General features: G+C 47.1%; 1 protein-coding gene, 2 long non-coding RNA genes and 1 pseudogene across 3 annotated transcripts; 3 read left to right on the forward strand and 1 right to left on the reverse strand.

The window, feature by feature from the left end:
- Nucleotides 1-19,815: 19,815 nt before the first annotated feature.
- On the forward strand, nt 19,816-19,937 carry LOC133509280 (5S ribosomal RNA; annotated as a pseudogene).
- Nucleotides 19,938-23,676: 3,739 nt separating this feature from the next.
- LOC133508657 (uncharacterized) lies at nt 23,677-26,274 on the forward strand. Its single transcript, XR_009797113.1, has 2 exons — nt 23,677-23,898; nt 25,106-26,274. It is a non-coding gene; the product is annotated as an uncharacterized LOC133508657 (long non-coding RNA).
- A 2,339-nt stretch (nt 26,275-28,613) lies between these two features.
- Nucleotides 28,614-31,295, forward strand: LOC133508962 (uncharacterized). The gene is made up of 3 exons (XR_009797199.1): nt 28,614-28,789; nt 29,103-29,143; nt 29,683-31,295. It is a non-coding gene; the product is annotated as an uncharacterized LOC133508962 (long non-coding RNA).
- A 130-nt stretch (nt 31,296-31,425) lies between these two features.
- Nucleotides 31,426-54,981, reverse strand: apln (apelin). Its single transcript, XM_061835548.1, has 3 exons — nt 54,718-54,981; nt 35,802-35,974; nt 31,426-33,369 (listed from the first exon to the last, which is right to left on the reverse strand). The coding sequence occupies exons 1-2, from the start codon at nt 54,782-54,784 to the stop codon at nt 35,808-35,810; spliced, it is 234 nt and encodes a 77-aa protein (XP_061691532.1). The 5' UTR covers nt 54,785-54,981; the 3' UTR covers nt 31,426-33,369; nt 35,802-35,807.
- Nucleotides 54,982-71,776: the final 16,795 nt, after the last annotated feature.

The following is a 71,776-nucleotide window of genomic DNA, read 5'->3' on the forward strand; positions in this document are numbered from 1 at the left end:
GCAAATGAAAACGCGATTTGCCTTCAGTTTTATGAAGTGTTATTATCAGCGCTCGCAGGCGGACCACCTCCCCGTGTGGTTATTTCCGAAAGGAAAAAAAACGCAAGACTGGCGGCGTCGCTCTCGAACAGGCCATTTGACTTGCGAAGGAAGCGGCTTCCGTATTTCAAGCTGAAGAGGTCTCGACGGGATGCACGGCTCAATGCAGACGCTCATTCGGCTGCGTGTTTTTTCAAGGTTGGAAAGTAATTAAGTCCAGGTAGTCAAGTTTGAAGCGAGAGAGCATGCGTACCTCGTGACATTTGAGGCACGCGTCGGTGCAGCTCCTTCCGCGGCACGCTCAATCTGCTTCTCGGACATCTTTCAGGTCAGAGTTCATTACATTCTCCGTTAAGTCACACATAAAAGCTCTCCGTTGTGCATGAGATTAACTCGCCGTTCACGTTCCACATCCATTACGTACTCAGTCGCGTATCGCATAAACTGTGGAACAAAATCCGTTTCGGGAAGCTCGGCCTCCAATTTTGTCAGATTTCAAACGTTTTTCTCCGAGCTAATTGAATTCATTTCTGTCGGTCTCAGACTGCCTCTGACATCAAGCATTTTATTATCTAAAAAGAAAATACTACTAAGGCAGCACAGTGGATCAGCTGGTAAAGCGTTGGCCTCACAGTTCTGAGGACCCGGGTTCGATCCCGGTCCCGACTGTGTGGAGTTTGCACGATCTCCCCGTGCCTGCGTGACTTTTCTCCGGGTGGGCACTGCAGTTTCCTCCCACATCCCCCAAAAAAACATGCAACATGAATTGGACACACGAAATTGCCCCTAGGTGTGATTGTGATTGTCTCCATGTGCCCAGCGATTGGCCGGCAACCAGTTCAGGATAAACCCCGCCTCCTGCCCATTGACAGCTGGGGTGGGCTCCAGCACTTCCGCGACCCTCATGAGGATAAGCGGCTAAGAAAATGGATGAATGGAAAATACCATTACTGCAGCTTACGAAGCAGTGTGACGGGCTTCATTTGAATCCATCCATTTCTCGCAATGCCGCTTATCCTCACTTGGGTCTTGGCGGGCCGTAGGCTGCGTTAATGTATCGTAGTGCCCCCTGGTGGTCAAGTTGCACACGCCAAAAGTTCATTGAGTTGAAGGAAAAAATCTTGCAAATGCAGTTTCATTCTTTGCATGGTGTCTAATGTCATTTTTGTATGTTTTCATAAAGTAGTATTTGAATAATTGCAAACGCATGATGAGAATCAGAATCAGGTTCAATGGCCAAGTATGTAACAACACACACGGAATTTGTCTCCGGCAGTCGGTGCCGCCCTGGTACCACATTCAGAACAAACAAACTCACAAGAACAAAGACATTCAGTTATAATAAAATACATATAGATTGACATAACTCGCCCGATTTTTGTGTTGGTGATTATGAAATTGATCAGTTTAAGAATGCAGCCCCTGTTTATGCAAGTGACCAACTGGGCACCTTGGCCAATATGAAACTGGGCTAAAGGCGAGTACCGATTCAGCTGCCATGACAACAAGCACGGAAGAATCTTCTAGAAGGAAAGGTGTGTGTGTGTGTGTGTGTGTGTGGGGGGGGGGGGGGCGTGAGGGCAAAAGAATTTCCCTTTTAGAGGCAGCACTTCAAACACTAACTGTACGCCACTCATCTGAATTGAATACAAATTATGGTGTTTTTTTTTTTTTTAAACACATTTTTATTGATTAATCTACCACAACAGTACAAGGGAGTGTCATGCCATTATATTTGTCGCTGAAAATTGTTTGGGCAAAATGCTCAAGAAAGTGCAAAGTTTTTATGGCCTTTTTGTTTTTCTCGGTCCACGTCGTAGGTGAAAGAAGTGCTGATGGGTTTTGCTCGCAGAGACTTCTCCAGAAATTGGCATGTCACGGTGAAAGGGATAATTTGAATAATTCCATTTTCACCCAAAATATTGCCTGCGCCTCAGATGCAAACGTGTTTGCATAGTAAATTGGTTTTTCATTCTTGACGCCGCAGAGTCAATTTCTATCCAATCATTTGTTTAAGCGATGGGAAAATGAGCAGACTACTAAATTCTAGAAATCTTCAGTATCTGCCGCCGGTTCGAACCCGGGCGGGGAAGATCGTCGGATTTCAAGCACCGGTAGCTGGAAGCCCTCCTTGATGGTTGAATTGGACTTGATGTTGCGTGAATTCCAAACATTTGGATTGATGCCATTTTTGCGCGTTTGACTTTTGAGAGAGCGAGAGTAGCCGCTTGGGCAGTAGCCATCTTCGTCCTCTTTCGCTGACCACTTGACCCCTCTCCGTTTTGACTCCGTCAGCCGTCCTCCCCGCGGAGTCGGGCCTGGACATAAATTTCAGTTTTCACTTAAATCCTGAGTTGTTTTTTTTTGTAAAACTTCACCTCTTAACACGTCAAAAGGGAAGGCCTTTAGAGTCGGACGTAACGGTTCAAAACTCTGACAGACGGCCTTTGTCTACTTGCAGGGGCACCGGTGCCGTTCTGGGGTCAGTCAACAGCTCCAGCGGCTCCGACCTTTAATGGGTTGAGGGTGTCTGCCCGGTCCAAAGGTCACGGGTGTAATCAGACTGCCAGCCGCCTTCCCAGGCACCTCGGCATTATTCATGCGCGACGTCTCTTTCTGTCGAGCTTTTGTCTCGCCCCCCCCGAGCGACCGCATCACGCAACTTTCTGTCTGCGCTTTCTCCGAAATCAAATGGAATCTCTTCCGTGACGCCGCCGTCGTTTCAGACGAAGGGAACACGAAGATGGAATGACATTTTTCACGAGACGGCAACAACTTCAAAATGTTCTTTTTGGGGGCTTCCGCATCGATCGTTGGTCTTTGGTTGTTGTTCGAGTACCTCCAAATTGGACAACTTTTCCGGCGTTATTCAAGTGCGCTGGATGCATTCTGCCTAGCAACAAGTGGCCGTGCGAAGGTGACGCGATCGCCAGAAAGAATTCCGTTATCTCGCTTGAAACCAACTAGTTCTTCTCTTCGTTCCTTCCCCGACGTCTCCTGGCCCGCCAGCTGGCCTCGTTTACGAGCCGCACTTGTCTGCATCGCAAAACGATTGCTGTGGGCTCTGAATGGTAATGCTGATTGCTAGCCAACTCGCTCTCTTTCGCGCACACACCTGCGAGCCCTCCAGTCGCTCGGCTCTGCTGCGTTTTCGTTCCCTCCGTCCAATCAGCAATGTGCTGCGCAGAGGGGGAGCATTAACAATCACCGAGTGCAGGGGCCGTGCTGGGGGGGGAGCACTGATTTTCCTCTAACAAGACAGCATTTCTAATACGCCGACTACTGGAGCTACCTTTGCTAAAAACACGTGGCTGACGTAGACTGCCGACGCACCAGATGGCTGAAATCAAAACCTGGTAACACGCAAATTATAGATGCTAATATAGGGATTACAAATGCTCGTTATAGGCTAACAGATGGGTGTGAACTAAATTGGACAGAAATATGTTTAACGGTTGCTAACAGAGATTAGAGGAGCTAATACAGAGCTAACGCACGCCGACGTTGTTGATTGACGTTGTCTCCGATAGCTAGCGCAGAGCTAACACACGCTGACATTGTTGATTGACGTTGTCTCCAATAGCGAACACAGAGCTAACAGGCTAAAGCAAAGGTAACAAACTCCTGCTAAAGATCTGATAAAAGTAGTTGAGGCAACACTTACGTAGGCTAATGTGTTGTTAAAAGTGCTACCGTTCCAATGGTAAAGCGTATTGGCTAACAGAAGTTTAAAATCGGATTGGCAACATTTAACATAAAAAAGCAGAGCCTCAAGGCCACTTTATAGTCTCGCGATCGCGTGGCCGACAACTGCCGCATTGCATCACGTGACCTACGCGTTGCCGCGTAGCCTGCTGCCCGCACGTGGCTAAAATATGCTAACACTAATAGCAGAGGCCAACTTGGAGCTGACTGAAGCTGACGGGCTGTGAAATGTCGTCATGCAGCTTCCCGGCTCACCACCGGCTTTGCTTTAGCGATCATCTTTTAAATCGGATCTAATGGTGACAATAAACGGTTTCCCCGTCGAGTGCCAGCGGAGTAAAAAAAAAAAAACGCTTCCGCGACTTCCTGCTGTCCGGCCTGTTGACTCGGCCTTCTCTTTCAGCGGGAGACGTGAAGGACTTCAGGATTTATCACCCTCGGTGTCCACAATTATTAGGTAGCCGTCAGGTTTTTTTTTTTCCCCACTCCGCAAGTCAGACACTGACTGAAGACTTCCTTTTCTAATAGAAGAACGGAAATAAGCCCTTATGTCGGGAGGCCAGGAAATCAAGCTGACTTTGATTGAACTAGACGGCGTCCTTCAGCGGTCAAGCCCGCAGTCGCCTAACAAGGGGGTTTGGTTCTCATTAGTGGGGTGTCCGCAAAGACCACCTCCAGGCCTCCGGATGGTCTCCCGTGTGATGGATGCCTCGGGTTTGCATCCTCCCGCACGGCCAAACAAACACACGGCGGAACCCGCCCCCACCGGTGCACGACTGTATCTAATAAAAAAGGCACTCATGGCTTCGCACGCGTGTACATGCGTACGCGCCACCGCGCAGTCGCCAGCCGTCGTGCCAAAGGGAGCGGCGCAGTGTTCGCCAGGTCGGTAGGCTGTCATCAGGGCGGCGAGGAGGAACCGAGAGTCTCGCTCGCCTCGCGTGATCTCACTGAAAGACGAGCCGCACAGCTGCACGATCCCCATCTGGCCGCCACGACTAATTGGCCGACTCGTGAGATTGCTGTAATTACTCACTTTCTCGCGGGCGCACACATGGGGAGCGCGGGGAGGAACATGACGCTGCATTTGTTTACAGTCCGAGACAAAGCCTGCCTTTATGGATGCGCTGTTCTGTATCCGTCCTCGTCAAATAACTGGAATACTACGCGATGAAAAGATGCCAAGGTTCCGGCGTTGGCTACGATCCAAAAGGGATGTGCGACTGACTCCCTTTTGCGTCCGACGTAGGAAATCACTGACGAGCTCGAGCCACAGTGCAGTCGCTTTTCTGCCTTCGCAGGGCCACTTCCTGACATCTGTTGTGCGAGCATCGTGCAGTTTTCAGGTCTTCAGGCCGTACTCCCACCATGTAATTCGTGCTCTGCTCGGGCCCGCTTGACACCTAAAGTCCGGTGTGTTGGGCCGCTATAATAATGCATCGTAGTTTTTCTAGACATACTCTACGGCCTCGGTTCTCGACCGCTATCAGTTCCGGAAGGCGGTTCGAGAAGTGATCTGTTCAAAAACCAAATCAATATTTCCCATTACAATGAATGGAAAAAGAAATAATGCGTTCCAAGCCTAAAAAATTGGGCTTTTTAAAGGATTTTTAAAAACTTTTCCTGATAATAAACTCCATAGTAGGAATACATGAGTAGTTTAAATACTTTATATAACAAAATAATTTAGGAAATATCCTTTTTTTTTTGCTTAAAATGTATGCTTTTGTAGTAGAGTATGCTCAGTTGGGAGTGCGTTGCTGTATCTGTAGCAACTCAGCCCACAAATGTGCAGAATAACTTTAAACAAGCAATAATGGAGGGGAGAGGGCAAAAAAAAGTTTTTATTTTTACAAAAAGTAACAAACAAACTCATGACTTGAGTTAACAAAATCTTTGAAACAAAATAAAATTATTTCCGTTTTTTGTTTTGGGTTTTTTTTTTTGGCGGCTGGAAATTCACAAAAAAGCGCGTCGTGGGTCAGCCGGTCTGGCCGCACGCATTATGTTATTTACGGGTTTTGTCGGGGGCGTTGGAGTACCGATTTTCGTTCGAAAAGAGAAGGGAAAAAAAAATCTCTAAATTTTCATTCGAAAACTGATTTATCCGAGAGCGGGGATGCTCGAGAACCGAGTATTCACTGTAATTTACAAGTCCTCTGTCACACCGTAGCTCTGTGGTTAGAGCGTTGGTTTGGTAAAAAACCAGCGGTCGTGAGTTCGTATCCCACTGGGGCCTGCGTCGGGAAGGGCATCCGGCGTAAAAACTGTGCCAAACAAATAGGAGCGTTTGGCTGTGGTGACCCCTAACAAGACAAGCCGAAAGGAACTTGCTTACTCCGCTGTCACACCTGGTGGGTGTCTGACAGAAGCGTGGCTGCCACTCTGCGCCTGCGACCGCTACCAAAAATACCCGACCACGTTCATCCGCAGGCAATGCAGGCCGAGTGCCATTCACACAACTCACAGCGAATATCGTATGAATGGTCACTTGTCGTCCTCCGTGAGGCTAAGAATCCAATGCAAAAAAAAAAAAAAAAGAAAAAAAAACTACACGGATGGCGTTGTGGATGAGGCAGCATGACGGGCCGGGTTAAAAAGGTTGGTTAAAGCTTCTTTCGCTCATATTACCTCCATCGGACAATGTTTACACAAAGTGTCTCGGCCACACAATGGCCTTGATTTCCACTTGCCCCCCTTGACGGGTTCAGGTGCTAAAAAATAAAAATCTTGCAGCGCTGGAGCACATGCGTAATTGATAATGTCACGTACATCTTGGTACAATTACATGAAAATACATGAGGACACTGCGGTCCAGTTGTTCGGGACGAACCGGAGATGGACGCTGACGATGATGTCGGGAGGTTTTCCGTTTCAACATAAACATCGCGGCGGGCCGCTTCGCCGACGCGTTTGTCCTCCGTGATTAATGGCGCTCACGTCGTGACCTCACCTACTGCTTTTTTTTTTTTTTTTTCTAATTACAATTAAAAGCAGCCCGACACTGTGACATAAAAAAAAAAGGGCGTAACCCCATCGCGGCAGAAATGAAAACAGACGCTGCACGGGAATTTAGAGCAATGTAAAGATGGCCGTGTGATTATTTTCGTTTCATTTAAATTAACTTCACTTTGTGTTTATTTGAAACATTCCTTCCTTGTGACCGACTCTTTCCGTGCACGTGATCTGGAATTGCGATGTGTTCGGCGCTATCGGATGGATGCCGTTGGCTCGTGCTGTTTACGTTTGTCATTTGTGTTTACAGCGCTACATCCAAAATATTGTATTTTCTATTTTTAAAACCCAAAAAAGAAAGTACCGTAATTTCCACACGACAAGCTGTGACTAACACTAGCACCATGCTAATGCTAACGCTAGCGCCGCAACTAGCATAAAAGTCTTTCTGTGTACCGACGCTTATAAGCAGGCGTGCTCTGTAGGCCGGGAATTACTCTAATGGAAATGTAATCAGTACAGTATGAAAAATGACAACCCATCGTCGTTGCCTTGACACCTCAGGACCAGTGATGACTATTAATTTTCATGACCACGATTATTATTATCACTTTCCAGTGTACTTTTTGTTCTTCCTTCCTCATTATTCTGCCATTTAGCAAAAATAACATTTTGGCGGCAAGAATTGGCGCCGTTGATCTTGCGCCCATCTCGGTATGAAATTGTCAGACAAGCAGCGACGGGAATCGCTGAAGCTAGCCATGCTAACCGATATTCTCATCCGCCGCCATCTTGTTTTCTAACTCTGGCTCCACAGATGTAAGAAGATGTTGTTGGCCGGACATTTCTGTTGTTTATGCTACGTACGCACCGAACGCATTTTGGGTGTTTCATGCGACGTAGAAATTTAATGTGGCTTGCGCGGTTGGATGCAAATTTGTGAGAGGTGGTGCGGATGACGTGGCATTTGCAAATTCCTCTCCTTCGCCCAAACACCGGAAGCCGGGAGAGCTGAAGTTTTCCGGGAAGTAATGTTGTCGGCGCCTCGCGGAGAGGAAGCCCCGACCCTTGCCGAGCTTCTGGCACCGATTAAGTGCGTGCACTTTCAACGCGTACGAATGCGTCACACGAGCCAACGCGTAGCGAAACCATCTTTTGCATCCGGTATGTTCGTCGCATTAATCTGATCGAAAGTCCTCGACGACGGCCGCGTTGCACGTGACGTCACGCTTCTTCATCCGGGTTCTTGACCGCCATTGTTGCAGTCAGCTGCCCAACGTCATCGCGCCAGATTTTTTTGTTGCATCTACGGATGTGGAAATCGCGGAAACAGAGACACTGGGAAGTGGTTTTCCCGTGTTCCAAAGATTAGATTGCGCGGAGGAGGAGATAGAACGGAGTTATCGAAAAAAAAAACCTGCAACAAAAGTGGCTTGCAAATATATACCACGTGCAGATCTGAACGAAGCTCGAGTACGCAAGGCAAATGGTTACTTGAAAGTCTCTTCTGACCGTTTTGTAAGCGGTAAACGTGTATTTGTAGTGTCAGGGAAGTCTTTCAGATCCTTTGAAAGTACGCCGTAGTGGAGAGTATACGGATCGACATCTTCGCAGAGTTTGATCTCCTGTACATATCTAGCTTTGGCGACGTCATCGGGTGAATTCAAGTAGGCAGAAAACATCCGCCGCTAGCCGCTAACACGCGGGTCTGTGGACGTTGCCATGGTGATGTCGTCTGCGACGCCTAGCTTGTCTGTAAAAATTTGTTTGAGGGCGCATTTTTATCACGTGATTGCAAGCCAAGGATTGGAAGATGAGATGGCAAAAAATGTGATTTGTTTACTTTTGGCTTTGGGCAGTCAAGACAGTTGTTCCGTGAATGGGTTTCGAGCCGTCGTGCTTGTGTATTTTCATCCCCATTTTGCCTGACATGCATTCCGTGCAGTTCAGACAAGAAGCTTCGTTATTTTTCTCCGCTTGACTGGATTGTTCAGGCGGAACTAATGAGTTGTCCAGTGAGTGCAATTTCAACCTTGGATATCCTTTCCAGGGTACTTTTGCACAAAGGTAAACGAGACGAGGAATTTCTGGAAGATCTCGTCTTATTCTGTGTTATTGTTGTCTTGACGTGACTATTGAGATGTTTTCTTCCATCTTCCATCCCTGCGCAACCAACAGGAAACGGCTCCCGACTGTGATGCCATTTCCTGTGAGGTACTCCCTTGTTACTCCATCCGTCTTTAGGGTTCTTTATTGTTTGTTTGTTTGTTTTCACCATCGGCCGAGCGGGCAGGTCGAGTGACGTACGGTACTCTCGTGTGCGCATCCTCCTCCTGGACCGGAAGGTCCAACCGAGCGCCGGAACCCGATGTTGGGGGTTAGGGTTAGCCGCTGATTCGAATGGGCGCTGGGCGTCTAGCGGCACTTTTCCAAGCTTGCCTGCTGAAGTCGCCCCCCCCCCCCCCTCCCACTTCTCCTTTTGTAGCTTGGGCACATTTTAAAGGCGCCCCCCCCCCCCCCCCATTGCCCAAAGTGTCTCGAAATGACAGAAAGCTGCCGAGGCGGTGCCAACACCCCCCAGTCCTTTATTTACTAGCTGGTTTGTCATCCGTGATTAAAATGGCGACTAGCAATTGGACGCACCGCTTGTTTATTCTGCTCCCGTCTGCGCAGCAGACCTTTAATAATCCCCGCGGTGTCATTAGCGGACGCCTTCTCGGCCGTGAAAGCATCTCGCACGCTGCCGGCTTCTTCTTCTTCTTCTTCTTCTTCTTCTTCTTCTCGCCGCTGTACACGAGCGCACAGCAGTCTAATCACTGGCACGCTCGTGCAGGAGCAACAAGTAGGTCATCATCTGAAGGTGCAATTTAAAGCGGCCGCGATAAATCAACAGCATTCCGAGCAACGGGACGAAATTACTACATGCAATCATTTCAAAGTGCTTTTTTTTTTTTTTAAATCTGATACAGTGGATATAAAACTGCGACGCGCCCCTGTTCAAATGCCACATTTTCGTGTGAGACCAAGACAAAACATTTGAAAACATTTCAATTGTTTAAAAACAAACAAATAAACCCTGACACGTTTTGGTTGCAAAAGTGTGCACACCCCTCTACAACTGTGGATGTGGCTGTGTTTGGAATCAACCACACGTTCAGACTCACGTTGAATAAGACTCAGCACACACCTGACTGACTGTTTAATGTCAAGAAAGTTTAGCTGTTCTAGTAGGCTTTTCTTCTCTACCATTTATACTGATAACAGAAAGTACAGTGTGTCCTTGCAAATATTTGAAATCCGAATAACTGTATGTGGCATGCGGAGAAGTGCTCTGGAAAGTGGATATGTGGACGCCGCAGTTTAAATCGGTCAACTTCATCATCGCTAAGTGACGACTGCAGGATGCCGCTGACATTTCAAGAAAGACGAGCGGGAGCGTCGGCGGGGGTCTTGCGGCGATTGTGTAAGTGGCAGCCCGTTTTCCTCTCACCCGGTTTCATCTTGTCTGGCCCGACGTGTTCCGTCCACGCAAACGACGCAAAAATTCACGAACGGCACAAGTCGTCCCGCTTCCCGGTCCCTTTAGCGTCCGTCGTCGCGACGGACTGATCGCCGTCGCTTGACCTTTGACTTCCACGCTGCTGACAGACACATTGGCCGCTCTGTACTTGAGTACTGCTTGTGTGTGCTGGAGGAGATTTCGACTCGGTGCACGTTTCTTCTCGCGTTATGTACAGAGGTGTTAGATACGTGCAAGTAAGGAAGAAGTAAGTCTGACTTTCAAATGACTTTGGGCAAAAGTCAAAAGAGTCGCATCAAGCCGCTAAATTGCAACCGAGCGCACCCACTTGAAAAGTGGGGCCAGTGAGACTGAGGACTGTGGCGCTAGCTTGTTTTTGGTGGGGTGCGCAGGCAGTTGACAACTTCCATCCGTTTTCCTAGCAGCTTATCCTCACGAGGGGCGGGGGGGTGCCGGATCCTATCCCAGCTGTCAACGGGCAGGCGGCGGGGTACATCCTGAACTGGTCGCCAGCCAATCGCAAGGGACATGGAGACGGCCAGCCGCACTCACAATCACACCTATGGGCAATTTAGAGTGTCCAATTAATTAATATTGCATGTTTTGGGGATGTGGGAGGAAAGCGGAGCGCCCGGAGAAAAGCCACGTAGGACTGGGGAGAACATGCAAACTCCACACAGGGGAGGGCTGGGATTCGAACCCCGGTCCTCAGAACTGTGAGGTCAACGCTTTCCAGCTGAGGCACTGCGCCAGTTGACAACTTAAAAAAAAAAAATAAATAATAATAATAATAATAACCTATGCTGTTGATGAATTGAGTCCACTCGACTATCCAAAAATCTCACCAGGGCAAACCGGTTGGTTGGCGGATTTGAGCGCACTGAAAAGTCGAAGTACGCCAAGTTGGGTCAAGTCAAAATTGGCGACTTAAAAGTATTCAGCGACTTGGAGACTACAGTAATTTTTTGGCGACTTTGTGGTATCTGGAATCCCCGCAGTTTGTGACGATATCTTCATGAGGTCTCCCGGAGACGAGCCGGGTTGCCCGGGTGTTGCGGTAGACTCACGCCTTCAATTACCGTAATTTGCGACTTTTTTCACACGCTTTCAACCCTGCGGTTTATACGGTGATTGCGGCTAATTTGTACATGTTTTTCTAACGGCCGCAACGGGGGCACTTGTGCTGCGAAGGTCATCGTGAGACCGGAGGAATATATGTGCCGAGGAAGTGACTTTTACCGGTCCGGCCCGGTTAGGGCTGCGCTAGCGTGTTAGTGCCGTGTCTCAGTGATTTTCACCGGTATGCTTTTTTTTATAACCGGCCCTGTTAGCGCGGTGTTAGCATTAGCGTGGCTGCTCCAGTGTTAGCACGGCGGCGCTAGCGTTAAACTCTGTGTACTGCGTTCGTTTGTAAATATCTCGTGTTTCGATGTGGGCACTTGCGGCTTTTCCACAACTATACGCCGGTATGTATGTAGCAAATGGTATTTCCTTTCCAAATGTACTGGGTGAGGCTTTTGACCAGGTGCGCTCTGTGTGTATTTTTTGAAGTCTGGACTGGGGAGACGTCTCCGGCAAGCATCTCGGGGATGTGGCGGAACCGGAGGAGACGTCGCGGAGATGGCCCAGTGACATTAGTTGCGCGTGAACTTGCGTGTAGGCATACGAAAGATGCGAGGCAAAGTAGCTTTCCACATTTCCAGGTGGTCAGCGTGGTATTTGATTGACAGTTGAGCGGGGCGTGGTTTTCAGCACACTTGGCGGGTCAGCCCCGCCCGCCGCGGCATTTGAGAATGACTTGAGTTTTTCACCATCTCGTGGCAAGTCCCCAAATCTTGTTTTCTTTTCCCTTGGGGGGGTAAAAGGCTGAAGTCATTTTGCAGTGAGACGTACGATTCGCCTTGGAATGAAGTGGAAGGAAGTCTGGTACCGTCTAGTGCGTCCACAGGAGTCTGCTTTTCTTTTTAAAATGTGCTCCTCTTTGATCTCTTTTTTTTTTTTTGCACCGCAGTCCTTCTTGGCCCGGGCTTGGACTTCAGGCATCTGAACGTACTTTGGATCTAACCCGAATAAATCAAATGCTCCTGGCCATCCTCTGCGTGATTTCAGGCTGACTTGCCAGTTTGTGGGCTTAAGGCTTTTTCCCCTTTGCTGTGAAACCGTGCGAGGCGCACGGTGATTAATGTCCACTGATCCCGGCCTCATTTATCTTGGTGAGATTTGATGGTTCCCTGGCTGTTGATGAACTGGAAGGCTCGTTAGCGCTACCCTAAAGATGATGGCAATAGCAACGTATGGAATGGGATTAGCACACGGTCGGCGAACTCGTGCTTCTGACTTGGAAGGTCTGGGCCTCTGCTGGGCGGCTCGTTTAATCGCCCTGACGCGAAACTCGGCTGACTTGAGAGGAAGCCTGCACTTCGCTCTCTACTGTGCCCAAATGCTAAAACATGAGCACAGACCAAAAGATCTACGAGGTCGTATTACTTCAGTGCCACTCGATGTACAGTAGTCATCTCTCTTGTGAAATTTGCTGCAAGAGCTGTGCTAGAAAAGGAATTCTTTACAAACATCAGTCACTGTCATTTGACGGTGCCATCGCACTCGCAAAATTCCACAGTCGACCACAAAAAAAATCACACGTGTGAAATTTGTTACCAGTAGAAATACATAGATATTGAAAAAGTCACTTATTTTGTGTGGTCTTGACCGATGTTCCCTCTAAGCTGCGCGACTGCGCAATTGCGCACCCTCAGCGCACGTGAAAACCGATCCAGCGCAGTGAACCACAGCCTGACGTCTTTTTACACATGAACAACGAGCTGCTGCTCACCCGATTGTACTTACTATTTTACTTGACACTCTCTGCTCTTAAAGGGGGACACTCATAATTACAATCAGAACACACAGCAGCAATTTTATAACTGCGGGCATGACTGGTGGACCACCCCCGTAACTTTATATCTGCGGGCATGACTGACCACACTTAAACATTTTTCAAATGTAACTGCAAACATACTAATGCTTAATTTGTATTGGTGAATTGGGAGTGTTCATTCATTTGCTCATAATTAAAAAAAACACACATACAGTGAGGCAAAGAAGATTGTTAGTGTGGTTCGTTTGTGTACAACTAAAGTCTGGAAAAAATATGAAATGTTTGTGACACAAAGTTAAAAAAAAAAGAAAAAAAAAGGCTGGACTATTTCGAGGCGTCCCGTGGGCGCGTGTGGCGACCTCGGCGCTGTGGTCTTCCGTGGCCTTCATCAGGAGTTGCTTGACAAGTGGGGGAAAAAAAATGCGCACGAAAGCCACGTAAAGTGCTCGGTGACACCGCGGCACCTTCGACTTGATTTCAAAAGCCGGTCACGGATCAGCGCCTCCGCAGCGCTGTGGCCTTTTCGTGCCTTGAGTCAGTCTTGATGGTTGTGGGCGAGGGGGGGGGGGGGTACTTGACAAACCAAAGAAATGGGCCGGGTCCCTTCGGGAAACATTCCGTGTCGGAGCGAACGTTTTCGCCGTGACTTCGCTTGACGTTTTGCTTATGCGTTTCAAACAATTTGCGCAGTGGACATAAGACGCCATGAATATCGCCCCGCGCCAAGAGTGGCAGCTCGCCTCTATCAATTATGACACCCGAGCCGCTCGTATCGGTCCAAACATCTTCGGCGTGGGGCGGCGGAATGCGATTGAAGGCCCGAGGTAACGTAAGCCCGAGGTCAGCCCGTCGCCTAAACGGAGGAATCGCCAAAATAATCGGGCGCCTTCGGCTTGGCCTACGCAAATAAACACTCGTCCTCGCCGAGCGCTTGGATCGTTTTTTTTTTTTTTTTTTTTTTTTTAAACGTCAGCCCGTGACGAGAGAGCCGCTCTTAAGAAAGCAAATAAATACGAGAGGACGGGAGGGGGGCTCCAGGAAGAAAATAAGAAGAGGAAAAATATACAAAGGAGAGCATCTCTTAAATAATTTGTGGGGCCTCCATTCAGGCTGCGCTGGCACCGCAACGGATGCGGGCATCCCCCTTTTAATTTTTTGTTTGTTTTGGTTTTTGTTTTTCACAGCAACCCTCTTCCCGCGTGCACCCCCATACCGTAGGAGCATCTTCCTTTTTTTGTTTTTCAAACTAAACCTTTGCAATTTGTAACCAAATTGCGTGTGAATACGGTTCTGGAATTGAATCACTCGTTAAAGTGTAGAATATAAAAGTGGGCCGGCCAAGAAGGAGGTCAAAGTGTCAAATGTTTATTCTGCAAATTCTGATGTCTCCCAAGATGAGCTGAAAATTGTGACGTTGGAACGGTTTGAATCGGTGAAACGTTTTTGCTTGATGACTCATTCACTTTTTTTATTTAATGCGTTGGAAAATGTGTCATTGTGGGAAAAGTATCAATTTTTGCACCATTACAAAAAAAAACTCCAAGCTAACATGTCCTAAAGCAAAGTTTGAAAGGTCTGAATGAGTCGAGAAGTGTGGAAGGACCAAAGAAAGAAATCAAAACGGGTCATTTTGGCGCAGGCGATGTGAGTGCGGAGTGGCCATCATGTCATCACTGTAGCCGCCCCCCCAGAAGTCCCGTGGCCCCCCACCCTCCTCATATCTGCAGTCCCACTTGGCCGCTATAACCGAGAGGCTGCTGACAGCCGTGAGCCGGCGTTTACCCGCCGTCCAGTCCCACAGCAGGTGCCAGGACCCGCCGCCCCTTTTTGCCGAGCTACCATCTTGATAACTTGATTTCTCGGCTGCCGTTGACTTCACGTGAGAAACCAAAGCGCCTTAAAAAGTGCGCTTACATACGTACTGTATATAGTCGATAATCCAATCTCAGTAATTGGAATGTTGCAGAGCTCAACGTTCAGTAGGAAAACTTTAGTTTGTATTTTGTGACATTTCAAGGTGGGAACTTTAGCAAGGAGCTTTTGCAGGCCCACCGGAACAATTGCCAAACGCACTGGTGGAATTTCTTGAAAGGCAAAAAGACCTTGCTGGTTTAAACCTTCCCGTGAGTCTTCTTGGCTGTTTTCAACAGCATGACTTTTTGCATTCTCTTCCCTGGCTTTGGTCGAATCTCCCGTCTTATAACAGTCCTCAAGTATCAAATATGGAGCACAGTCAATTGCGACTGCTCAAATCTCTAGTGTCATCCCTATAACCATTCTAAAATAGAAATTGGAATGAAAAATACAGATAAGATTATTCACGTCAATGTCTTCACGAAAAAATAAATATGAGCGGAGAGGGCGTCATCCATGCGCAAAGTTGCGGAAGTCTCATTCGACATCCAAGTGGTCGCCATATTGGCTGAATGTCCCGTCCGTGACGTCACCCCGGGACATTCGCCATTGAAAACACGCCGTGGGAGCCTAGTATGGGACACGCCCCGTCTGACACGGAAGCTCTTTTCTAAGAAGAGAACATCACACAACCGAGTGAAGTGTCCGGGGGCAATATTACCTTATTGTTTCGAGCCATATTTAAATGACATGCGGATCACGGCCAAACCACCTCCCCGCCCTATCCACCTGTCGACAGCGCCGGGAAGGCTGAGCCAGGTGGCTCAGCCTGTCGACGAGGCCGGTCGCGATCCACAAGGCCTCCGCAGGCCGGCCTTCAGTGGCCTCCGCATGGAAGCTTTCCGACGCGCACGTCCACACATTTAGCAACCCTGATTTATGGATTACGCCACCCCCCCCCCCAACTATTCTTTTTATATTTTAGTAGCTGTATACACACCTAACCTGTCATTTGCAACCCACGAAGCTCTCGTCCATTGGACCCGTGCAATCCAGTTTTCACGACGAACCGGGTCTCTTGCAAACTCATGACGACTAAATCCATCCTCCCGAGTGTTCGAGCAATATCCTGCAATGCAACGAGCTGGCATTTTGGCCAACACGGAGGAACAACGAGCTACCTTCCCGGAGGTAAAACTAATAGAAAGAGCTTGAGGGCGGTCCTCCCGTGTACGTCACTTCCTGGTTCTTCTCGAAAACCAATCCCTCGAGAGGATTTTCGTGGCGGGAGTTACAAAAAGCTGTACACGTCAAAATCATGTTTTGCGGTGGGGAAAAAAAAAAAAACGCACGGGTCCATGTCGGCTGCCGTTTTTTTCCTTAATAACATACTAAAAATCATGCATTTCATGACAGTGGCACTTTAAGTACTCGAATCACTCCGAAGGTCATGCGTCGGATTCAGCCGCGCTTCCTTTTGCGAGTGAAATTCACAGACTTGAAAGCTCCCATTAGCATCTATTGACTTATTTGAGCTCGCCTCCCATTCCTCTTCCTGTTGCGTTCGCCAGGAGTTCGCAGCGCTCGTAATTTAAACCGGGAGTATAAGAGAGGACGGGGGGAAAAAAATAACCCAAAACATCCCATGTGTCACAGTTTATGTCGACAGCCGTAGCCCGGAGGAAGGTTCTGCTTGAGAATTTGCCGCAAACGACCAAAACATTTTCTCCTCCCTGGTCAGTCATTCATCTTGTTTTCCCAGACAACAACCCGCGCCTGCTTCCTCTCAAAGTGACGTGACCGGCAGGTAAAAACATTTTGCCGAGTCCGCGGAGGCTGTTCAAATCATACCTCAGAACGTGTTTTTCCATGTAATCGTGATATGAATTTACATCCTTGTTTAAGACTGGATTATGTATCGTATAGTTTGTGTGTGAAGGCATCGTCGTGCCAGGAACCAGACGTAAGCGCGTATGGACAGTGCCTCGCTTGGAGCCGGCAGAACCGAGTTTTTCCCAGGCAATCAGCAAACAAAAATAATGACGAAAGAAAAATGTGATCTGACCGACTATGACATTCTATTTGGATATCCATCCGTCCAGTTTCTATTCTTTCTGCAGGGTCACGGGAAGGTTGGAGCCTACCCAGGATGACACAAGTCCTTACATAGTTGATGACACGTACAACTAACCATTAGACACTAATGAATTGCACATCTTGTATCAGTTTTGAATGTAAAGAGAAAATCATATTTTTAATACTCCCATCGCCATATGAGTGAATTTGCTTACCTGATGCAAATATACAATATTTTTTGAAACATTTCAATCCCTCGCCACACAATAAGGGTCACATCCCAGCGGTGGGGAGCCGGGCCCAAATGCGGGACTCCCAGGCAAAGACATAATGTTCAGTGGGTTTTATTCTTCACTAAAGAGATGCACAATTACACAGTCCAAGAAAGCAGGACCCAAAAAACGAGAAACAGGGTTCGATGACTATGAAGCTAAGTAGCAGAGTAACCCGGGATGAGGTGAAGCATACTCACGAAGCAACGAACTGGCAAATGCCAGTGACAAAACTCCAACTTAAGCACTTGGTCTAATCACAGTGCCTCGTGCGAAACAGCTGTGACCGGCGACAGGCGTTTGACACCGCCCAGAGCAGCGGCCCGGCCACGCCCCTCCTGGTAGTGCCCAAGCCTTGCTCATGACAATAACCAAGTATGGCAACAATAAGAATGAGATATGTCGCCATCCTTCTGCGGCGAGGTGTGTCCTGATTTTCGTGCGAGCTCAAGGGCCCCCGCACGTGACAGTTCTGCGTCAAGATGGGCTCTTTCTGGGATCCGAAGCTGGAATTTGGTCTAAACTAACGCCTGCTCAGAGCACAACTAACTGCTAGCGTAGGCTAGACTCTTGGCCTAGCTTGATTTTCGTGAATTTGATTGAGGACTGATGAAGTTCTCAGCAGCTTGTTCTGTACCTTTCACACGCTTCACATTGTCTGTTCCCACAAAATCGCCAGAGAAGGTCCACGCAGCACGGATCGCCGCGGATACACATTGTCCTCGTCCCAATGGCAATGTCATGCGAGATTGGGAGTGTGCCACATTTAAAGGGAATGAGAGAAGCCGCTTTGATTGCCTGCGAATGGCGCCACCTGTAAACAGAGTAACATGAAATTACCAATGGTAACGTAACCCACTCGCCTCTGGCGCACAGTTGCGACGCCCGCTCTGCCAGATTTATGCTTTTCATGAATATAGGGCTCGTTGCGTACGTTCGAATCCAAGCAAATCTTAAATTGCCCTCTTAAAGTTAACACACAAAAGTAGCACTAAAGTCAGGGGAGTCTTGCCCCCTGAAATAAGTATTCACACACAAATGTTGTAGGAACAGATGTCGACAGATTCTGTAGCGGTGCTGTTGCCCTTCATGCAAAAAAAAACGAGTCCTACTAATTTTCGATGAATGCATAGAGGAGGTGTGTTCTGTTCATCCGTGGCCCACGCCGCCCCTCACGATGCAAAGCGCGCCGACGTGACATCTCACCGCCTCCAGCTACTTTTTGTTTCCTTTCAGGGCAAAAAGATCCCCAAATTCTATTTAGAAACCATCACCGCAACCGCACGTCCCCTAAAAACTCCCCAAAGCGAGCCGAAGGTGCGGCGTTCCGCCGTGTTTGCGGCCGGCTACCTCGCGCCGCTGCGCCCGGAGGAGCTGTCAGCTCGGCCGATGTTTTACAGCTCACTTTGCAGACAAAACACCTCAGCGGCAAATCCCCTCAACAACATCTGCTGCCAATTTAGTCCAAGCATTCCTGCCGCCCGCTTAATATTCGCAGGGGTTGGGATCGGCGGCCGAGGGCGGGGGTGGCGGGTTGGGACGTCGGGGTTCGACGGGTGAAAAATGAAGGGTGAGCGCAGAGCGATCCGGAGCAGAGGGCCGCTTGAACCGGGGGGCTAATTTGCCGGGATAAGAACGGCGTTGGTGGCGGGCCCCACCGCACGGGAAGTTTACAACACGGCCCCCTCCAGAACGCATTTAATCAGCACGCAAGCAGCCGTTCTGGCGATGAAGACGCTTTTCCGGGCGAGCGGGGCCCGTACCAACGAGTGTTTCAATGTGATTTTATGAACGGTGCAACAGCTCCTACGGATGGCTCAAGCACAAGTCTAATTATTTTCATATGAAGCGTAAAAGTAGCCATAAACCTGGACGCATTTTTGACAATGTGGAAAAAACAAATTTGAAGCGGCACATATGCGCATTTAAGAGGAAATAACAAGCTAGTTAATTGCTCGTTAAACCCGAGGCTGACAAAACACCCTCGTGGATCGTTGCGGATCGCGCGAGCCCACGTTAGCAACAACGGAAGCGGCTTTGTTTATGGACGCGCTTATGAGAAATGTATTTTATAGCGCACGCTCTGTTTGCTTAACCCAGAAAGACATGAAATACCCAAACTCACCAAAGGTCTCAAGGCGGACGTGCTTTTATTTGTTTTCTGCGGGATGCGCTTTTCTCTCGTTTCATTCATGGGAAGATTTATATTCCCGCTTCGCAAACTGGCATCAAACGGACGCTGACCTTTTCCACCCTGTATAAACAAAGCGGGCGTCCATTTTACATGACGCACTTTCAGCGGGTGACCCTGTCTCGCGGGGACCGAGCCGGCAGAGGAGCGCCCCCCGCCGGCGTCATCGCCACGCCGGCAGCGAAAAAGTCAGAGCCGGTCGGCAAACTCCGACTCTAGGCTAGAAAAAGTGTACAGAAACCCTGAGAAATTTTTCAAATTAGCCTCGTCTCAGAATTTTGGCCGTCGTTCATGAAAATTGCAACTTCTAGTTTAGTTCGGGATTGCTTACAGCCACGCCACCTTGAGAATGCCCGATCTCGTCAGATCTCGGAAGCTAAGCGGGTTTGGACCTGGTTAGTACTTGGATGGTAGTAGACCGCCTGGGAATACCAGGTACTGGAAGCTTCTCTTCCCGGGGTTGCGTCAGGGTGGGCATCCGGCGGAAAACTGTGCCAAACAAATATGCGTTCATCTCAGATGACACGCTGTGGCGACCCCTAAGGGGACAAGCCGAAAGGAAAAGAAGAAGAAGAATTTAGTTTGGAATTGTGTGTCGCCATTTTTACGCAAATAATGAATCACTGGTGACGTAGTGGTACACACAGCTGATTTCAGTTCCCACTCAGCGATGATGACTGGCGACCGGTTCAGGGTGTCGTCGGCCTTTTGCCCGAAGTTAGCCGGGATCGGCCCCGGCACTCCCGCGACCCTCGCGAGGATAAGCGGCTTGAAAAATGGATGGATAGTCAATGGCAAAAGTGTTTGAATGTTCAGCAGACATGAACGGGATCGGATTCAGGGCAGCCCGGTGTCCTTTTATATATTCATCTTCTTCTTTCAACCTTTTTAAAGAAATGCAGAAATGAATCCTCGTTTGTTGTTGTGCTCACCAACATTTCCGACTTTCCTCTGAGCCACCGTACGCGCACCCAATTTATGCATCAAACGTGGCGCACGTGAGCATTTTGTGTCTTCCACTTTGTCGGGCTTTCGTTGAGGTTTTTGTAACCGATTCCTGCCTCGTGCGGGTCTACGGTCCGGTCCCTGGCATCTTCTGATGGGCTCTTGGGTCTTCCTTCGTGCCCACGTTCAAGAGGTTCCGTGGGAGCCGGAATATGTAAAAAAACAATTTTTTCCCCCACGACACCCGGGAAACAAACGCATCGAACCGAAACAAATTGACATCATCATCATCATCATCCAGACGTACGCAGGCGTCTATTGCGGGACTTGCTATACGGACGTCGACGTTAAGGAAGCCTCTGGCTCGCTCGATAATGCCTATTTTGAACATACCGGGAAGTGCGTACGGGAAGGAAACCGACTATCTAGCGGAGGTCACGCGTGGGATTTGAACCCGTGATGACATGAACACACGGCGCTGGCCTGTAGCCACACGCACACGATTTCTCTCTCAATTTAATTTCTCTGTGTATCCACGTGTGAGATGTGTACATATTTGGGGATTTAACAAGTGGTCTGGTTTTACAAGGAGCACCCCATGGAGCAGTTTTAAGACATTTGTTGATCTCCACTCGGGCCTCTGCGCTGATGCTCACGGGTGATCCTACTTAATGTTAGCGTCACTTTGCCATCAACGTTCGGGGGTTAGCAGACGCCCCCACGGCTGACGAGTCGGGTTCTCACCAGCCAGAGTGGCCCCGGGTTAGCTTTTAGCCTCGCTGTTGTCCTCCCTCCTGATTGGCCGGCTGGGAGAGGTCCGTCGTGGGCCGTCGGCCTCCACAGTTTACTTGTCGTACTCGCGATCCTGCATGTCAGAGCTCAACTGAATGCAACAGACTCTCCAATACTCGGCAAACACGGATCTGAGTTTTTAATGTGGATTTGAAAACGTTCCCACTCTGGGCTGAGGTGACTTCTGTTTGGCAACGTCTTCATTTTGTTTACGGCGTAGCAGCTAAATGCTAAACGCTGCTTCGCCGGGTTTGCTTCGGACTCCGTCCGCCACTATTTGGCCCAAGCCTGTCGACCTTAGAGCCCTACTGGGTTTGTATCCCATTAGCATTTCGTTCATGAATTCTGGACCTAAACCGTTCAGTGATTTATAGACCAGTAGTAGAACTGTGAGCTCTATACTAAGGCTGCAGTGTAAAGACTTTAGAGTTGGAGTTATAAGGTGTGACCTCTTTGTTCTGGTCAGAACTCGAGCTGCAGCATTCTGAATTAGCTGCAGCTGTTTAATCCTCATTTTGGGGAATCCAGTCAGAAGACCATTACAATAGTCAAGTCTACTTGTGATTACTTGAGATACACACACACACACACCATATAACGAATGATGTATGCTCTGTATTGAATGTATACTCGGTTAATTATGGAAACAACATCTTGCAAAGAGTAATAAATAGTCCATTTTGATGTTAACTTTTTGTTCCGTTCCATCCAAAATGTTAACAGTGGATACAGGATTTTTACAGAAATATCGCAAGCGGATGAGATTATTAAAGTTCTGCCGCATGAACCCATCCTGACTCATCTCCGCTGTGACCCTCGCGGGGGTGGGGGGGTCAACGGGACCCACGTACGTGCGGCGCACTGCTGATGTGTGTCGCGCAAACAGTCGCAGAGGAAGAAATCAGACGTTATTGTGTGGGAAAACAAGTGGGTGCAGTTAATTAGCTGATAAGACGGCGCTTTGATTTACCGCTCGGATGATCGCCCGAGAGCACAGTCCCCCTTCCCATTAGCATAATGTTGAATTTTTAATCAATTAGCATCCTGAAGGAGAAATGGGAAGGTGTGCACGCGCTCCAGCGGGAATGTGCAGCCAAGGACAATTGGCTGATATTTGCATATGGCTCTTGTTTGCACTCTTGTGTACATTTCCGACGCCGATGCAGACAAAACTTCCAGGAATTCTCCTTGCCTGGAGTCACGACAAACATGGATTCAGTTGTGTACAAAATGGCCTCAGACTAACATTCAGGCACTCAGCTCCTCCCACAGATGGCGTTTGTTTTATGTCTTTATCCTGTTTGAGTTCAGTTCAATTCAATTCATGACTTATAGCTAAAAACGAGCTTTTTCACTTCAGAACGTATTGATAGTTTGAATATTTGTTCAAACCCTTCACCGATGTGCCCGATGTAGCAAGGCAGCCCCAAAATATAACCGAGCCTCCACCTCTGTGGCATTTTTCATCTCTTTCGAGTTGTGCCATCTTCACTTGACAACCGTTCATGAAATATGAATTAAAGAAAGCACCGTTATTCCGTGATTTGAAAAAGAAAGTAAGAGGAATTTATGAGAAGCCCTTTTCCTGAACAATATCGAAGCTGTTTAAAAACACAAAAAAGACAACAACAACAACAACAAAAAAGATATTAGCAAGCCGCTCATTGTGAAGAAACTTGGTTCGGTAATGTGATCAATGTGAATAATAATAATAGTGCCTAGTGATCTAGAAATGTCACTGGAGTCTGACTTTTGTACAGGTGCATACTGTAGCCGTTAGTCAGTGGGCTGTTCCCAGCTTGTGAACGCTCAGACGATCGGAACTGAGTAATTATGCTAGCTCGGCGGCGTCGAGCAGATAAGGAAGCCGGCAGAGGCAGAGCTGCTGATTCGGACTTTTATTTTCCTCCCTTCTTCCGAGCAGCTGCAGGTCTGCGAGCTTGACCTGCGTTAAAGACTTGCCAAAGTGCCCGATGGCTAACAGCGAGACTTTTCCAGCGCACCCTCGGACGCCTTTGAAACGGTGGAGTTTGGCCCTGCGATTAGCTTTCAATCGAGTTTGCCCGATGTGGGCTGCTACATTATTTATTCATGGCTGGACGCCGCCCAAACGCTTTCTAGTTGCATTTCTCCTCGCAAATGTTTGATTTAGACGCGTTCAAATGTTTTGGTTTGGGGCAGCTGTGAAGCTGCGGTGGAAAATTCAATCAAGGGTCCCGCGTTCGATTCCCGCATAGCCTCGTAGATGTTGAGAGCTGACGGGCCCTCGAGCAATGCACCGAACCAGTCCAGTCGCTCACTGGAAAGCTGCTCACCGATCCAAGTGAGCCACTCGTGACGTTTTCGTGTGAATGTAACGTTGCCATGACAACACAAAGCCTGGCTTGCACCAAGCAGAAGACTTTGTGGGGTCATTTCAAAGCAGCAAAATTCACTTCCAGTTGAATTGTTGTCATTTCCAAGCGGTTCACATCGGTTCTCTTTGGCACTCTTCAGATTCCAAGCGGAACCGCAGTTCACTTCGTTTGGCTACACACATTTTTTGTTTTCATTTTCTGGCATTTCCCACCATGATGTTTGCTTTTTGTTTCGGGAATTTTGTTTCAGATGAGTTGGGCAGGGTACATATTTGTGAGTTCCTCGGGAGTAGATCACAGTTATATCTAGTTAGGTACGCATTTTTGAATTTTCTTCGCAGTTCTGTTCGTTAATGTAGACATTTTTGAGTTTCCAGCCGGTAGTGTTCGGTTAGGTAAGAAACATAGTCATTTTTTGCTGTTTTTGAGCAAGGCCAAGCAAGGTACCGGAATGCATTGTCACTTCCGTGTCCAATGGAAGTGTTAAGAATTGTAAGAAGGCTAACGTCAAATCTTCAAGACCCAAAACATAAGCTCGGTGTTATATGAACACCATATTGCCACAATTCAAACTGAATTTTATCGCTGGGGATTTGCTGGACGGTTGAAAGCTTTTGAGACTCCCGGTCGAAATCCTCGGGGCTTTGCTTGTTTCCTTCAAATATGTACGCAAAGCGGCTCGCGTTACCCCGTCCCCCGCGTGTAACCGTAGTTGGTGGCTAATGTTTCCGCGTTTAAGAGGAGGGGAAGTTCCCAATAAGCGAACACTTGACTTGGGGCTCGGGGACGGTTCGAGCTTCACAGCGCGGTCGTGTCTGTCAACAGCGTGTAACGTTCTCTCGATGGCAAAGTTAAGAGGGTGATCGATTCGCCCTTCAGCCCTTCCCAAGTTGAGCATTTTACTTGGGAGCCGAATTTCACCATCTCTTTCCTGCCTTGCGTTTATTTAACGAGCCCTCCGGTGAGGCGGAGATGTTTTTGTTGTTGCGTGTGTTCACCTCAGAAGCACAATGAAATAGTGACGTGTGTATCGATATTTCACACGAGGATCAATGGGGGTGTCGACGACACTCATACTTTGTCGTTCGCTGCCACAAAAATAAGAGCGTAGCAAGGGTCTTGCAACTTCTTCTTCTCGACTCGCCTTCTGACAATTTCCACTTTGTCAACTCATGTGCAGTGGACAAAACAAACAAAAATGTCCACAACTGCGCTTAAAATCTGAGCGCTCATGCTAACCTGTAGTGACACTGCAGGTCCTCTCTTACCGTTTTGCGCTTCAGTTGAAAGTGGATCTGGATCCTCGCCCAGGCTGGCTACCAAGTTGCATTGACAGAGAAAGTGGTTTGAGGGTGGAATTATGAAAAATGTTTCATATTGTTATGCCACAAGCCACCGAAATACTGTCGCCGACGGGTACATTTTCAGACAGCAGATGTGCTCGGTTGTTTATTTTGACACTTAATGGGTGAAACTATTTCCGCTCATGCATTTTAAAAGTACATTTTCTATAATATGAAGGTCGCGGCCCCGGATACAAGCTCGGTCATCCGGGAGGGGCCCAGCGTCGAGCCGCTGCTCGTCCACATTGAGACGAGCCAGATGTGGTGGATCTGATTCGGATCCCTCCCGGACGCGTCCCCGGCGAGGTGTTCTGGGCACGTCCCGCCGGGAGGAGACCCCCGACCCCCGACCCTTCTAAAGACCCCACCTCGGGGAAGCAGTAGAAAACGGATGGACGGAGCTCCCCTTTCGTCAGAATCAGCTTTAACGGCCAAGTATGGAAACGACACACGAGGAATTTGTCTCCTGCGAAGTAAGTCAACTAACAGTACAATTCAATAAATGTACTTGCAGTATTTTGTAAAGGTGACCTGCTAAATTATCAATACTGTCATCAAATGCGTGTAACACATAAACCTTTCTGTTTTGTGCAATTTTGGAAGCATTTTGATCATTGCTGTCAATCTACCACCAGTGCCAATCTATTTATATTCATAAAGAGTTGAACACCTGTGGGCTGGATATATTTGGATGTCACCTGATATCGTGCCGCGGCCCCCGCTGCGCCCATAAAATGGACGTGAATAGAAACAATGAGGGGCACGGTGGACTCAGCTGGTAAAGCGTTGGCCTCACAGTTCTGAGGACCCGGGTTCGATCCCGGCCCCGCCTGTGTGGAGTTTGCATGTTCTGCACGTGCCTGTGTGGATTTCCGACCGCATCCGAAAAACATGCAACATGAATTGAACACTCTAAATTGCCACTCGATGTGATTGTGCGTGCGGCTGTTTGCGATTGGCCGGCGACCAGTTCAGGGTGTACCCGGCCTCCTGCCCGCTGACAGCTGGGATAGGCTCCTGCACGCCCCGCGACCCTCTTGAGGATAGGCAGCAAAGAAACTGGACGGATGGATGAGAAACGACGGGAGAAGGCCTCGTACAACCTGCTGCTCATTTTCTCTCCCGCGTGTTTGATCTTCGCTGAGCTCGTCAACCTTTCCTGTGCAGGTGCGCAAGCGACCTACGTGAAGTCCGGCGTTGAGGGTTTTTCGGCGGCTTCTTGGCGGGACCCCCGCTTAGCCGGCAACACTAAAACTTTTTACTATGTGCCAGGAGTCGATTCCGGGCGTCTCTGCCAAGAGTCGTCCAGATGTTTCTCCTTGCATCTGTTTCAGCAACACATACACACTCCAACACACACGTGTTGTGTAGAAACGCTGATGTTTTTAATATTTAAAAATACTGGTCAAGCACCAATTGATACTATGAGACTAAAAGTCTCATTGAAATACAGTAATAATCATGATGACAACGCATTATATTTATTATCCATCCATCCATCCATCCATCCGTCTGTTCTCCATTGCACTTTTATCTTCACGGGTTGTGGGTATAAAAACCCAACAATTCAAAAGTGTATTAAAATAAATTAAAAAAACAAATCAATCATACATTTAAAAAAAAGAGTAGATAAATAGATAAGTCGCGCCCAAGTGCTGACTTGTTCATGGCCGTGTGCGTGAAAAATGTTGTCATGTGCGTTGTCAATCATTACAAAGCAAGCGTGCAATATTATCCCCACTGTAAATACGTCACTCAGTGTTTTATTTTTGTCTCGCGGGGGGCCAAACACGGACCGCCGAGGCCTCCCCCCCGCCCCCCAGCACAAGTCGAGGGGCTGACAGCCGGCGAGCGACTCGCATTCCAGCAGTGACAGTGAACAGGACCCGAGTCACGGTGCCAGATGGACCTTGAACTCTTTCAAGAGACGCCTGGCCTAGCAGCGATTACCCCCCCCCCCCCAACCACGTACCCCCTCCTCCTGACCACAAACTGTAACCCTATCGCTTCATTGTCACGCTCCATATCCCCCATCTGACCCCGGCCACAATTATAGAGCCGACCCGGCCTGGATGCTGTAACCTTGGGCGTCTTTTGGGGGATCTTGGGGGGGGGGGGGGGGGTCCAGCTCCTTGTCTATCATGATGTGTCAGGTCTGTGCGCGGCGGGTTAACCAGACACTTCCCTGAGTGGTCCCGCTGGGGGTTCCGAGCTCCGACGTGAGGCCCGCTTGGTTCCAACTCGTTCCCTCCCGCAAGTGCGCCTTAGCACCAACGAGGTGAAGAATCGACAAGGCAAAAGGAACTTTCGGACACACGAGATCCTGAATTTTTGGTTTTAATCGGTGATAAAATTGTATTAATTAGGTACGACATCTCTTCATGGATAAACCAATGTTCAATAAATCATGAATACAGCATCTATTTAGTGGTGGTGGCTCTTTTTCTTTCAAAAGTGGCTGTCCGAGTCCTTCTCTACTTTGGTAAGCAAGGAAAGCGCGTTCCGCGTGAAGCGCAACGTACGCTCGGCACCCCCGCAGCTCGGCACGCAAAGCGAGCCATCCCGACGCCGCTCGAGCCGCCCGTCTCCGCGGTATGCGCCCCCGACCGCGCACGCACAAACCGCTGCCAAGTGCATTTTCACTCAATATAAATTTGATCGAGCTTGATGAATTCTTATCCGTCGTTTGGCAACATGAGAACGCTCCAGCGCCTCAGTTCAAGTATCCTTGCGCTAAACTTTGGAATGGAGACGCTTAATATTTGGTGTATTCCAATTCACGGTTAGCGGTTTAGTAATGTATTTTTTTGCGGGTTTTTGTCTATGGAAGCTATTTACATACTTTTGTGGTCTTTGTGTAACGCCCCTACGATGCATCAAAGCATGAGGAAAAGAGTCATTGGTGCAAAGGAAGTTTGTTCAAGTTATAAATCTTGGCTGAGACTCTTTGTAAATAGGGCAGGAAGCTAAATTAACAATGTATGTATCCACTAAAGAAGGTCTTGTTGATTGTACAGGTTTTTTTTTCCACGTTATGTCATGCTACTTTTATATTGAACCAATTAAATTTCGTTTTTGTAGTCCCAATCCCTGCCAAAAAAAAAAAAAAAATAATTCTATAGAACATTTGAAAAGAATTTCTATAGAACTTTAGGACCCAAGTCCTATTCAATTTCTATATGAATTCTATTGTTCTGTAGAAATTCTATAGAAAATCACAGCCAAAGTTCTATAGAACAAGTTGTTCTGTGCAAATTCTATCAAATTCTTTAGATTTCTATAGAACTTTTTTTTTTTTTTAGCAGGGATGTCACAATTGCAGTATAGTTCTAATTGTTTTGTTTTTCAGTGTTTACAATTAAAGTCAGTTCACTTTATTCATTGCATGACATAAAATAACACTCTTCTGTATACATATTAGAAATGACTTTGAATATGCATTTTGACGTATGACCGGTTGTTTTGGCCATTTTACGAGCACATCGGGAAGGTTTAATCACTCAACAAAGCTTGTATTAATAATTTTCTAGCTCGCCTTTGCTGACTTTTATCCTAAATTGAGTAAAATGCTCCAATTTGTCCCAGTAAGCAGCTTGAAATTAGTGCTGAGTGCTGAGACGGACTGCGCATGCGTTATTGGTCAGAAACGAGCGGAAAAAGGAAGTTGATCCACGGCGACCCGGAAGTGTTGCGTGCAAAAAGAAACCAAAGCGAGTAGAACAGCAAGTCGATGCTACGTGATCTCACTACTCCCTCCACTTCGGAGTTACGACGGGAGAAGGGAGTTAACCCCGAATAGGACAACCTCGGCCCCGGAGAAGACGTCTCCCGACCACGGCCAGGCGACCGGAGCAGGAAAACGGTTAGCGCTCGGCAGTCATGTTGCTTTTTCATTCCCCCCCCCCCCCCTCCTTCTTTTTTAGTTTTTTTTTTTTTTAAAGACAATACTCCTTTTTGTAACCTGGCTGGGATGAACCCCAAATGCTGTTTGTCAACCGCTAATAATTTGCTGAAGAAGATGCTATGCTAATTAATATAAAGTCGGAGGGTGGAATCGGCCATTTGTAGAAGAAGAAGAAGATGCTATGCTAATAAATCTAAAGCAGGAGAGAGGAATGAGGAATGTGCTGTTTGGTTCCCCCCCCCCCCCCAACTTTTATAATTGACTTGTTTAGATTGGCATTCATGGTACCGGGGCTGCATTCATCATCAGCAGGTAATTATCGTTTGTTTTCAACGTATCAGGATGCTATCTCAATATTTATTAGCTTATAGCTAAGCTTAGCTTACCAATGGATAGGTTTCCAATCACGCCATCTTGTGTGTCATAGAGGTCAGAGAACACAGGTGATTGGTGAAGCGTGAAGTTTTTTTTCCATCATTAATTCATCCGATTGGTCTCCGGGTGGTGGTGATGTCATTGGGAATCTATCCATTAGCTGTTCCAGACCTGCATGAATGTGGCCATGTCCTTTTCGTTTGCATTTCTTTTCCCCCCAAAAAACGACTCAACGCTGTTTTCTTAAAATAAGATTTTTAATATTACTTATTATCATAAAGATATATTTACACACTTTACAGAAATAGAAAATAAAAACACAAAGCTACGCATGAAAGGGAAAAAAAAAAAAGTACTCCAAGAGCTAAAGCTTATCTTTTATAAATTAGAAACCAAAAGTTCAAATATGTACACAGTATTTCAACCATTTCTGACACGCTTGTTTTATTTTATTTATGTCATATATTTTTGCCCAGTTCAACATCAAAACAGAGACAGGGGGACTGTACATTTGGCCTGGTGAGTAATATTGAGCACACACCGTAAAACAGAGTATAGGAGTAATACATTGTCTTTATGCCGGAGACCTAGTGACACCGTTACGCCAGCCCGCGAGACTCCCGAGCGGTGGACACGACACTTTTTCACGTGAATGGAGAATGTGTCACAATCAGGGCAGGAGGGGGGCCTGCGTGCTATTCTAGGGGAAGGCAGTCTCATTTGCCAGGCGTCAAGATAACGTCAGATCGTGGTCGTTTCCCGTGGGAGACCAAACCCGGTTCTCCTTTGGGTGGCCCACGCCGGATTGAAAGTCGCCCGCGGTTGAAGGGGGAACGGGATATCATTTTGGAAAAAAAAAAACGACAGAATGCCTCATGCCGTTTCACAAATCAAAGTGTCAAATTCAAAGAAATCTCGTTTTGTGAAGGCTGCGTGTCTTCACTCGTAAGAAAGACACGTTTACTGTAAAATCTCAATCCCAGTCAAATCCTTACGGACAAAATAATAAATAAAAACAGGGCGCGGGGGCATGTGTCAGAAAAAAAACCTTTTCTAGCAGGAAAACATGCTAACAAGTGCATAGGAAATTTATTCAGGCCTTGTGATCGTCACAGAGAAGAAGAACCGGAGAGGAAACATTGAGAGGCGAGGAATGGTTTCTCTTGCGTAAGCCTTGCTGGAAAAGACCATTAGGACAAATGGTGGTGGAGCTCCCCGAGCATAATGTATTGGTTTACCGTTGCAGCCCCAGCCCGAATGTGCTTCTCCTTCCACACCACAAGGCCCATTAATCTGATGTGCTCTGGGCTAGCATCCGCAGAGAAAAGAGAATGCCGGAAAGCTTTCACGGATCCACGACATTTTGTGCTGCAGACTACTTTTCTATTTTGTTACATCCACAAAAGATACAACGTTTCAGACTGTAGTCAAAAAGGTAAGCTTTGGACAACCAGCTAGACCAAAAACCACACTGGAAAAACAAACAAACAAACAAACATTCCAAACCAAGAGACTCGTTTTCAGGGTGTATTACTCCAGCAGCAATGTCATTGCAAAAGTGCAGCCTGCCGAACCCATGCAAAGAGGCCTTGGAGCAAAGCCGCGCGTATTTGTCGAGATGACTTCGAACCGGACACTTTGGATCAGCGCGATATTTGGCTTGGAATTTTGGATGCATGTGAAGCAAGATTCCAAAATGGGGCCGACGGCGGTTTTTGCTCTGATCTCTTGACGGGCAGCGCGGGCCGACGCCGACGCCGAGGATACATTCATGAAGAACGGTGCGGATACAGACGTTCGGTTCCGTTTACAACATTTTTTCCCAGATGGGGGCGGGCTGGCAAATATCGATCTGAACGGCTCATCGTGACCCAGTCGACATCAGAACTAGCGTCCCTCGGCTATCCTCCCAGACAACCTCGCACCGGAGCAGCGTTAATGGAATCTAAGTCTCGATTTCTGTGAAGATTTGAAAAAAAAAAAATAACGGAGGAACTTGAATTATTACACTTCACAGTGGCCAAGGATTTAATACATTTTTAATCACGCTATAATCTTGGCAGTGTTGACTACCACTTTTTTTTTTTTTTTTTAAACACTCTCATAATCAAGGCTTGCAAGCCTGGACATTTTTATTGAAATATTTGCATGAAACATGGCGACAGAGGGAAACAGTTTGGGAGGACCCGGCTTGAAGATGAAAACTAGATGAGATGTTGCGCTTTCTTTGGTCCTCGAGCCTAACAAATCCCGAAAGGTTTTAGTGTTCGACACGCTTGCCCACTGAAGCAGCCTGGCGATCGAGTGGCGGAGGGCGTCGAGGGGACGGAAGGGGAGGTCGGGGTTCCAGTCAAAGACAATTTAACCAACGAGCTGAGACTACGGGGGCCCCGGTCAGCTTCGGAAAGGTCCATCTGAGAAAGATTAACTCGGAGGTTTAATGAGCGGTAGGATCAAAGCCTGGACCACCTGTGCCACGGGTGAGCTGGCGGACCGGCAAGGCAACTGCGCCCGACTTGAAGTACGCAAAAGTTCACACCTGGGAAGGGCCGCGACGCGGAAATGGGCGTATTGTACTACACTCGCCGAGAGCCATGGTATTTATGAAAATATGTTGATATAAGCTTTAAATGTTCCAAACTCTATGATTGTTTTATATGATAGACTGCTTTAGTACAAGCCTCTATGCTAGCACCCTGAGAAAAATAAAGACTTAAACACAGGTAATAGATAAACAGTGATCTATTCCAGTATGATGGAAAGGCATACAGTATATCGTTTGGTCAAAGGTTTAAAGCAGCTGTGGGATTAGACAGCGGGAGCGTTAGTGATGGACTAATCACGAGCCGTGGAATAACCTGCTACGCGACGGTTCTGCGAGATTTCACATTTTTGACACTTTCCCATTGGATAATGCAGGGAAACCAAATCCAGGCAAACGGGATCGATGACTTCTTTCAAGGTTTGCAATTTGGCTGAGTTTGGCCAGGGTCGTGGTGCCATCCTCATTTTTTTTTTCCATTCAGATTGAATTTTTCGTGGCCAATGTTGATTCACAACTTCACTTCAAATGCGTGTCAGTCTTTCGTGACTTGAAAACTGAAGTAACGTCTTCCCTTCCCGGCAGCATTTGTGGAGCGGCTTCATTATTTGGCACTTCATTAAAAGGCGGGGCGGGCCAGTCCGGAGCGCAGACCGCCGCTGCCAGTTAACAGTCGTGTGACGAGAAGGTGGTCGACTTTTCGGTATGGATTTTGGGTTTAAGACTCATCGTCCGACCTGAAGCATGCCGATACAAAGACTTCCAGCGCAGTTTCCCCTTGCCAAACTAGCTTCACATTACAGAATCTCCCAAGTATTGGAGAAGTTCTATCACGTCAATTTTTTAGACAGTATGTGTGCACTTGTTTCAGTTGAAATTGATGCTGCATGTGGATGTCATTGGAAGATGCAAAACAGTCAGATGTAACACTCCTGCCTTTCTCATCCTGTATCAAACTGTTGACTCCTTGAAGCAGTCGACATCCAAGCTATTGAATGATAAGAATCCTTGACTAATTAAACATCGTTTCATCAGCGCCCTATGCCATTAGCACAGCCGCTAAGTTGCTACAGAGCGACGAGATTGGGGGGGGGGGGTGTGTGTGTGCGCGCGCTGTAACCTTAAATCTCGTCGAGTAGAAAACCACACCATGGACAAGTGACAGACGCTGAGATTCCATAAGCGAGAGAGTTTGAACCGGGCTCCCGGTTGGCCGCATGTCATGCAATGTGTGTGAGATCGCTGTGATTGGCGTCTAAAAAGCAAACGATAGGAGAAGAAAAACAACATTTGGGAGAAGACAGCGCTAGATCAAGTGGTATAAGGTGACAGAGGAATAGAATCGTATAGCTCTGGGCTCAGTAACTCCCCCCCCCCCCAACGCAGCCCTCCCCCCTTCTTCCTTAGAGCTGAAGGTTGAGCGGCTTGTCCTGATTTTCGTTTGTTTTTTTTTTTTTTGTTTTTTGTTTTTTCTTCTTGTGGACAGTTGCTTGAAGAACCAGCAGGTGCTATGGACATCATTCTTCAGGCTGGGCTAGCATTGGCCCTTCGCAGCAAGGCCCCCCAAGGCAAAGGAAGAGCATAGAAATCAGAACCTGGGGGAGGGCGCTTAAAGCAATGCCTAAAACAAAACAAAAATACAGAGAGATATCAGCACATGCCCTCTTTTTAGTTGTTGTTTATGATTCATGCCAACATTTCACTTTCATTTCAGGTACGGGTGGACTGAACTTTCTCTGTGTGGCACCACACAAAGAATGACATAACGGTTCATTCAGACGTGTCTCGACCGAATTTTGTGGGCCTTTGCTAAAAAACAAAACACCAAACCATTGTATGAGTCTCATGTACGACACAAACCCAACCTTATTCTACGCCTGGTCTACAGAATCAGCACTGGTCCAAAAGAATCTCTCTTATCGTCCGTCCGCTAGCGTTTTATCTTCTCCCAGTGGGTGATTGTTTCCCAAGATTCCCCGTACATTTCAGCTCTGTTGCCTTCACTGGTAAGGGCCCAGTCTTGTTTCAAGTTGGCATAGTTCTGCAATCATGTAACATCCAGTCAAGTGACGTGTATGTATCTGATCTACATTGAGTTGTGTATCTGTTTTGTTTGCCGGGTCCTTCGAATGATCTCACTGCAGTTGCTTGAGGTCATACACGATATTTCAAAGGAGACTTAGAAACTCCCATGTCTGAGCTTTCTCACGTCGGCTCTCGTGGGGCTTTCCAAAATCGCCCGTGGCTTCCAAATGTGTAATATCCTGTCGTCCTTAAGTCTTTTAGTGGCTTGACTTTTATCAAATTGGCCCGACGGAATGTTTGAATTTGAAGGCTGGTGATCAAGATGATGTCTTTCATCTCACATCTGGAACTTGTCAGGATGAGACATCCACGTTGCTCCGGGCGTCTCGAGGAACAACGGATGAGCTGTCTGATGATCGTCTGACATTTGCTGGTTGACGGCTAATACAATCTGCCATCACCACGTCTAACTATAAGGTCCAATTTTTGATTTGACTGCAGTTTTGGATGTGGTTGTGGTATCATTTCTGTGTTCTGACTGTCAGGAACAGCAGCAGGTTGTCACCAGGTGCAGTCGGAGCTCCGTTTTGATGAGCCACACTTTTGGCGTTGTCGTCCTTTCAACCCAACAGATTCAGGGATGTGGTTGCTGAGAATATATTCCCTCATTCTCTCAAAATTGGGGCATGCTCATTGATGACTTGCTAGCCGAAGCAAATGGGATTTGGAGGTCTGTTTAGTATTAATCATTACAACTAATAACAGGCTACTAACTAACACTAACGGGTTACTTCTACTCCCCAAGCCATCCTGCTTTTCTCAAGTCTTTAATTGAGCAAACATTGAAGCAGGGAATGATGTTAAATGTTTGCAGAGACAGCGTTGTGATTTACTGAACCATTGACACTTTAGAGTCACTTCCTTATTGTGCTGCAAAGACTTTGTAGCACCCACAAGTTGTTCAGAGGATTCTCTTTTGTTGTTGCCAGGCCAGGAACACTGTGTGACCAATGTGCCGTCAAATGCGCGTTACTTCTCGATGGCGCTCATTGTTTGCTACGATTAAGTCCTGAATGGAAAGCACAATGATCAACTCCAAAATAGCAAAACACCACAAGGATCGTAATTCTCTGTGGATGGTCAGATCTATGTCTCGCTGTCCAAATTCTGCCCCCCTTTGCCTCTCCAGTGATGAAGCCTGCCTTGGCACCCACGGCCTGCATCCTCCTCTCAATTGGGCTTGAATTTATGGCGGCCCCTTTGCGGGGCAGGCAGTGTTGTCTGCCTTGGCACCTCCTGGGGGGTTAGGGTGTCTCCGAGAGTTCCCCAGTCTCTTATCACGTTTGGGAAAGCTGTCCGAATAGATCTTGTTTTTGAATGCACACAGATGAACGTGTCGTGGTTGCTTCCACTCAGAGATGTGCAAACATTGACGAGTGCACAGGCCAACCGCGTATATGTGCTGTACGTTTGAGCTGGTTGCCCCTCCATGTTTAGGTTTCTCAGTGACTCCTCGGCTGTTTTCTTTTGGTCCAGTGCAGAAAATCAAACTGTGAATAGGTGAGAAGTAAAATATTGTCTCAGATTTTCGATAAAAGATTTTTCACACGGGGGATTGTTTGACTTGACGGCAAGTTAAACATTCTTTCAAACAGTGGAAGCAAAGCTGAGAAACTCAATCTTAGAAAGTGTTATCTTTGCCAAAGGGTTTTAATTGATTAATCAGATGGACAGAACTTACTTGGTCCAACGTAAGAGAGCCAAAGATTATGTTTCTAACAATCACAATGTCCCGTATGGTTAACAGAATGACGTTTCTGCGGGACCCGCCCCTGTCGTACAATAAAGGCAAGCAAGTTCATGAATCTGTTGAGACTGGTCCTTTCTTTCAAAGTCAACAATAGCATTCTTTTCATTGAATCCAAACTTTCCGGTACTATTGTGCGAGTTTTGGCTCGTTCATCCCCAGAAACATTCAAAATGATTCAATGCAGTCTAAGAAATGAACACACCTCGAGAAATGCTCACCTTGCTCTAGAACGGCATTGGCCCCTTGTGGGAAAGACGGGGCCGTGGGCGTCTCCTCTTCCAGCCGGCTGGTCTGTGGTTCTGACCGCCCCTCGAGGGGCTTTGCTGGACCAGCTTTCTCACTGGAGCTGCTTCCTCCAGCTCTTTGCCATGTTCCATGGAGGCCATGAGACCTGCAAGATCCAAACACAGATAGAAATAAACCTTTAACTTGTCATCCATGAGTGTGAAAATCCCATTTTGCTGATGGTCTGTTAGAAGAATGTGGAGGAAGACAAGAAGATAATGGATGATGCACCAGGGGACACGTATAGATGTATGACTGTATATGTACGTGTGTGTGTGTGTGGGCCATTTCAAGGCCACCCGGCATCATTGTCCATCAAGTGTGTGTGCTGGTAGCTAATGCAGAGCAGATTTAAACAGCCGAAGCAAGAAAAACAACCCCAAAAAAAACCCCCAGCCCATCACTTGTGTTTCATGTCTTTGGTCACTCAGCCTGTAGATTCTAATAAACACCTCGAAGTGCCAGAACCTTTGCTGAGGTGCATCCTATCGCTTTGCTTGGTCCCAAGATTAGCGATGAGCCTGGTCGTCTCTCTCACTGTGTGTGTGTGTGTGTGTGTGTGTGTGTGTGTGGACACTGGCGTGTTTAAGAGTGATCCCAGATGTTCTCTGTTAGCTATTGCTGAAAGCTGGCCTGGTTCGTGTAACAGCCTGTGGTCCAAAAACGCTTTTGGTTCAGCTCTGGTGTATTTCGAAGTGCTCAAACTGTCATAATTTGAAAAGTTCCTAAGAACACTGCTTTGTGATGGGATAATCAAATTTTATAACCCCATAGACAAATAGTACAACATGATGGATGGCGCTGTTGATGCGTTGTTGAAATAATTGTTATGACAGCTATTCTGGTGTCGAAGCCCGACTAATTTGAAATCAAATCACTCTCCTCTCGGTTTTCCTCGTTCCAGTTTGAGTTCAGCAATCTCCTCCGCACTTGGAAGACCGTTTCCGAACACAAATTCCCACTGAGCGCCGTCAGGAATGTGATTGACATCGCTGACACGGGGTCATGACATTCCAGTTTGCTCGCAGACACTGGCACCATTTTTGGAGTTCCCCAAAGCGTGACCTTTGGAAGCTTTACAAGGCCTCGCTTGAGGACACAGCTTGAAATAAGTCACAGGGTGGACTGAAGCGGCGGGGCGGGAGTGGCAGCTCCAGTCGCTTAAAGTAAAGGTCAGAATCAAGTTACTAATAAAAATGTTCATGTTAAAGTTAAACCGCAGCTCGGACTTGAAGATTTTGCATAATACTTAGTTGTCAGCATTTGGAAATTTCCATCCAACCATTTTCTGTTGCGCGCCAACCTGCTTTGAATGAATGAATTTGTGTTGCGGTATGCCAGACCGGCTTTCATCCAGTGACTTAGATATAAAATCATGTTCAGACATTTGTATCTGGCAAATCTCATCAGATCGGCGCATAATTTATGCCGCTTTGGTGGGACGCGCAATAGCAGTTTGCGCCCTTCAGAAGAAATTCTGAATAGTGGTGATTGCACAGTATTTACGATCCCAGGATACGGATTCATTTTGAGTGGTGGGAAAAAAAAAAAAAAAAAAATTCCGTAGTATTCCTGCTACAATCGGAGTAAATACTCCATCCAGCACTTTTGAATCTTTTCCTATGATCGGCAACGCTCGTCTGTGCTATCCTGAAAGAATCGTCAACAGGATGGACTGAGAGAGCTTGAAAGGCATTTGTGAACTGTGTCACTGCGCTAGTTCATTGAGCGTTTTCTCCGCGTTATCCCTGAAACGCCAGACGTCTCGAGTTCCATTTCCACACTAATCCCCTTTGGCAAGCACATTACACGCTATATTTGTGGCAGAACACTAGCGTAATTCATGGACCTGGTGGGGGGAAAAAAAACAAATCCCTGTTGCATATTTCTGCATCTAAAGCCCATCTTTGCTGCCAGGAGCTTTAATCTGCACATTATCCTTTTGTTATTGTTCCGCGATGCAGAGTGAAAAAAATGAGATTCACACGTTCTGAAGATATTCTGCTCATTTCTTACCAATCCAAGAGACTGAAACCTTAATGCAGATGTTGTTTAGGTAGGTTTTAGAGCTGAAGTGAAGCATCCTGGAAGGATTTAGCCTTTCCTCTGGCGATGAGACTCAATATTTCAGTCACAGCTGCCTCACCTTGAAAGTCACATGCATGGGCGATGTTCTTTCACCACTGAACTTTTGAAGTTGCATACTTTTTCTTCAAAGTCTAAAACAAACAAACAAAAACCACGGCCGGGACACGAGTCGATAGCTTGAGCAATTACTCTTGAGCACAGTCAATGAACTGCTTTGATTGGTGTGAACTCTGAATCAGAATCCAGTGCTTTGGCCAAGTAAGTAATTAACACACAAGGAATTTGTCTTTGGTTGTTGGAGCTGCCGTAGTTTCGATTAGCAAAGGAGTCAATCAAACGAAGGTTGGTGTTCACAATGAAGTTCCTTTTTGGGGGGGATTTTAAAGGTTCTCACAGACTTATTTGACTAGTTTCCATTTCCTTCCAATCCATCCAAATAGCCTCAATCAATCTGCAGTCACATGTCAATTCCCCCGCTGATCTCTGACACAACACAACACAACCAGACTGTCAAAACTCCTCTGCCGTCCCAGTTGCCACGGCCACCGTGAGACAATTTCGTTGGCCAATCAGCAATTGTTGTGTGCTGGGTTGAACATCCCGGCAAGTCTCAATCAATTCATTCTGTCCAAGCCGACAGAACAGTGTAATCAAAGGTGGTAAAATTCCCTGGTCGGATTAACTCTTGCAGCCTGGATGGAAAGTGACTCGTATGATAGACTGCAAGATCTCAGCTCATTGGAATACACACCAGAAATGGGAGAAAACCTTCTAGATCTTGCCTTGCCAGATACTGCAATTGTGCGTTCGTGTGTTATGTACGCGTCTGATCCACAAACAAGGATAGTCCAGCCATCTCATTGCTTTACAATTACAAGCAGCCGCGTTTCTCCGAAACGACTAACGCAAAAACAGGTCTGACAACAATAAACCTCTTAGCTCTTCTCTCTGATGACCTTGAGGACCCCTCCCCCCCCCCCCCCCTTTCTCTCTGCAGCACATCTGCACACTTATTCTTCCCGTTGCCAATTCTCAAATTAAAATTTAATATATAGGGGATTTGAAGAATGTCCGAATGCTATTTCCGCTTAGATGGATGTAGCGATGCAAATGGAAGTTTGGGGAGGATGAGGAATCGGCGTCGGCGCAAGGATGAGTTGCTTGATTCTCCGTCCTGGTTTCCAAACATGTCTTGAGGCGATATGTTGCCTTTCTTCAAATGGCTCGCTCGTCCCTCTAATCACGGCTCGGTGCGAAGAGGGACGCTGACAGCTCATCCGTGTTGCTGCTGCACAACCAGTCATTAGCGCAGCAGCCTTTAGGGTTTAATATATATCTTCCAGGGGAGTGGGGGGAATAAAAATGGCCATCCTCTGATTTAACGCCGAGTTGATCAGCTGCCCTCATGGCAGGCGAGAACAAACTGCTCATTGCAGCGCTGCCAATGGGCCGGAGCTGCTTATGAATAGTCGTAAAGCTGATTTGTGTGAACTGAGTGCCAAAACAACCACGTAACAAATGTCTGCGCTTGTAAATGGAGCAACAACACACATTTTTCGGTCATTAGAGCGGCGGAGATTTACACAAGACTGCGAGTGGAACAACGGCGCTTTCGAGCTGACGACATTTAATCTGCGTTCGATATTCTCTAGCTGATCAACTCTCCGATCTTAACGGCTGTTTGTTTACCTGCCTCGCGCTGATTGTGAATTCACTGCGTCGCAATCTCATTGATCAAAATCTCACGGGCGGATGAGCTCCTCGCGGGCGTTTAATCTCTCCGCCGAGTTCGCTTTAACCTGCTCGCATCGCTTATCTGACACCTCTGCGACATGCACTGCAGATTGGACGGAAGTGCGCGTAAACAAACCGCTAGCAGAAGAAGGGAGGTTGATACTTAAGGTACTGGTTTTGGAACTTTTTTTGGGGGTATTCCTCGCTTGTCAAGCCAAGGTATGATTTGGTACTTTCACATATTAATCAAGAAATAAATGAAAAATTTCCATCCTTTTTACGAAAACCCTGGATTAAGCACAAATCAGTCGCATTTTGGCATCGAGTGCGAACGACAGACAACTGTGTGGACCACTACGCTGTCATGTCCAAAAGAAAATAGTATCATTTGTTCCTTTGTCGTATTGCATTTTTTTTAAGTTTTAATTGTTTGGTTTTTTTTCATGGGTTTTTAAAGTACAGTTATGGCTTGGGATACAAATTTGATTCTTTATCTTAAATCATTTTTCCCCATTGAAATGAATGAAAATGTCATGAATTGGTCCTGCCTCCCAAAAGAACATTTTAATGAGAACAATAGCACTATATAATGTTCTACTTCATAAAAACAAACAGTAGAGACATTGGAAAAAAAAAATTAATTTTAAAGAAACGGTGTGCAAAAATCAGTTGCTTGAAGGGTTATTTTTGCATGTATTATGTGTTAACATGAGCATTCCTTTTTGTAATGCCCTTGAAAGTGAAAATGACTCCGATCTCAGGGTCACCAATGCCCTTTATTGAACGCTGGGGGAGTAGTAAAAAAAACACAAAAATAATTGGCACACTAATGCAGGAAATGCTGTCGACCACAGCTCACGAGCAGACACTCACGCAGTCTCACTGACATCAAACGCAACCCCATCAGGCCCCGCAGGTGTGAGATTTCAAACTTGAAAATGTTTCTTCATGCGACCCCTCCCACTATATTGTGGCTTTTCACTTGTTGTGGGCGTGTCTGTTACGTGTCCTGTATGAACTGAGGTTTGCCGTAGCGGTTGTGGATTTCCTCCAAATGTTTATGCGAATGCCGCAAAAACGCTACGACTGAAGACCAAAGGGAGTTGATGACGATGACGCTGGTTAATCGGTCACCGTGTATGATCGCAATCCCCAAATATGCAAAGATGCGGCCCAGCATTTGAGCAACGGGAATGTTTTTGCTTTTTGTGTCCCCGAGTGCCGAGGATGCTTCTGCCGAAAAAACACCAAGTCGGAAATTGCTAAATGCTCGGCCTTGGAAGATTATAGCGCCGCCTCTCTCAACGGGGGACGCATGGTTTATCGTTTGACTGAATTTGAATCCCTTTGAGCAAAGGATAAATATGAGCAGCAAAAAGACTTTCTATTTTCGTCACACAATAGACTTCAGAGTCAATGATTTTTCTCAGTGCAACCACAATTTGTAATATCTTCCTGGCAGTTGTAGCTAATAGTAAAATACAAAATAATAAAAAAGAGGATAACAAGCTGTGTGGTTACGGCTGTATGGACAATATGCAAACCTCCTGGGTAGGCAAACATGATTTGCCTTCGTTGCGGAGAGGAAGAACGAGTTCCCCGGAGGGTGTAGCCATGGTTATCGGGTGACGTCGGAGGAGCGGGCCCGCCGTCTCCCCTCCTTCATTCACTAAATCGAGAATGGAGATGGCCAATCGGCGCCGCTACCAGGGACACGCGACGCGAGCACATTGGAGGATCAGGATTATTTAGTCGAGACGAAACGCTAATTGTGCTGGAACAATCCGAAACGCTCGCATCACATTACGAGATTTGTCAGCTCTCCCCGCAGACATATGGGAAGGTATCAAAACGAGGGAGCAGCTCTTCGAGATTGGTTTCGTGTCAAATACGATGCCCCCCGACCTCTCCCCCCCCCCCCCCTTTTTTTAGTAATTCTGGGCCTTGGCAGAAAGTGGTAACAATTGCTGACTTTCAGACGGCGTTACCATGGCAGCCTCCATGAAGGCGCTCGGTTCGGAGCAAAAACAATCACACTGTCGGTTGAAATCATTGAACTTTTGATCCGCGGGTATCCGAGCCACGGCCTTGGGGCTATTTGCAGCGGATTTACTAAAATTTCCAAGTGACACGATTGTGGTACTCACTTTGTAGACTGAGCGGCAAGGACGATGAGATGCAGAAATTCATTCTCATCCCTCAGCTCTTTGTTTTCCACTGTTCATTCAGACTCGATGTAATTGTGTCATGGTCAGAGCAGGACCAATTTCTTGCAGCAGCTCCTCAGTACAAGGGCAGGATACGGAACCCAAAATTGTATTTAGCTGTTTTTAAAAACGACCATGGGAGGAGCTCAGTGTTGTGCCGCTGCTCCTCCGCATTGAGAGGAGCCAGATGAGGTGGCTGCTGGGGCATCTGATTCGGACGCCTCCCTGGTGAGGCGTTCCGGGCGTGTCCCACCGGAAAGAGACCCCGAGGACGACCCAGGACACGCTGGGCAGACCGTCTTTCTGCTAGCTTGGGAACGCCTCGGCATCTCTCCGAAAGAGCTGGAAAAAGTGGCTGGGGAAAGGGAAGTGTGGTTGTCCCTGCTGAAGCCACTACTCGGAAAAGCGGTAGATAATGGATGGCTGGATGGATAAAAATAAACACATAACCTTGTTTCCGCCGGACGGAATCTTCTCGACCGCAGAATGACAACTTGTCAGGAAATGAAGAGGAAAACACCATCTTGCGTAACTTAACCAATCCCTCAATCATTCAAGGTTGTATTTCACGATTATACTTCTTTACTATCGTGTGCCATTGCAGACCAACATCAGCATAGCACCCCCCCCCCTCCCCACCCCCAAAATCATGTTCAATTGCTAATTTATTACACCGTCATTGATTCAGACGGTAGGACACATCGCCAGCACCAACCGATCGTATCGGCGTCAGCGCCGTATCAACTGTTACAGCCCTAATTTACGCAATAAATAAAAAATGAAATCAACACATTACAGAGATATATATTTTTACGCAACAAGACGGGTGTTATACTGGTGGCCCGGGGGCCAGATCTGGGCCACCGCATCACTTTGTGTGGCTCGCAAAAACAAATCCAAATTCATATTTATAAGGAAGGAAAAATGACCCCTCACACCCCTTACGCTAATGTATCTTAACCTATTCTAACTTATGATTGCCTTAAAAAACAAACGCAAAAAAAAAAAAAATACAGCCTTTTGATCTTAAGGCAGAGCGAAGGAAGAGGCGTAATTTTCGAACGCTTCTCGGAGAGTTGAGTGTTCATGAAATAAGTTATTTTCAGCACTAAAATTGGTTACTAATGCATAAACAGACACCATGGGAAGACACCAATAGTATACAATTTTGGAAAAATATTAAACGTACCATATTTGGGCATGGAAGATGAGGATTAAAAAAATCCTAATTGCTTGACATATCTTTCCCTACACTGATGAATTGCTTTTCCTGCATGAAATACAACAAAGGTGAAGAATGTTAAACCGGTCCTTTATGATCATCTGATGTTTTTTTTTTTTTTTTTGATGCGGGCCTTGGAAGAAAAGGTTTGAGCCACGTATTTCATTTCTCCTTTTAAGCGTACCAGTATGCGTGAGCTGCGATGATATCTGCGATTTGAAGCCTCCGACTGTGTTTTTGTGCCATCTTTGATTTGAGCTAGGGGCTGTTTGATATGCAGCATTGTTGCACTGCGATAATGCCGCGCTTGTGGCCGAGCTGAAGGCCGCCTTTGTCCATTTAGGAAACCAAAGTGCATGAAAAGTTTCCCCTGCAACCTTCGGCGCAGCCTCCGAGCGAAGGTTCAGAGGAAACTCGGATGAAAAACAAGCGGACGGCTACTTTGCGCAGATGTCCCCTTTGAGTCAGCTTGCCTTGCGCCCGAATTCGAGTGCGTATGAAGTGATGAGGTGTGAGACGGCGCGCTCGCCGATGATCAGAGCGCTGCCAGTTCAAAGGGCCGCCGGCAGCAGCGCTGAGCCGGCTAATGAAGCTCTCGACTCGCCGCGCTACTTGACTGCCTGTCGCTTTATTTGCAGTCGGAGGGGTGAATTTGTGGCTACAAGGTTACTGCGGATTGGGGGGCCGGGGCGAGGGGGGTGGGGAGGTCTTCTCAACTCCAGCAGCCAGACTAAATAACTCCTCGAGACTTTCTGCCAGTGAAGTTAACCGGCAGAATATGAAGTCGGTAGCCATGCTGCGAGCCCAGACGGGATAAGTCGTCATAAGTCTGCGGTCTCAGAATAAAGACCAGAGCGAGCTATCCCACCAACAAGCAATTGTCGGCTCGGTGGTGAGAACCATCCTGGATATTGTAGTCAAAGAGTTTTTTTCACGTGTCTTGAACGTCTTCTTATCTCCTCCTTTTCACACTGTGATGAAACGGTCTCGTATGAAGTTGTGAGTCTGCAAATAGTAACTGAAATGTTGAGGTTTCAGTGATTCCCCCTAAACGGAAAATAATTGATCCGGAACACGTTCTTATTTTATATTGCCAATCAAAAACAAAAGGGGCTTTCAAATGATTTGATTTAAAAAAGTAAAGATAGTGGAACCGTGCATATGCATGCAGCAAAGACGCTGTAACTTCCACTAATAACCCAGGCTAAACCTGGCTCATCCCAGCACAAAAAAATGCAAATCATATATATATATATATATACACCACAGTCATACAATCAACCTTTTGAAGGCCCAATCAGGACTTTTAGAGGTTTATTTACCCAAAAAGTCTCACCACACAATCGTGTTGGGAAAGTTCCAGCACCGATTGCATCTTTTGGTGTTGTTCTCTCAAATCTAGCCTGATTATTCTCTTGACATTTATCTATGTGCACCTTTTTGCCCCCGGAGAAGGACTCGTTATCTCAGAGTCCGGCCATCAGTCTTAAGAGGAACATTAGTGCAGATTGGGGCTTGAGGGCCAGAATTGGACTCCTGCGCCAACCCAGACAGCGTCTGAGAGGCGAGTATCCTTATAGATGCCGTGTCAAGGGCGAAGGAAAACGCTACCCCGCCCTCTCCGTCGCTACTGTGTATCATCATCATCATCCCACCTCCCCCTGGGCTGTGACCCCGCCTTCTCCTCACCCTTGACAGGGTGGATGAAGAGAAACAGGAGGGAAATGTCACTACGCAGGGGCCTTTGCTCTCCCCACAGCACACTGTATATACACTTGCCAAGACAGGAAATAGCAGCCAACTTGGGTCAGTCCGCATTGCCGGAGGAATAACGTTGGCTCCCGATGTGGAACCCGGACGCACTGGCTGGGATAAATGTGGAGGAAGATGGTGGGAGATTTTAGGGGAAACGGTTTGCTCTTATTCTGAAAATTAGATATGGATGGATGCGCCAATAGGAGATGTGATAAATAAGGACAGATGGATCGAGGTGGAGGATTGCTTCGGCGACAGCCGCCAGTGTTGCAGATGAACCGCAAGGTCTTCCTTGGAATGAACTGTTTCCATTATATGGATAAATGTTTATAAACGGCTTTGCTAATTTGATAAACATCTGTTTCCATTCTCCCTGACACTGGCGAGGGGCCCGGTACTGATCCAGGGGAACCACCTGTGCATAGGCTCGACCTCCGCTATTATTCAGCGGCAGCTCATTTTGACTGACAAGATTTAAATGTGGGAATTAGTCACTCGGCGAACAACAACACACGCATTCCGACGATGCAACAAGTGCGTTGAATAATGTATGATTTCGCTCTCCGCTGAGCGATCGCCACTCGTGTAGGAAACGGGCGGGACGTTGTGGTTTTCAAGCATCTCGTTCAAAGACGGTTTGCAGCCGCTTGGGAGGCAGCGCAATGGCTTAGTGCTGGAACCGTCTGGCCCAAAACTCCCCGTTGCCCACGCCCCCCACGGGAGAAGCTTTCAAAATCAAGACCGGATTCTTTGACGCCGTCTTCCTTATACTCCCGAGTCAAACTAAGAACCGGCTATGCTTTGCTTTTTTACCTCATCTGAAAGGGTGGGGGAAAAAAAAACCCCGTTATATTACACCAAAATATCCAAAGCAATAGTTTGTAATCGTCTTCAATTGTGCGTTGAAAGTAATTAAAGCCCCCGCATTCCTAGAGGGTACACTATTTGTTCTCTGGTCTGACGTCTTGTCCGCTCAGATCTTGATCAGTAATTTGATCTGCCGGGACAACTGCTATAAATATGTAAACACATAACGTTCAAAGAGCGGGTCGTAAATAAAAATTTTTTACTGCGCACCCCTGGTAAGCTGTTATTTGGGGGTGGGGGTTTCTGGCTCTAATTAGGGGGGAACAGCGGGTCCTCAACAAAAATTCTGAGAATCACATGGGTTTTGCTTAACCAGAACGCGACCCCCTCCCAGTCCCTCTGCACCACGCCATGCCCGGAGCTCGCTTGATGCCCTCTCAATTTTCAATTCTAAAGGTGCCATCATTTGCTCCGTGACTCATGCATTCATTCCTGCATCAATTCCATTTCCAACTTTGAAACAAAAGCAATTTCTCTGTGATGTGTTTTTCAGAAAGAAAAACAAGTTTTCCTGTTTTTTTTTTTTTTTAACCCCCCCTTAAAAAAAACAAACATTTTAAATGAAAAATACACATTTACTACAAAGAATACCACGATAAGACATTAAAATACACAAATATTCAAATAAATGTGAAAATATTAAACAAAATAATGAGGAAAAATATAAGAAAGCGAGCTAAAAATACTATTGAATATGAGAAAATGATGCAAATAAGGAGTTGGGATTAGGATACTCAATAGCCATTGGTTATGACATAAGATTATGTGCTAAAAATGCACAAATTCAGAAACAAAAAAGATATACCGATTTAGACAAAAGTATATTAATATGACAAAATGGGAAACACTGCAAAATATAGGATTGTATGATATCAAATGTACAAAAAATATAGAAATAAATTTACAGAAATATTAGATGACACAAATATGACCATAGTTTATAAAAAAGGATGTAAAAAAAAAAAACAAACCGTACTGTACTGTTTTTCAAAAGTCTTTGCACTGTACTCTTCATGTTTTGGATTTATGCCTGGAGGAGGTGTGGTCTAATGCTGTGATTCCCAACTTTGATTGAGCCAAGGCATGTATTTTCCCAAAAATCTCATAGCACGGCAACAAACAAAAATGTCACACAACGTGGAGGGGCAAGTCTATTATGCACTTTCTGCTATCTGATAGAAGAGCATTTATTTGTCCGGTCTGTCACGCTACAGTGTGTGGCATCCTGTACAGTAGATTGAGGAAGGCGAGCTACATTATTGGTTGTAAATACATCATTTTCTGTGCAGTTCGGTGAAATGTGATCATTTCCTACTTCACACGCGAAGAGGTGTGGAGAGGTCGGTAGGTGGCGTCGGTAAATTTGCATGTAATCCTCCGTTTGAGAATGTATCATTTTAAAAGGTAATCAATGAACAGTTTCGATACTTGAAAATAAAGCATTGGACGTACCAAAGACGTCATCGGGATGTATGTGTTGTCCATTCAAGAAACACACTTGTGATTTGTTTTTACTCATCTGTTGTGCCTGAAATTAGCTGGGAAGTGTTTCCATCACTCCTGCAACCCTTGTGAGCTAACGTGGCTGGTTTGGGAAATGAATGGCTCATGTTTAGTTAGCACAATGCTGCCTTTTGCCTGGCATATTTTCATCCTCTCATGCTATATATAAACGCCAACTATACACTCATGTCGTGAGTGTCCCTTGTGGTAGGACCGGGACATCACAGCGTTGTACTTCTGTGGATAAAGACGTCAGTCAGTCTTTATGATGATAAAGCAACGAGCGAGCAAGACATTGTCAATTTGGATGCCCGTTCGACTGGCCTCACCGTAAAGGTTGCAGCCTTTCGAGCTCGCTAGCCTAGCTTAACTCGCTAGCTGCTAACAGGGTGGCACGCAAGCGATCAACAATTAGCTCAGCGAACATCACGTTTGAGTGTTACGTATTTGATCATTGCGTGAAAATGTGTTCCAAAGAAATGCTGAGAGCGTTGCTGAACGGGCGACCAACTTGCCAAATTTGTATCCTCTAAAAGAACGATAGCGTGACATGACAAGGGTGAACTCCTGGATGCCGTGTCCAAACCTAATGTTGTCCTACAAAGAGCAGGTTTGTTCATTTCTCTCGCGACCCATGTTTCATTAAAACAATTCCTAAAAGCTTGTTTTGAGCGAGGATTTTTCAACTTTGGATCTAGACTGGGACTCTTTGGATTGGAGACATTTTCCCAAGGGCCCGCTCTTAATTGCAACACCAATTAGATCATTTCTTTTTTTTTGAGGCATGAACTGATGGAAGAAATCGAAACAAAGCTGAAAAAACGTCAATAACAGTTAGTTGCTTTTGCTACTTAATTTTGTTGCAAAACAACGCAAGTATATCAGGGAACGCTTCAGATTTAATGACCATAATTCCTTTTACAGGAAGCAGCAAGTATCCAGGAAATTTCACCATCACTGTCCAGTATGCGGGTATTTATTTCAAAGTCACACTTGGTCGCATTTTTGACCAAAAGTTCTTGATTTCATTTCAAGCCACTGAAGCCTTTCAGATCAAATTTTCTCGCAAATCAAACCGGCAAGCTACATTGAGGATACGGTAGTTCCCAGGTCACGGACCACCTCGAGGGTCAACAATTACAGCACACTTAAACGTGCCTCACGGAAGTGAACAACTGGGCCAATGGAGGGTCTGGATTTCATTGTCATGACAACCAGGTTGGAGCTCAGTTTTTCACCAAGCAGGCGACACGTTACATAATATAGACAGTGGTTTTTTTTGTTTTTTGTTTTTCAATCTATTTTTTTATGCTTTGTGTGTGTTTGAATATCTTTACCGTGTGTTTAAAAAGTGTGCTTTAATTTTAATTTAAGTTTCAATATTTAGATCGTTTCCCCTGGTGTCAATTGCAGATTTTCATCTAATTCGGGTGTACGTTGAAGGTTTGCCCCGCGATGTTCAGTATATGGGGTGGGGGTTCGCTGTACTTGCGGGTATAATTTAGCGCTTAATGAGTGGGCTGGCACTCCGGAGCCCCAACCAACGTTTTTTTTTTTACGCGAGCAAACGGAAAATGGATTGTCCATCCTTCAAATGAACGTCACGTGAGCTTTTTGATGCGACCGCCCTCCGAGGTCCTACATTACATTGGCCTCGCTCCAATTGCACCCTTTTCTTTTAAAGTCGCCCAGTTTTTGCTCTTTTTACTTGCCTTTGCTCTTTTTTCACCCCCCCCCCTCCCTCCCTCCGCTGCATCTGCTCTCCAGGGAAGATGTAAGTGAGTCGATTTATTCATTCAAAGGCTTCTGAATTGCATTCTGGCCGTCCGGCGCTGACATATGCCAAAGTCTTCAGCGGTCTCCAGGGTGAGGCCCTAAGGTTAGCCTTATCTCCCGACCAAATGATGTCGGATTTTTCTTCAAATGGCCCCCTTAAGTCGGCACGTCAGGCGGTATATCACCGACATCTGCGCGTCTTTCAAAATACACCCTGGCTTGAGCCGACGACGTCTCGATCGGGACGATCAGCGGCGCGGCCGGCGAGCCAACTCTTGACTTCAGAAACGATGGTCGCAAAATTAGGCACACCTCGTCTCCATCCAGTGAGATTTCATTGCAAGCGTGCACGTTTTATCTTCCAGATCCAGTTCATTTATTTGCGTTTCAAAGGCCCACGGTTGGCAAAGATAGACCACATCCCCAAATATGAACCCCACAATTGGGCAAGGGAACACAACATTGGGGAAGCAAAGAAGAGACCCCAAGAGGAATCCACAGGTTGAGAGATCCCCCCGCTTTTGGGGTGTCAAGTGGCCAATATTGATTGATCACCATTTCAATTTCACGCAGTTGACCAAATTGTGCAGGAAAATTGTTCCAAAAAATATTGTCGCTGTCTAGTGAAATGAAAAAATCCATTTTGTGCTGATATGATGATGTAACGTGGGGCAGAATTCACCAATCACATGTTTGGGTTTTATATCTTAATGGAGGGAAGGGGGAGGGGGTCACCGATGGTGTAGTGGTACACACGCCCGCCTTTGGTGCAGGCGGCGCGGGATCGATTCCCGTTCATCGATGGTGTCGATATCCGCCCTGCGACTGACTGCCGACCAGTTCAGGGTGTAGTCGCCCTTTCGCCCGAATCTAGCCGAGATAGGCTCTGGCTCTCCCGTGACCCTTGCGAGGATAAGCGGCTTGGATAATGGATAGATATGTCTTAACATGTTCAACATTTTATTTTAAAATTAACACATCTTCCCAGTTTAAATATGGCAAAAATTTAGAGAAAAGTCTTCAATGTGTGATATTTTTTTTTGGGCTAAACAGAACATCACTGAAGTCCGATTTCATTCATCCAATGTGTACATTTTTGCGCTTACATTATTTTTTTCATCACTTTATCCTTGGATATGCCATTTCTTCATATCATAAATCATATGCAGTACTGCATCCAAATGTCAGTAAGTTGTGAATTCTGGCCCATGTCCCATTAAACAATTTTTTTTTTTTCGTAGGGTGTTAAATTGCACTACTGTATATTCCATTATATTACTGTGTATCAAGTATTTTGGTTCCCTCAGTTCCCCTCACGAGAGGCAAAATATTAAAACTGCAACCCCAGCGATTAAAATTCACTGCCAGCCCTCATTGATAACATACATATCTGACATACGCGACATACATTTGGCAGCCAATGACTTTAATCACACTCGGTGCAGAATTTGGACTGCAGTTGTTTTGGAAACCCGTTAGGTTGGTGTTCCTAATCAAGTGTCTCGTGTGTGTTACTCGACATGTCAGTTTGTGGCTTTTTAGGGTAATTGTGTTATTCTTGCAGTGGACTATATCTGACCTACCGGGTTTATTAATGACATAATAACTCGCGCATGTCCATTTCTCCGACAAGCTGATGCTAACGCCCCCCACCCCCTCCTGCACAACACTTATTAAATACTCCTGGACATCTGGAAATGTTTAGCAGCGTTTGTTCTCTCCTCGGTCACTGAAATCCCAACCAAAGGCACAACAATCGCGTCCTTTGCGTGAGCGCATCCCGCGTAATGATTTACACTTGCCACTCAGATGCTGGTTTCTGCCCCACCCCCCATGTGAGATGCCTTGGCTGTACTTTGACCCCCGTGACGCCAGGTCGAGCAGTCTGAGCCCGCCGCGGCCCGGACAATACATCAAAGTTTTCATACGGAATAATAGCGGCGCTGACAGCTCGGATGATATCGCCCGCTTCGCAGGCGGTCGATTTCTCGGCCTGATAAAAGCGGCTCGTCGGGGGGGGGCCGCGTGACGACCTCACCTGTTTACCCGGCCAGAACAATTACACTTGTGTGCGTGCGCCGGCGTGTGCGAGTCAGCTGCCGTGGTGTGTTGCTACGGGGCCGCGGAGAAACGGATGGATGCTCATGCGACGGGTGCAAGGAAGGAAGGAAGGAAGGGGGGGGGGGAGAGAGAGAGAGAGAGAGAGAGAGAGAGAGATCGGCCTCGGGGATGAATTATGGATGGCGCACGTCTAAAGCTGGAGCGCACTCTTGAGCCGGAGTGCTTTTCAAGGATGGGTAATTGAAGTGCACACGGCGAGAGGATGGCAGGAATACAGCGAGAAGGCCGCTGCTCTTTTTTTTTTTTTGAGGGGGGGGGGGGGGGATTTGAAATTTTACCAGGTGCTCTGGTACCATTTCCACAAAACCATTTTCAGCTCAAATTTGCTTTGGGGAGTGTTCAAGTATTTCAAATGGCATCCGAAAGTGGACCCCCCCCACCCCAACAGAAGAGATCCACCCTAATATAAAAAGCAAAGAAAAAGGAGCCATTGCACTTTTGTAGATTTCAAAAGCTTCTCAAGTGAAGTATTGTTTTCATTACTTTTGGGCGGTGGCGTGTTGGGTTTCAATGCGATGAAACGTGTTATTTTCTTTGAAAGCACCGCGTCAAATACATGCAATGGATATAAAAAGTCGACACCCCCCCTTTCAATGCCATGTTTTTGTGATTTTGTGAAAAAACCCCACCAAGATAAGTCATTTTAGTGTGACTTTTAACTTCTATCTTTTCATGAGGAAATCCAAAAATAGTTGCACAAGTGTGCACACCCTCTTCTACTGGGGGATGCGGCGTTCTTCAGACTTAACCGATCGCATTCAAACTCGCAAGAAATGGGCGTTACCACTCAACTGCTGCCGCTTAGAGTGCGCCGTGAATAACCCCAAATAAAGCTAGGGGCTGTTTTAGTAGGCTTTTCCCGGCATTTTCTTTGGCTTTCTGAAGATTTTCTGCTAACAATGACTGCTATTTGGAAGTGTTCATCATTCCAATCCACCTTGTCTGAGTCCCCAATTCCAGAGGAAGAAAAACAGGAAAGCTAAAACATGAAGCTGCTGCTCCTGCTGCTGCTGCCACCGTGCTTGACCGCAGGTGTGATGTTCTTTCAGTGATGAATAGTGTTGCTTTAGCGCCAAGGCGCCTTTTGGAAGGACGGCCTGGAAATTCAAACTCACACCGCAACACACTTTCCCACTTGTTTGGGTGAATTTTAAGCAGAATTTCATTTTTCTGGCTCCCCTTTTACCACCTCTGCTTGACTACTACACTATTGATAAAATGCTGCCATACCGTACTGCGTATCTGTTAGTTACACTTGTATGTAATACGGATAAGATTCTGATGTTTGTATTACATCAATTTCTCGATGATATGGCTAAAAAAAAGTGTTCATGCTTTGTGGGTCCCAAGCGGCCTCTTATTTGGCTCATGCCTCAGGCTAGTGTTGAAGCACGGCATGTTTCTATGATGAATCCGTCCATCTATTTTCTGAGCCGCTTATCCTCACAATGGCCCCTGGAGTGCTGGGGCCAATCCCACCTATCTTTGTGCAGGAGGCGGGGCGCGGCCTGAACTGGTTGCCCGCCGATCGCTGGTCACATTGCAACAAACAGCCATCGGCACTCACGTTCACACCTACGGGCAATTTAGCGATGACGACCAACCAGTCGGCCAGTGATTATTATTCTATTTCGAAGAAAGACCATCGAAATCGAAGAATGGATTTCTTCCATTGGAAACCATTGTTGACAAATCTTGCGACGCTTAGTCTTTGGACTCAGTGTGGTTTTTAATAATAGCGGATCAGCACTTGGCAGGCATTGTTTGACGTCACCACGTGGTGACATTGCCGACTATTAGCCTGGCTTGCAGATTCGTGCTCCCCCCCCCCCCCCCCCCAGTGTTGTCATTGCAGTACCAGGGAGCGTTGTGTCAACATAAGTGAAACTTAAGGAAAAAGGATGTCAAGTTTCCAGTAAACTCACCCTCGCGCATGAAACCCTCGAATGCCCTCACGATCCACAACGCAACACGACCCGCGTCCATGCAGTGCGGCTCACTTGTGCGTTTTTGCCCAATTTCCCAGATACGTGTGCGACTTCGACAGATGCCCGATAAATCGGAAGCGCATTTGTCTCCAGATAAAAGCCGCTCACACCCACTGCCTACATGCAGAGCTTCCTCCGACACCTTCTCGCGACGGCGCATGCTGCTTGTGCCTAGCAGACACCAGCTAGCATCCCTCCCCACGCCCATCGCCGCCGCAACACACTTGCCTCCCTTCATCTCGAGCGGCTCCCGTTTTCTCCCTTCCTCCCCATCAATGGAGCTCTGGTACTGTATGGTGGCAGCCCAGGGCTAGAAAAATGAGCCACGTAAGCGGCGTGACTGCAACAAACACTAAGAGGGATAAGCTGCAGCGAACAGCCTTGTGTGTGTGTGTGTGTGTGTGTGTGTGTGTGTGTCCCCCCCATGGTGGGCTACGCGAGGCGCCGAACGTGCTTTGCCACACGTATGGGTGCGAAAAACGACACCGGCCGTCATGATGCTAGATAATTGCTTCCCATTTAGTCGCGCGCGCCGTAGCGTCAGACAAAAATAGCGCGTGTCGCTTTACGGAAATGTGCAGGGAGGCACGGGAAGTGGACGGTGCGCCGCTCTGGTGGATCGATACGCGGGAGGGATGGATGGCAGCCCGGCTGTACAGCCTCTCTTTTTCAAATCCTGGCACGCGACATCAATGTGGACTCAAATCACACCTCGCGGCCCGTAGAATTCTCCAGGCTGTGCGTGTCTTCCGGGCCACCGTAGTTGGGAGGAAGGCGATAATCTCAAGAATGGTTTGCACAAGGCCAAACTGTTGTTTTTTCACACCACGGTGAGACCTGCATTGCATCTGCAGGCTTGGTCCATCACTCCCCCCTGCGCCCCCGCTCAAAGGAGCCACCTTTCGAACCTCCCAAGGCACTCATTTGCAATATTAAACATCACGCACATCCACACAAGTCCAAGAATGGCTCCGGCAGCACTTTACAGAAATTTACTGTGACAAGGCGTTAAGGCTGAACCCCTCGAGAAGCGGATCCACTCATCTGGAACCTGCGCCTTCTCCTCACCGACCTGCACGGCAATTACGGTCCTCATTACTCCCACAGCAGGAGGCTCCAAGGGGGAGCGCATTCAAAGTCACGGAATAATCGTCATGCGACCCAGGTCGGACGGAACCGTCAAATCCGTCAGATGCCCTCCTCGGCTCGTGGAACACGGCCTGTGCGTCGCGTACATTTCATAAAAACAGACCGCCGCGCACACGAGCCTTCGGTATTCCCGTTTGGCGGCTCGGCTTCACGTCGGAGTGATATTGCGGGGGGGGGGGGGGGGGAGTGTATTCATGATGGGGACGATAACGACGCACCTAAGCCGGGAGAACACGTTCAAGTTGAGGCCGTTTGAACAACTGCAGTGCAGTACTGTACCCGGCCAGGTGCTCCCGTGTCCCTGCCCACACATGCCGGGTAACTGGTCGACCGCACGTCCAAACACAGATCAAACCCGCGACAGCACGGACGGGACCAGGAATCGAGCCTTGGGTGAGCGAGAAGGAGCCGCACGAGTGGCTGCGTCGCTTGTACTCACCGGCGCTGGCAGAACACAGCAGAGACACCAGGAGCACAATCACCAGCGTCAGAATCTTCACATTCATTTCTGCACTCCCCTCTGGCTCGCCGCTAGTCGCTCGCTGATATACTGGCGTGCTGCGAGTGTGTGAGTGTGGATGGGAGGGAGGAGAGAGAGAAAGAGAGAGAGAGAGAACCAAAGAGACTGTTTGCTCTGCTCTCTGTGCGCGTGTGTGTGTAAGAAACACAAATGTTGTCCAAATGCGCCGTTGTGTATGTGACTGCACCGGTCCAAAGACTGGAGGCAACCCCCCCCCCCCCTCCCACAGAGATGTGTGTGTGTGTCAGAAAATGAAGTTCAGTGGAGCCGTGAGTGTCTCTCTCTGGAAGTCCTGCTCGCCCTCGGATAAGGAGGCCGTCCGGTTGTGTGGCTTATGTATCGCAGACCCGGTCGGTCACGGAAAAGCCACCTCCCTCCACCACACCCCCCCCCCCCCTCGCCCAAAGGCCCCCAGTGTGCAATGGGTGGGAGTTGGCAAAAGGCAAGGGAGGGCTGTGACGGAGAAGAAGAAGAAGAGGAAGAGGGAGCCTGGGGGGTGGGGGTGGGGGGGTTCCAGGTTTATGGTAATAGCCCGACAGATGCTCTTGTTGAAATTGGCAAAGCAGGCAACGTGCCAGGCCCAAGAAGAGAAAAGTGGGAGATGAGCTTCCTTCTTTTTGTATGGGCAACCAAATCCGCGTGCGTGGCTTAAATCACCTGCCGCCGTTTCAAGTCGCGGAGTGAACGCAGGAAATCATCGATCAATTATTGGGCTGCCGCCCTCTTTGACTGGTGGATTTTTCACATTGATTATATCCTTTTCACTAACAAAGGCCGATAAGAGAGCAACTTTTCGTTTGTTTACCACACAATAAACAGGAAAGGGTGATTTTTGCTGCAATGAATTGTGAGAATTTTCACTTTTCTTATCGCAGCGGGCCATGTCGTGTACATCAAGGCGACGTTTCTCCGCGTCTCCTTTTGAGATTTTTTTTTTTCCTTCTGAAAACTTTGCAAAACACGAAGAATGTGTAAAACATTAGCACTGCTCGATGACATCACAGGGTTTGGGCGTAGCGTTAAAACATGAAAAAATGTTGCAAACTCAATCCCGCGTTATTCGCTGCAAGCGACAGACGCGCCTTTGGTCATCAAATTCCATGTTCATGGTCACACATGCATGAAATGCAAAGACAAGTACCCAAGTACTGTATCCCAAAATGTATTGTTCATAATTAATAGCACACATGCATCTGTAAAGGCTGCTTTTGGAGAGACGGTAATGCTCAGTTTTGTATGATGGCGTCAGATTAGGATTCATATTTTCCATGCATTTAAATTGGCCACGACTCGGTTCACCAAAGTTTTGAGAAAACCTTGCACGAGATCTCCGATGGTGAAGATGCGTATTATGCACCCTCTTTTGTTTGGCTCAAATGGCGTGCGCTCACTTTTGGGGCTGTCGATGCTGGTCCCCAAAGGCATGCCGTGACACATGATGGATGGAGCGCCTTTGGGTCCCGCCCTCCAGACCCCCGCCGGCCCCCGCCCCCAGGGAGGCTTCTTCTCGGTGTTGTCACCAAATAGTGGTGAAGAGGGGCCCTGTGACCCCAACTCTCCAGCTCCCGTCTTACAACAGCCTGGCCATTAGCCCAAAAAGTGCCCCCAAGTTTGTCTCTGCCACCCACTTGAGATTCAACAACAGGAGCGCCTTCCATTTTTACACTCGGCACTTGAAGGCGGGGCGATCCTCCTGGCCCTCGGGGGGGGGGGCTGAAGACGTTCATCCGAGCCCATTTTCTTAACCGGGAGCCAATTAGCTTGGTTGCTTTTAGAAGAATTTGACGACGACGACGACGTCGTCTCATATGTGTTCACTGATCACTGACAGAAATCCTTCTCAATTGTCGCTAATGGCAGAATGAGGGGAGGATTATGGCGCCATTACCAACCCACTTAGTAGTTGGGAGTAATTCCAAATTCAATTTAATCCAACATTGGTGAAGGATTTCAAAGCGAGCCTGCTGATATATTTCAAATGAACAGTAATGTGCTCGAGCGGGCTATAAAACCTCTGCGCCCGATCCAGGTGCTTGAACACCACCCCGCCGTTTTGACAGTTTACGACTGTGGATATAGCCGTCATTAAAAAAATGTAGATGGGGAATATGGGCGACATTGTAAAGTTGGCAGTACCAGCTCAGACATTTGCACTCTATTAGCTTTAATTGTCTTAGCTCGCGGCAAAGCCTCGCAATGAAACCGGAGCAGATGGCGTTTTTGCCCGCCGTGTGCCGGTGGACGTTTGCCACGACGTGATCCCGAAGCCAAGGGGATGACTGCAACTTCACGCGCGGGTGGGGTCGTTTGAGGGAGGTCAACAGGACACGGGCCGAGGTCGCGAGGCAGCGCTAGGGCCGAACATCTGCCGCAAACACGGGAAACACTTGGCTGTTTACGGGAAGCGCACATGAAGGAATGTCACGCACGTCTTCCTGATTCCCGACTTCTTAATAACAGGCAGACAGACATTCCTCACAAAGCACGTACGGTACAACGCCAATGGCATATTTTTCCTCTTTTCCGATGTCAATGTCCGCGAGAGGAATCGCCGACAGGTGGCTTGTCTATTCGGCGATGGGCTAAATCCAGCCCCTGATCTCATGATTGTACACAAATAATTGCATTTTCCTGTTTATTTTCCGCTCGCATTCAGAGCTGCCGATTTCGGAAATGCGATTGAAGCATTCGGATGTTTGTTCGTATTGTTTTGCCCGTTGAAGGCGGCCGGCGATGCCGTTGCCGAGCAAATGTGCAAAAACTTCCGTTTTGCAGGCTGTTCATTGGATAGCTTGCACGTTTCATGACGGAAACAGTCATGGGTGGGCATCAGGCCTTGAATTGCTCCTTTCGAGTGAACTGATGATTTGGGATGGTCCAAATCCTTTTTTTTTTCTGATAAGGCAGGAGAATCATTTGTGGCGTTTGCACTTCTGAAGACGTAATTCCGGTCCTTCCCTCTTTATCATGCCATCAAACGTCGCGGAAGATATCAGTCTTTAAAGGCTTAAAATATGAATTTTATGACCTTGAGAAACCCCTGATGAATAATCAATCCCTTTAAAAGTTCCACACGAGGAACCCTCAAGTTTTTGCCAAGTGTTCCGATTGGGCCGTATCTTGTTACGTGTCCGCATTTTCCGTCTCTGGTGAGAACAAGACGACACGAGCGGTCGGCTAACTTAAACTTTGTCCGTAACCGAGCGAGTTGCTAACAAACGTTTGGCGTCGAATTACCGCGGGGAGTGATTGGCTGACAGGATTTGGACTCTACCCAACCAATGTTGTGTTATGTGATTGCGTTTTCCTCCATCTAAAAAAATAAAATAAAGCCCATCTGAGTGGCGGCCAGCTTTTCAACTATGGTCGGCTGCTAGTTGGGGCTAACGCGGCGCTTCTCTAAAACTGGTGAATCGACAACGCCATGGCGGCACATGTGCTACAATCAGATGTTTTGGAGTAGCATTTGGAAAACTGAAATAAACTATTGTGTCCCCCAAAACAATTTCAAGTAAGAAAATTAATATAATCTCTGTTGTTTTTGTGGCGGGGTGTGTTTATTTTGGCTGATACGTAAATGTTCCTGACAAAACATCGGCTGTGTTTCCGGAAGGTGACAAAGGGGGAGCTGGGATCTCTCAAGACTTTGCGAATCGTGACAGAATCAAACGTACGTGGTAAGACTTCAAGGGAGTGACCGCCTAAACCACATGTGTCAAACTCAAGCCCTGGGGCCAGATGTGGCCTACGAAAACAAATCATGTCCCATCACCTTGCGTGATACCTAATAAAATCTCCTTGTCATATTTAATAAGTAATAAAGTTAGGTTACTGCATTTTTTTTTTCTTTTTTTGTTCCGGGCCTTATAAATCCTCCTATAAGGAAATACGGTCAACACATTTAACAACCAAGCCGGCGAGCATGTGCAGAACTTGCCGCGGGCCCTCATGAGCGTGTCAAAGGCACATATTACAGAACCACAAATGGCCACTGAATCAGTCTAATCAGGACGCGCAATCTCGTGAGGGTGTGTTCAGGTGCCAGGTGACAGCGGCTCCCTCCTGTTCCTCCGCTACCGTCGATTGGCTCTTCACTTGTCAGCAGCCGTCTTCGCCCGCGTGCGTCGGTATGCGCGGTGCGGCCGGTGGCAGAGTGCCAGCTCCGGGCTCGTTGAGGAAAAAAAAAACACGCCAGCCTCTCGCTGCCCCCGAGCGCTCGGGACTTTGTTTCTCAGCAGATAGGCCGACGATCCGGCCTCGTTTTTCCATTGTGGAGCGGCATCAAACGCAGTCAAAACAAGCTAAAAGCGAGGACGCGTCGTCTCCAAAGTGTCGCTCTTTCTTTCTCTCTCTCTCTCTCTCTCTCTCTCTTTCTCTCTTTCTCTTTCTGTGTCGCTCGCTCTCCAATATTGTTGCCCTTATCAGACGAGCCATCCGTTTGGAAACGGCCGATTTGTTTCTTGTGGACGCAGTCTGGAAGGCGTGCCGGGGCCCGGACTCGCCGACTCACGCCGGGACGGAGAGATGTGACGTGACAGATAAGCAAATGTTTTGCTGGGGTGGGGGGGGGTCAAGGTTGGGCCGACAGCCCCCGAAAAGAGACCCGATGTGTCTTTGAAAGGGATTTTGCGCCGCCCGAGTGAAGAAAACGGAGCTCGTTGAACCTTCCACGACATCTTTTTGGCCTTCCGCCGTCAGCAGCGAGACAAAGACTCTTTGGGGTTTTTATTTTATCACATAAGATCCTGAACTTTTAAACCCTTTTAATGTCAAAAATGCTTTTGCCTTTGCGGGTTTTATTTTTATTATTCTTCGTAATGACTTATTATTACAAGCACATGCAGGCGTAAGACTTCCTCGTCCACGTGCTCTCAACGTGACCTGTGCTCATAGACGGCGTCGACATTTTATGTTACTTTTATGTTCTTTTCTTTCATTCATTCAAAATGTTTGTGATATCAAATCATATTTTGGGGCGGTACATCCGAAAACTTCAGTTTTTCCAACATCGATCCTTCCATTTCTCTTCTGAAATCATAAAAAATAGTCATAATAATTTGGCCTTTGTGAAATTTCCAAATATTTTGTCACTCTTTTCATTATTACGTGAGGCGACTCCTCTTACCACTGCAATTAAAAAAAAAAACCCATTTTTTAGCTTTCACCCAAAATCACGCGATTTGCAAACCCCAACTCCGATAAAGTTTTGCAAAACCTAAATAATACTTTTCAACTTGCCCAAGAACACTTCAACGGCAGACTGTCGGAGCTGGGATTTGAACCATTGACCCTCTCATTGGCTAACGCTATGCTCGATTGCCGCAGCCGCCCACATCCAGTGAATGGTGGAAAACATATTTATGCAGCATTTACACTTGAATGGCCGGGTAGACTTTTGATATCCTCCGTACAACTTACAAATGAGTACGATGCCCACAATGGAAAGATCAAATGCAACTGGGGGGAGAAACCAAATTACAAGAATGAAGTTGTAATTTGCATTAGTCGTCATCTAAATCTGTAACTTTCATAGCATCGTGAATCCTGATGGCAACCATGCGCCGCTACTCTCAAATGCTTGCTTTACGATGACGCGCGAAGCAGATTTTCTTTATCACGTGACTCGCGTCTTTCTCCTCTGACATCAAATACGAAGAATGAACGGCAAACAAATCGCAGCCCTCGTGAACGCTTTCAGCCGAGCGTGCCGGAGCAGGAAAAAAAAAAAAAAAACCCTTTGCTGGGAACAAAGCGGCTTCCCTTGTCCTTTTGTCTGCTATCTCGCTGCCAAACTTTGTCTTTGTTTTGGTTCCTATTCCGAAATCTGGTCGCCCCCTCGCAATCCCGCCTTTCAGCGGCCCCCCTCCCTCCCTTTTTCTCCCCTTCCTATGACAACACAGCCAATCGGATGCCATTATTACTATTATTATTGTTGAAGCATTCTCGGTCTATACGGCGTGGCCGCTTCATCTTGTGTTGCCGTGTGGATGTTCTGATCGTGGCCTTCTTCAGTAAATTAGCAAACGAGCATTTTTTGTGCATTTCGGCAGAGTTTTCTTGCTCTTTTACGAGAGGCAATCCGGCTCACGTGCCAAGGTGAGATCCGTGCAACTCCCCTGAAAGCGGAAACCACGGACAGCACCTCGGAATATTCTTCCGATCGCTCTTTTGGTTTTCATTTTGTCTGACGAAAAAGCCGCCTTGCCTTTCCAAATAAGGAAATCTGGATATCACTTTGTTTTTGCGAGCAATAAAAGCGATTCATATCTGAGTGTGAAAGGAGTTTGAAAGGGGTGGAAGAAAAGAACAAAAAAAGAGAGGCAAACAAAAGGATATGGCGTCCTTTGTACTTGATGAATGGACGACTTTGAAGCAGTCACGTCTCCATCGAGGGCGTTTGACCTCCGTGCTAACGTAGCAACCAGCGTTTCCTCTTTGGAATTAAATTTCAATGCGTTTTTTTTTTTTTTTTTTGTGGGGGGGGGGGGTGGCGTCGATTCACACAGATGGATATCTTACGGCCAGTCCATCCGTCCATCCCTTTTCTTAGCCGCTTATCCCCACAAGGGTCACGAGGAGTGCTGGAGCCAATCCCAGCCGTCAACTCACAATCACACCTAGGGACAATTTAGAGTGTCCAATTAATATTGCACGTTTTTGGGATGTGGGAGGAGACCCACTCAGGCACGGGGAGAACATGCAAACTCCACACAGGCGGGTCCGAGATTGAACCCGGGACCTCAGAGCTGTGAGGCCAACGCTTTCCAGCCGAGCCACGGTGCCGCCTCCAGTTCCAATTGTAAATTACATTTCAGTTTCAAGATTTTTTTTTTTTTTCCCAAAAATATGAATAATTCTATGTGTTGCATACTTTCGAACACTGCAGAACATCCAAATGTCGAAGCCCTTAAAAGTTGTCTAGAAGAACTTGGGTGACCTGTAAAAACCTTGAGCGGTAAAATTTGTCGAGATGAAGGGCTGATAATGACGACAATGCACAAAATATTCCAGAATGCAGTTCCCAGTAGCGGAAGAGAACGGTTTATTGGTTGCTAACGGCTGATGGCTAGGCACAGTCCGTTGCTCATCTAGCGATTTGTCCTATTTTGGAGGACACGCCCGCCGCATTTGAGAGCAAAGACACAAGGGCTTGAGTTTTTTTTTTTTGGGGGGGGGGGGTTTCCTGACTTTGAAACCTTGCATTATATCTTGCATTCAAATTTGATAGGGTTGCGGGCAACACGCTCCTCTGTGTTCCGTCTAATTTAGACGACACGTGACAGTGACTTCAATAAAAAGTTTTATGAACACATGAATTTACATGACATGATTTCCTACGGGGAGATGTTTTGGAGTCTAGCGGGCTGGATTGCGTTCCCCTTTTCGAGGTTCCAGACAATCCGGTTTCACTTAAGGCCAGGCGTTGTCTTTTCTGACACCAGATGACACGCGACGAACGGCTAATAAGCGCTAACCCGCGGAACCCGTACGCGCATCAACACACGCAGGCCGCAGCGTTTCAAGCCGTTTGCACAATCCCCACCGTTGAAATCTTGAAAACATTGTCTGCTGTTTTATTGGAGAAGAAAGATTCCCATGCTGAGGCATCTGTGCAAGCGAACGTGCGGATATGTTTCAAGTCTTTCCAAGTGCTGCGCTTTGATTGAAATGCTTCAGGGTACCAGCCAATGTAATGATGTGAACATGTTCGCAATTTTTTGCAGCGCTGATTGAAAGAGCCTGTAAAAAAAAAAAATAAAAATAAACTTTCAGTCATTCGATGCAGTTTTGTATTTGTATAATGCGTTATTAGTCAGCTCTCACCAAATCGGAGCTCTCCCATTTTGTTCTCATTTACTGCCACTCATTAGAACTCGATACAGATGTGTTAGGAAATGGACTTTTCTCCACGCACATTCATTTGCCTGTTCATAATTTGAGTTCTGTGAGGTTGTTCTGTAAAAAAAAAAAAAAAGAAAGAAAACATACCCAAAAATCCAAACGTTACAGAGTAATGGGTGTCACTGCGAAGCCAGGAGGAAAACTTGAAATATTAACAATTGGGCTTTAGCTTTACATTCATTCAAAGTCTTCAAAGTGAGGTTATTTTCTGGATTCGATTCATTTTTCTACAACGGTCATGTTTCTCAATGCTCACCGATAGCGGTAAAAATGAAACAAATCATCTATTTTCACAACTGGAGTTGAAAATTTGAACGCTTGCAAGTGACCTCCGGGTTCAGTGGTGCCAGGCCGTCCCTTTTTTACAAATTTCCAGTCGGACGCGAATGAGCTTTTCACAGCTGGACGCAAAATTGAAATGTGCGCCGGGTGCAATTTTTCCATTTTCCATTTTGGAGCATCCTTGGCTTTGATTGAAGATGTGCCACCACCGTCAGTGAACGCTCTTTTTGATGCGCCAGCATCACTTTTTAGCGGCGGATGTAAGCCAAACGCAGACAATTTTGGAAAAAGCCAAATCCATTTACTCCAGTCTAAAATGTTCTCGTGAGAAAATACTCAACACAGATGAAAATGTTGTGCAAAAAACATGGAGTGCTCTATTTTTGTTAGTCTTTATTTCCTGCATCAGATGGCCCGTAGCATTATGACTCAATGTTCATGACTATTATTTAAGAGGAAAAGTGAAGTCTTCCTCATGCTAAATTCAGCATTTTTAAAGTGATATTTAGTGGTCAGTAGCAAGTGCGCCAATTTCCGCCAGAATTTGTCCCCGCTGCAAGTTGACCGGACCAACCAACCAAGATCGGTTCAAGGAAAATGGCTCAAAGTTAGTGATAAGTTGTACAAAACCAACAAATGTAAAACTGCTCAGAGTGAAAGCCGAAGCAAAGAAGCACAACTTCATTTGCAGTATTTCGCGAAACCAAGAGTCAGAAAAACTCGATGGGCTTAAACCCCCCCCCCCCCCCCCCAATCAACGGGACATTCACCCATATAAGAGCATTTGCTCTTGTGTGTTGCATCCCTTCAGAACCCGAACCCTACACTTGGTTGAGGGGTTCTTGTCTTTCCTCAGTGGTGGCAGTAGCAGGCCTGCCGTTGTCCGGTTTGTCAAAAACAGATCCTGTTTTGAGAAACCTACCTCAGATAGCAGAAATTGTACGTTTGAGCGACGTGACTGCCGCAGAACCTCCCAAACGACAGTCGGGGACTGAGGTAGTTCTTGCCAGGCGGCCATTTTGCAACTCTGTTCCAGTGTCGATCGGCGAGAGAAAAAAGCTGCAGGGGCTGACGCGTCAAACGCCGATTGGCTCCACGTCATTCCTCAGGTAGCCTCGAACAAGCGTTCTCAAAACTTAATTTCACTCTGCATTCCTGATCAAAATTTCGTTGCGATGGCACTGAAGAGTTTAGAAATCGGTCGGCGCGCGTAAGCAACCGACCGCTTTTGAGGTCAAGCAGAGTTGGCGGAGGCCATCTGTGTGCCATTTAGTCCGGTCCCAGCAATCCTGGCCGCTCCATTCCAAAAGTGCCATCATGTGCCGGCCCGCCATTGAAGAGCACAGGAAGTGGCGCGTTACCCTCCGGATTAATGTCAACGTTGGCGTTTCAGAACTGCGGGATTGGATGGCTTTGACCTGCCTTTTCAAGTCATTAAGCTCAACGCAGAGCTGGTCCAGCGCTTAAATAGCTCCTAAATGATGGACGTTTTTCTTCACGCTGCATGTTTGTTACACCGCGGACGGCTCGAAAATCTCCTCAAGCCGATGAACGATTCCGGATTGCGCGACCTCCATGTGAGGGGCGTCGCATCATCGCGATCTGTTTCATAGCAACGCGCGCTCGGCAGCGGCGATGGGATGTGGGCTGGTTGTGTTGTATCATGCTGGGAAATGCTCCGCCATCAAAGTTGACATGCGAGCTCACTTATGTCACAGCGAGAAACGAGGAAAAGACAAAAGAAGGAGAGCAGAATGGAAACGAGTGGAGTGCAAACCCCCGCCAGGGCCCAAGGCCCAACTACTCCAAGTCCTCGTGTTTTACAACGCGTGCACGTGTCCCGCATTAGGCCCATTTCTAATATTTTCATAATACACTGGGAAGATGTCGTCCGTCTTCTAACACAGAAGAACGTCTGAAATCTCACTTATGATTCAAGGATTATCTACAGAGAAATTCAAGAAAAGGTGCTAAACTACAAAAATACCTTTTTACAGCTGCAAAATTGACTGGCTTCTCCTTTTTTTCATGGTAATTTTCCAGTCCTGCTTGCCAACAGACACACCACGACGACGCCCATTTGAGACCAGACGTCGGCCGGGGCCGAATAAATAAGAATAGCGCCGTGTTTATGACATCAAAAATGGCCACCCTCTTTCATACGTTGCACATTTTGGTGAGGATACTGGATACGCACTTTGGATACTCGAGTTGGGATGTCTCGCTCTCTGGAGGGTTTCTCAGTTTCCAGAAGTCTCCAGGAACACCACAAAAGGTTCACCTAGACTAGGCCGCCGGCTTTCATGACGTACACGTGTTCCACCTAGGTTGTCACGGTAACCAAAGCAGAACCGCCCTCCCAAAACAGTGTGATTTCATCAGAATGTCGCAAATGCAAATTTTTGTTGACTTTTTGAGAATTTTGGAGACCTTTTCACACCAGACACCCGCGGCGACAACAACAAGCTCCATTTTTGAATCACGTTACGCGATTGTGCGTGGATGGCCACATCATTTTGGAACGATGAAGCCTGGTGTCCTCCTAAGTTTGCAACGCTTGTGTGTTCAGCTTCGAGGTCGTTCGTCGCAGAATGATGTCGAGCGGCAGCGGCTCGTTCCGCTCCTGCACCGGCGGGATCACATTTCGCGCTTCGTTTTCTACTAGTCGGACTCAAACGGCGGCACGTTACGAATGTTTGACAGGCTGTTTGGACGCCTTTCGTCTGCTTTCCCCGCCACGCTCGACCTCCGGAGTGTTACACATGAGAGGTTGTGGCCACGAAGTGCTTGGGAAGCTTTTTTTTTGCAATAAACACGCACGCGGGATGGCGACTTTTGCCAGAAGCAGCTCAATCACACCAGTACGCTTCATTTGTGCAAATGTTTGGCCTCATCGACATTGTCAGGATATTTAAAAGATTCATTTAGGAACATCGAGTGAGCAAATTTGCTGTTTTCACGGCGCCGCAGCACGCCTTGCCTCTAAAAGGTTAGCAAGTGTGCCGAGTCCTGCCGAATATTTATCTGGATAATGATGGGGTGCCTCCAGATGACATCTCGCTACCCTCAATGGCCACACCGTTAGGCCATCACCGGGGAAATAATCGTCACAACCGGGTATTGATTGAACAACGTGGGTTTTCTTGCGCTTCCAGTATGTATTTCATCTTTAATATTTACTGAAAAGCAATAACGTGCACCCCCTTCGGGCAAGTCAAAGGGAGCAGCAGGAATACTTTTTGCCCTTCCTTCTCCAATTTACTTGACATGTCGCCGGCTGATGGACTGGAAGAAGAGATTGGGTCGACTACAAGCACAACCTTGACCCACTTTCAACAACGCCGTGGGAAAGGAACGACGCGGAGGGAGTCCACGAGAGACAGAGAGAGACTTGCGTCCCGTTTGCGTGGATGCAAAAGCGCCATCAACAAGTCCCGTTCACCACAGTGGAAAGATCCTCGGCGATGACGCCGCACTGAGTGAATTTTCGATCGCGAGCCTCCCCGGAGCATCGTTTGGGGCCGTCGCTGCTCAGCTGCCAATTACCGAGCCGCTCCCGGGTCGAGCTGCAAAGCGGAAAATTCGTTGGAAAAAGGGCGGGGGGGGGGGGGTGCGGGGGGGGTGGGGGGGGGGGTTGGGGGAGAACAGAAGCTGCGGATGGGATGCAAAAATGACCGCTTGGCACATGAACTACAGACGATTCCAACAAAACAATCGAGTTCAAGAGGTTTATTGTCATACGTGTAAATTAAAGGGGGAAAAAACCCCACAATATAGCGCTGAGAAATGACATTCATACATTTCTAGTCTCATTTCACTCAAAGTATGCGAACAATATAAAGATGAAAAACACACGTCAATAACAGCTGGCAATTGATAGCTTTTCTCTGATTGGTCCCCTTGTTGCTAGGCAGAACTGGAAAGAAGTCAGACAAACACACTGAAATGTGTGCTGTATGATGCAAAATGTATATTCATAAATAGCATTTTTGCACCCAGTATAACATTGATGGCTCATAATTTGTGCAGTTTATGTTCATTGGAAAAATATTGATGAAATATCTCATTTTGTGTATTGTATTTTGTGACATATCGGATATTTATTTGCACCTAATTCATTTTATATGCTGTCATTTTTTTTTTTTTTTGGCGAGATTTCGCTTTCGTTAAAGATGGGTAACAATGATGAGAAAAGCATATTAATTGATAAAGTGGTTCCCATAGCTGGGGCGATACGTGCTGGTTGTAATGAAGGAATGCATGGACGTCTTGGTTTTGCAACAGAATCCCCTGCTCTCCCTCTAAATCTGCATGATATTACATATATTTAATATAGGATCATTTAGTTTTTAGTTTTCTGAAATAAAGTGAAGCTGCAATTTCCATTACGGTACAACTTTGGGGTTTTTAAATGTTCTGATGCAGCTTTCTCTGAGTTTAAAGGGCCTTGTTTTCCCTGTTCAATCCATTCGCGGTTTACATATTTCACAGTGGCTTTGACGCGTTGACTCTCAACAGATGTGCCGAGACTTTGACGAGTCATTTGTCATCTTCCTGCCACCGAAGGATACCGTCGGACGGCGTTCTTTGCATTGGGAGGACTTTTTGTCTTTGGCTGTGAGGTGCATGCAACTGTGCCACGCGTACACAGTGGTGACTTGAACACCGAGTAAATTGGAGTCCACTACTTTCTTTCGGCTTGTCCCGTTTCTTATTCATATATCTAGGCCAAGAACTAGCCAAAACAATATGCAAATTAAAATCCACATTTTATATATATATATATAAATCGGGTGCAGGAAAAAAAAAAAAAAAGCCCTGTTGGGAATAAATGAATGAAATTTCGAATGGAACAAATATGATGAGTTGGTTGTGAATGTAGGTCAGGTTTTCTGATTGCATCGAGGTCAGCAGAGTTTCTGACCTCCCACCACCGCAATTTCCCGCTTGTTCCGAGAGTCGAGTTGCCAAGGTCACCTTTGGCGGTCCGCCGACGGCTCGGAGGTGAGCTGCTCGCTCGCGGGCGGCGCGACAGTTAACACGCGGCGACATCGGACACTGCAGGGACTCCGGCGGAGGGCCAGAGGAAAGTGAAATGCCGCTCGGGGCTTTTGTGACATTTGCACCACGCCGGGCGAGTCTGAGACCGTTCAAGTTGTCAGGCGAGAAGTGAAAGTGGCAGCCATGAATATGAATGACTCACGTTCACGTAAACATGCAAGATTTATGCGGGCCCCAGATGAGCGCGTTGAGCTTGTTTACCTCGGCCAACGCTGAAGGTCACATTTGTTTTTTTTCCTTAGATCTGTTTGCCAGCGTCACTGCCAAAATGTGCAAACGGTTTAGGACTTAAGTGCTCAAGATCGGGAGGTAAAGTATTCGGAAAGTTTCTGACAGTTTGGAGTCATTTGGTGTGTAGTTGAAGTATGAGGCCACCTAACAGAAAAAAGTCAGGTTTGATTCTGATCTGGAATGTGGGAGATATGGCTCAATTCTGCTGAAAACGTTTTGATTGTGATTCGGCGTTTCGCTTTGGTAAAATGGATTTTTTTTTTTTTTTTTTTTTTTTTTTTCCCCCTCGCTCATGATGGTGATCAGGACATTTTGTAGCTCTGCAAACCGAGTATGCAAACTGGTCCATCTTACTTTATTTGCTTCTGGACACAGACGCATTTTGGACGTTACGCTAGGCATTCTCAATGGAAACTCGGTGAGCGATTTGACCGGGGAAGAAATGGATATAATTCTGAATATGATTTAGATTGTAATCTGGAATTATGAATTCAGATTCCGCATCTATCTGTACTTTTGCTGCGTAGCGCCGACATGACCCAAGGACCAGTCTGTTTACTTTCAATCCGGAAGAGTGAAGTGCTTCCGCGTGCCGATCATCAAATCTTTGAGGTTTGAGGTTCGTGAACGCATCTCAGGCTTGCATGTCACGCCGATGAAAAGCGCAAATCACGAGAAGGACGGCCTGACGGCTGCTCGGTTGACACGCAAGCTTACTAAAGGGAGTCGATAGATTTTCATGCTGGTTTTGCCCACTCGGCTGTCCCTTGGAAGAGGTGGGCTGGAAAAAAAAAAAAAAAGCTGATTTGAGCAGATTCGGACAGGAGCACAGCTCGGGAATATTACATTTTGAGGTGTGTCTCCCCCCCCCCCCCCCCCCCGATTCTTTTTATTTTGCTTACATCCGTGAAGCGATGTGCTTTTGCAAGTGCCCTCCGAGTTGAAGCAATATCCTTTTTTGTTATTACGACCCGCTTCTTATTTTTAGCATGGTCTGCGATTTCCGTGAAAAGATTGATTTTGAATTTGGCCATATTGACTCACAAAAGGACAATTACGATGATCTGAACTGTACGCATTGATCCCGGATGCATCTAATTAACATAATGGGCCATTTTCACTGCACAGGATTTCCGGTACAGCAGAGGATTTACTAACCTTGTGTTCGAATAAGGTGGTTTTCGTAATCTGGTTTAACTGAGGCTTTTCTGTACGACCAGTCTGATTGTCAAAGTGACGGTTCTCCCCCCACCGTCTCAACTTTTAATGAGGGGGGGGGGGGGGGAGGGTAACCCAAACAGGAATGGTTTTCCTCTCGGAGTTTTGTGAGGCTGTTTGATTTTCAGACTTCCCGCCAGTCGAATGGAAAAGGCCGCTGGCGCGCAAGACGGGAAAACGTTCAAATCCTCGCACGGGAAGTGATGTCGCAGAAGTGTGATGACATGCCTCATTGAAGTCCAAATTGAACCAAAGGGGGCCTCACAGAGCACAAAAGTCCACTCCGTAACGGCACATCCATTCTCTGAATAAAACCGCGACAGACCGTAAAACCGTAAAGTTGTCCGAAGAGGAAAACTACTCTGAATGTACCTGGGGCTTGATCCAGCAACATTCATGGCATGGCGCTTTTAGCTTGGCTAGTGGAGACCCCCGCTTACATGACATTATGGTCATAAAAATGACGAGAAGTTGTCAAGCATTTTGTTTGAAAGCTTTTACCCACATCCGACCGATTTGTTTTTGCACACCTTCACTTCCCGTTCGGACGACGGAATGCAATCAGTTTGAGAACATTATGGTCGCTTGGTAATCTTCATCTAATCTAAAGTCAATCAGCATTTCCAATTGGGTTTAATCCACTAGCCAATTGATCCCCTCTTAACCAGTTAATTGTCTAATTGTTTAAATCCAGTGGACCTCCCTCAGTTGCCGCTCTCCCCCCGTCATCTGTCCCGTTGTCCCCGACCCAAAACATCGGCCGAGCGGGGGGTCACGAGGCTCAGATGTCCAGTCGGTTTCACTCGTGTGTGTCCCCTAATCTGCTGATGGCTCTGGCCAGGATCACTTGTTGGGGGATTTGGGAGGCGCTGCGAGCCAGCGGAGCGCTCGCCGGAGCTACGGTCTGGGATCTTAGCGGAGAGGGCGGGTGACGGCGTTAGCAGCCGCCATCTGTTTCCCGCTCTTAAACTGCGATGTCGCCATTGCAAGTATTTCAGTACAACGCCGGTTTTTCGGTGTCGCGGCTGGGGTTGATTCCACTTTTTCCAACTTTTCAACCGGAACACAAGTGCAGTCATGCTGAGTTGGTGTCGGTATTCGCCATTGCCGTCGTCATGAATTTCAATCAGGGAGTCGCAGAACATTACACAAACGTGGTGACTATTTATTTATTCCAGTAATACCGCACATAATTTGCAGTTGACTATACACAAGGCAACATTATCTGCAGCTATTTGCTGAAAAACTCACCTCATGAGTATGTGCCTCAAGTTGACTGCATTTGGGACGAGATCTCAGAAAGTTCAACTATTTCCCGTTGGAATCGTATCTTGGGAATTCTGTTAGCGTTTCCGAAGTACGATCTCCTAGTCAACATTCCGGTCCAGTGCTGTGCGCCTTTGTGTTAGGCTTCTTCTTCTTCTTCTTTTTCTTTCGTCTTGTCCCTTTAGGGGGTCGCCACATCGTGTCATCTTTTTCCATCTAGGCCTATCTCGTGCGTCCTCCTCTCCAACACCCTCTGTCCTCATGTCCTCCCTCGCAACATCCATCAACCTTTTCTTTGGTTTTCCTCTCCCTTTTGAGCAACCGATCCGTTTTTAAGTTTTCCCACAGATTCGAGGTCACTGGATAGGATGGATCGCCATCTGTAAGGACAGCTTTAGCCTAACCCCTCACACCCCGAAAATTGGACAGTTCAGTGTCAAGTAAATAAAAGTGATACATCTCGACACCTCGTTGGGCAGGAGACGAGTTTAGCCTGGGTTGTAAGTGGAAATTACACGAATTCGCTCTGTTTCCGACGTGGCAGCATGGTGGTCTAGCGTTTAACACGTCCGCTTCACAGGTCTGATGACGGCGCTACGCATCTCAACTCCGGCTTTTGAGTCTGTGTGTGGGTGGGCGGGGCGTCACCGTGGCAACGAGCCAGGTGCTGTTCTCTCTATTCTGAGTTTTAACTGTTATTTTTAAGGTCAAATGACGGGATATTGTTGTTTTAAACTGCAAAAGCGAATGCATTTGACTTTTATTTGTTTGCCTTCTCGCTTATGCTCTTTTCCCACGAAAACGTTGCTCAAGATTAACAGGACGGAGAGCGGCGTCGCCGTTTTGGTGACGCTGGGGAGTTATCACGAGCGACCGTATCGTTTTCTATTTGTCCTCGTTGGCCAAACAGCAAAGGAATGTTATAGGATCAGTGGGGTCTCATCATTCAACCTTTTTATGAGAGGAGCCCACAAAGGGGGCGAATCACTCTTCCTCACCGTCTTCGCTGTCACGCGAA

Source organism: Syngnathoides biaculeatus, chromosome 11, assembly GCF_019802595.1.
Source record: "Syngnathoides biaculeatus isolate LvHL_M chromosome 11, ASM1980259v1, whole genome shotgun sequence".
Lineage (NCBI taxonomy): Eukaryota > Metazoa > Chordata > Actinopteri > Syngnathiformes > Syngnathidae > Syngnathoides > Syngnathoides biaculeatus.

Bases quoted from the DNA above. Each gene is read 5' to 3' on its own strand.
- apln (XM_061835548.1), bottom strand. From the start codon at position 54,784: ATGAATGTGAAGATTCTGACGCTGGTGATTGTGCTCCTGGTGTCTCTG. The intron at 35,975-54,717 runs GTGAGTACAAGC...TGGATCTTGCAG, and splicing joins GCTGTGTTCTGCCAGCGCCG to GTCTCATGGCCTCCATGGAA.